Source organism: Hemitrygon akajei, chromosome 6 (assembly GCF_048418815.1).
Source record: "Hemitrygon akajei chromosome 6, sHemAka1.3, whole genome shotgun sequence".
NCBI classification, from domain to species: Eukaryota; Metazoa; Chordata; class Chondrichthyes; order Myliobatiformes; family Dasyatidae; genus Hemitrygon; species Hemitrygon akajei.
The window spans coordinates 111,803,560-111,875,648 of record NC_133129.1 but is presented as its reverse complement, the minus strand read 5'-3'; the positions used below and the strand labels follow the sequence as shown (position 1 = coordinate 111,875,648).

Sequence of the window (72,089 nt, the reverse complement as noted above, 5' to 3'; positions counted from 1 at the left end):
GTGGGATATTCTCACAGTCTGGGTGAGATATTTTCACAGTGTCTGTAGGATATTCTCACAGGGTGGGTGGTATATTCTCGCACTATCTGTGGGATAATCTCACAGTGTGGGTGCAATGTTTTCACAGTGTCTGTGGGATATTCTCACAGTGTCTGTGGGATATTCTCACAGTGTCCGTTGGATATTCTCACAGTGTGGGTGGGATATTCTCACAGTGTGGTTTGGATATTCTCACAGTGTCTATGGCATATTCTCACAGTGTGGGTGGGATCTTCTCACAGTGTCTATGGCATATTCTCACAGTGTCTGTGGGATATTCTCACAGTTTTGGTGAGATGTTTTCAATGTGTCTGTGGGATATTCTCACAGTGTGGTTGACATGTTTTCACAGTGTCGGTGGGATATTCTCAGTGTCTGTGGGATATTCTCACAGTTTTGGTGAGATGTTTTCAATGTGTCTGTGGGATGTTCTCACAGTGTGGGTGGGATTTTCTCACAGTGTCTGTGGGATATTCTCACAGGATTGTTGGGATTTTCTCACAGTGTCTGTGGGATATTCTCACATTGTGGGTGGGATATTCTCACAGTGTGGATGGGATATTCTCACAGTGTCTGTGGGATATTCTCACAGGATGTGTCGGATATTCTCACTGTGTGGGTGGGATTTTCTCACAGTGTGAGTGGGATATTCTCACAGTGTGGGTGGGATATTCTGACTGTGTCTGTGATATTCTCACAGTGTGGGTGGAATATTCTCACAGTGTCTGTGTGATATTCTCACAGGATGTGTGGGATATTCTCACAGGGTGGGTGGGATATTCTCAGAGTGTGGGTGAGATGTTTTCACAGTGTCTGTGGAATATTCCAACAGTGTGTGTGGGATATTCTCACAGTGTGGGTGGGATATTCTCACAGTGTGGGTGAGATGTTTTCACAGTGTCTGTGGGATATTCTCACAGTGTGGGTGGTATATTCTCACAATGTGGGTGGGGTATTGTCACAGTGTTTGTAGAATATTCTCCAAGTGTGTGTGATTAGATACATATAAATATATGTGTGAATGTACATATATATATATATATATATATATATTATACATACACACATTATATATATGCGTGTGTGTATGTTTGTGTGTGTGTATATATGTTAATATATGATAAGGTATATTTTTGGGTAAAACACAAACTTCAGAGAACATTGTCTGTGGAGCTGTCGGATGAATTGTGAGTGCCTGGTGAAAACCCATGCATGCCACAGGGAGGACATACAGATTGCTGCTGGATGGAACTGGAATTAAACTCTGAACCGTGGAACACCCTGAGCTGTAATCGTGCTCTGCTAACCGCTACACTACCATGGCATCACTCAATGTCAGCAAGTGGGTAGTCCAAACACAAGGAAATGGGACTCGCTCTGTCAGTTTTCTTGTGAGCATGGACTAGTTGGACCGCAAAGCATGATCCTATGCTCTGTGAGTCTATGTTCTGCATCTAAATATGAGACATCCCCGACCCTGCGAAGGAGAGAACATATCATCCTGGAGATTCATTCTTCAAAGTTCCAAGATTGAAATAAATTTATTGTCGAAGTATGTATATGTTACCATATTCAACCCTGATATTCATTTTCTTGTGGACATGCACAGTAATTACAGTGAAATACAATAAAATCAATGAACAACTGCACTGACAAGATGGACAAACATCAATGTGCAAAAGACAACAGACTGTGAAAATAAAAAAATGGAAAAAACAATAATATATAATCAGTAAATATCGAGAACATGAGGTGAAGAGCCCTTGAAAGCAAATCCATAGATTGTGGGAACATTTCAATGATGGGGTGAGTAAAATGAGTGAACTTATCCCCTCTGTTTTAAAAGCCTGATGTTTGAGGGGCTTGGTCTATTTCTGAACCTGGTGGTGTGAGTCCTGAGGTTCTTGTACTTCATTCCTGATGACAGCAGTGAGAAGACAGCATCTCCTGGGTGGTAAGGGCAGCTGGATGATGGATGCAGCTTTCATGTTGTCACATGGGGAAGGTTTTACCTGTGATGAACTGAGCTGCATCCATTACTCTTTGCAAGCATTTCCCTTCAAGGGCATTGGTGTTTCTATACCAGGCCATGATGCAACAGTCAATATACTCTCCTCTGCATATCTATAGCAGTTTGCCAAAGTTTTAGATGACTTGCGGAATGATCAGATGATTCCACAAAAGTAGAGGTGGTACCCTGTTTCCTTTGTAATGGCACCGCATGCTGGGCCCAGGACTGATCCTCTGAAGTGATAACATTGAGGAATTTAAAGTTACTGACCCTCTCCACATCCGATCCCCCATTGAGGCCGGGCTCATGGATCTCCGGTTTCCTTTCCTGAAATCAATAATCAGCTCCTTGGTCTTGCTGACATTGAGTGAGAGGTTGTTGTTGTGGCACCACTCAGCCAGATTTCCCTCCTATATGCTGATTCATCACCACCATTGATTCAGCCAACAGCAGTGGTGTCCTCAGCATTGGGATTGGGGCTGTGCTCAGCCTCACAATCATAAGAATTCTTGGTCACAGAACCCCTCCACCCCATTTGTTCCCATTTCTAGCAAATACCCTACTTCCGGCACATATTCCCTCCCCAGCTCCGGATCAGGTGACTGCATGACTTGGTGGGTGAAAGAAGATGGAGACTATCAGTGAGATGTCATTGTGAGTGGGAGATTAATAACAACATATTTAAATTGTCCTTGCTCCTGCAGTGAGCTCAGCTAACAGATCCAGGATCTGAGACACTTCCTAGCTTACGGGTGTGGGAGTGTCTGCTGCAGGAGTTCATGCTCTGGTTTTGGGGCTTGAGCAAGAGCTGACGTCACTCTGAACTGTGGTAGATAGTTTCAAGAAGTGGTAGAAAATGTGTAGGCAGAAAGGGCTGAATGACTGCCAGGCAGGCATTAAAAAAACAGGCAGGTGGTTCAGGAGGTTCTGTGGGCTTCTTGCTCTTTTATCAGTACCCGACAGAGAGAAGGGCCTTCATCCCCACAGCATCAGCCCAACTGATACCTGGGGTCAATGGGTCAAGCGGTGTCTGTGTGGGGGAGGAAGGATTGACATTTCGGTATACTGATGCATGGTTTTGACCTGATATGACGGAAATTTCTTTTCCCCCACAAGCGTTTTTGACCCGCTGAATTCCTCTAGCAGATTGATGGTTATCAAAGATTCTAATGCCCGGGTCAAGGGTATCATTGCAAAAATATCCTGAGGGGCAGGTGAATTGCCAGAGGTCGTGGTCCATTTCGGGGCTAACAATATAGGTGGAAAACAAGATGAGCTCCTGCAGTTGGATTTGAAGGCTGAGCTTAAAAAGCAGGGCCGAAGGGAGAGGCAAGAAGTGAGATGGTTTCATAGTTCTGGGGCTCTAGAACCAGTTCTAGAGACGGGAAAGTGTACAGGGTAGATGGGTTGTACTTCAACAAGGTCAGGACCAACATCCTCACGGGCAGCTTTGCTGATGCTGTGACACATATTTCTAATACAAATATACATGTTACAGAGACTGATACACACACTGAGACACATACTGATACACACTAATATACATGCTGATACACACACCAACACACACACTGATACACTGATTGACACACACACTAATACACATGCTGATACACACACCAACACACACACTGAGACACATACTGATACACACTAATACACATGCTGATACACTGATTGACACACACACTAATACACATGCTGATACACACACCGACACACACACTGAGACACATACTGATACACACTAATACACATGCTGATACACTGATTGACACACACACTAATACACATGCTGATACACACACCGACACACACACTGAGACACATACTGATACACACTAATACACATGCTGATACACTGATTGACACACACACTAATACACATGCTGATACACTGATTGACACACACACTAATACACATGCTGATACATACACCAACACACACACTGATACACTGATTGACACACACATTAATACACATGCTGATACACACACCGACACACACACTGAGACACATACTGATACACACTAATACACATGCTGATACACTGATTGACACACACACTAATACACATGCTGATACACACACCGACACACACACTGAGACACATACTGATACACACTAATACACATGCTGATACACTGATTGACACACACACTAATACACATGCTGATACACTGATTGACACACACACTAATACACATGCTGATACATACACCAACACACACACTGATACACTGATTGACACACACATTAATACACAAACTGAATCACACGCTGATACACACATTGACATACACATGGACACACACATATACACATACTAATACACATACTGACACACACACAGTGACACACACTGATACACACTAATACACATGCTGATACACACACCAACACACACACTGATACACTGATTGACACACACACTAATACACATGCTGATACACACACCGACACACACACTGAGACACATACTGATACACACTAATACACATGCTGATACACACACCAACACACACACTGATACACTGATTGACACACACACTAATACACATGCTGATACACACACCAACACACACACTGATACACTGATTGACTCACACACTAATACACATGCTGATACACACACCGACACACACACTGAGACACATACTGATACACACTAATACACATGCTGATACATACACCAACACACACACTGATACACTGATTGACACACACACTAATACACAAACTGAATCACACGCTGATACACACATTGACATACACATGGACACACACACATACACATACTAATACACATACTGACACACACACACTGATACACACACTGACACACACAGTGACACACACTGACACATACACTGATACACATCTAATACACACACTGATACACACATTGATTCACACACCGATACACACACTAATACATACACTGATGTACACACTGACACACACACTGATACACATCTAATACACACACTGATACACACATTGATTCACACACCGATACACACACTAATACACACACTGATGTACACACTGACACACACACTGATACACATCTAATACACACACTGATACACACATTGATTCACACACCGATACACACACTAATACACACACTGATGTACACACTGACACACACACTGATACACACACTGATTCACACACCGATACACACACTAATACATACACTGATGTACACACTGACACACACACTGACACACACACTGATACACACAGCTTTACATTTACTCAGATGTACATACATTGACACACATATGATGTCATACTGATGAATACACTGATACACACAGTGACACACATTGACATACACTGATGCAGACTGACATACAGACTAATACACACACTGACATGCACACTGATACACACACTGAAACACACACTGAGTTGCACACTGACACACACACACACACTAATACACACACTGACATGTACACTGATACACACAGCTTTACATTTACTGATATGCACATACATTTACACACATTTAATGACATACTCGTGAATACACTGATACACTCATACAGCAGGTTAGAATCTTAGAGATCTTGACACCCAGGAACTTGAAGCTGCTCACTCTCTCCACTTCTGATCCCTCTATGAGGATTAGTATGTGTTCCCTTGTCTTACCCTTCATGAAGTCCACAATCAGCTCTCTCGTCTTACTGACACTGAGTGCCAGGTTGTTGCTGCGACACCACTCCACTAGCTGGTATATCTCACTCCTGTACGCCCTCACATCTCCACCTGAGATTTTACCGACAATGGTTGTATCATCAGCATATTTATAGATGCTGTCTAAGCGATGCCTAGCCACACAGTCATAGGTGTAGTGAGAACAGAGCAGTGGGCTAAGCACACATCTCTGTGGAGCACCAGTGTTAATTGTCAGCGAGGTGGAGATGTTAGTTCCAATCCGCACAATTTTGGTCTTCCGGTTAGGAAATTGAGGATCCAGTTGCAGAGGGAGGTATGGAGGCCCAGGTTTTTCAACTTTTCCATCAGGACTGTAAGAATGATGGTTTTGAATGCTGAGCTATAGTTGATGAACAGCATTCTGATATGGGTATTTGCATTGTCTGGGTGATCCAAGGCTACGTGGAGAGCCTTTGAGATCACATCAGCTGTAGACCTACTGTGGCGATATGCAGATTGTGGGTCCAGGTCCTTCCTGAGACAAGTGTTGTTTCTAGCCATGACTAACCTCTGAAAGCATTTCACCACTGAAGAGGTGAGCACCACAGGGTGATAGTCATTGAGGCAGCTCCCTCTGCTCTTTTTGGGCATTGGTATAATCGTCACCCTTTTTCAAGCAGGTGGGAACTTCCGACTGTAACAGTGAGAGATGAAACTATCTTTGAATACTTCCGCCAGCTGGTTGGCACAAGTTTACACAGCCTTACTAGATACTCCAGTGGGCTCTGCTGCTTTGTGAGGGTTCACCCTCTCAAAAGAATGCCTGACGCTGGCCTCCGAGACAGAGATAACAGGGTCATTGGATGCTCCAGGAATCCTCATAGCTGTGGTTTCATTCTTCCTTTCAAAGCAAGCATTAAAAGGTGTTGAGCTCGTCTGGTAGTGAAGCATTGCTGCCATTCATGATGTTGGATTTTGCTTTGTAGGTCGTAATGTTCTGCAAACCCTGCCAGAGATGGTGTACATCTCATGTCGCCTCCAACTTCTCCTGGAATTGTTCCTTGGCTTTTGAAATAGTCTTCTGCAAGTCATCCCTTGTTTTCCTATACGGACCTGGATAGCCAGACTTAAATGCCACAGATCTATGCAGCAAATTGATGCAGCTATAAAGGAGGCAAGACCATGGCTATAGTTCATAAGGAGATTTGGTTTGTTAACTGAAACACTTGAAAACTTCTACAAATGTACTGTGGAGAGCATCCTGACTGGCTGCATCGCCATCTGGTATGGGGGTGGGGGTGGTGGCAGGGGGGCTACTGCACAAGATCGGAGTAAGTTGCAGAAAGTTGTAAAATTAGTCAGCTCTATCAGGTGTACCAGCCTCCATAGTATCCAAGACATCTTCAAGGAGTTTTGCAGGGATCGCTCCCTACGCGACTCCCTTGTCCACTCATCCCCCCCATCCCTTCCCACCAATCTCCTTCCTGGCACTTATCCTTGTAAACGGAACAAGTGCTACACCTGCCCTTACACGTCCTCCCTCACCACCATTCAGGGCCCCGGACAGTCCTTCCAGGTGAGGCAACACTTCACCTGTGAGTCGGCTGGTGTGGTATACTGCATCCAGTGCTCCCGGTGTGGCCTCTTATATATTGGTGAGACCCGACGCAGACTGGGAGACCTTTTCGCTGAACACCTACGCTCGGTCCGCCAGAAAAAGCAGGATCTCCCAGTGGCCACACATTTTAATTCCACGTCCCATTCCCATTCTGATATGTCTATCCATGGCCTCCTCTATTGTCAAAATGAATCCAAACTCAGGTTGGAACAACAACACCTTATATACCAGCTGGGTAGCCTCCAACCTGATGGCATGAACATTGACTTCTCTAACTTCTGTTAATGCCCCTCCTCCCCTTCTTACCCCATCCCTGACAGATTTAGTTGTTTGCCTGTTCTCCATCTCCCTCTGGTGCTCCCCCCCTCCTTTCTTTCTCCTGAGGCCTCCCGTCCCATGATCCTTTCCCTTCTCCAGCTCTGTATCACGTTCGCCAATCACCTTTCCAGCTCATAGCTTCACCCCAGCCCCCTCCCGTCTTCTCCTATCATTTCGCATTTCCCCCTCCCCCCTCTACTTTCAAATCTCTTACTATCTTTCCTTTCGGTTAGTCCTGACGAAGGGTCTCGGCCTGAAACGTCAACAACGCTTCTCCCTATAGATGCTGCCTGGCCTGCTGTGTTCCACCAGTGTTTTGTGTGTGTTGTTGTTTGAATTTCCAGCATCTGCAGATTTCCTCGTGTTTGATCTTCAAGGAGCAGTGCCTTAGGAAGGCGGCATCCATCATTAAGGATCCCCAACACCCAGGACATGCCCTCTTCACTCTGTTACAGAAAGGAGGTACAGAAACCTGAAGGCACACTCTCAATAATTCAGGAACAACTTCTTCCCCTCTGCCATCCGATTTCTAAACGGACATTGAACTCATGAGCACCACCTCACTACTTTATTATTTCTGTTGCTTTGCTCTACTTATTTTAACTTAACTATTTTATAGGAATATATATACTTAATGTAATTCTGTTTTTTCTCTATATTTATTTATCATATATTTAACTGTACGTGCCAGAAAGTTAAAAAAATTCACTGTATATGAGGATGCTATCTGTTTCTGATGTGAACACACACCGACACACACTGACACACACACACATAAACCAACACTGACACACACTGACACACACACACATAAACCAACACTGACACACACTGACACACACACACATAAACCAACACTGACACACACTGACACACACACACATAAACCAACACTGACACACACTGACACACACACACATAAACCAACACTGACACACACTGACACACACACACATAAACCAACACTGACACACACTGACACACACACACATAAACCAACACTGACACACACTGACACACACACACATAAACCAACACTGACACACACTGACACACACACACATAAACCAACACTGACACACACTGACACACACACACATAAACCAACACTGACACACACTGACACACACACACATAAACCAACACTGACACACACTGACACACACACACATAAACCAACACTGACACACACTGACACACACACACATAAACCAACACTGACACACACTGACACACACACACATAAACCAACACTGACACACACTGACACACACACACATAAACCAACACTGACACACACTGACACACACACACATAAACCAACACTGACACACACTGACACACACACACATAAACCAACACTGACACACACTGACACACACACACATAAACCAACACTGACACACACTGACACACACACACATAAACCAACACTGACACACACTGACATACACACACATAAACCAACACTGACACATACTGGCATTCTCATGCAATTCACATGTACATACCGATACACACATACATTAATACAAACACTGACATGCATGTACTAAAACACACACACACACTCACACACACACACACACACACACACACACACACACACACACACACACACACACACACACACACACACACACACACACACACACACACACACACACACACACACACACACACACACCCTGTACATTCGTGGCCAGGAAACATAATCCTGTATGCACAAGGTGGTCTGCCACCTGCTCCATGGTTATGGAGGAACACACCACACTGTGGTTTGAGGTGAGCTGGGAGAGTTGGTGTTTCCAGGATCAGCTTGTGTCCCAGCAGGGTAACAGGAAGCTGCATGCAATGTGCAAGGGCCTGTGGTGATGGAGAATGTGGCTTGGGCTACTCTACCTGTGCAGGGGAGGAGGAGTTGTTCTCTGAGATATCAAGTCTCACTAATGACTTGTGCAGCCAGATTGTGATATCTCAACTCCTATATTTGAGTCTTGACTAATGAAGAAAAGGATGACAAATGCCCTGTCTAGCTTTCAGGGCTCAATGTACTTGTTTTCCTAAGACCCTGTCTTCTACAGCACTCCACAAGGCCCTACCATTCACTGTGCATTAAGTGACCTATTACAACACTGTGAACTTGTCTGACTTAAATTTGATCTGCAATTCCTTGGTCCAGTTTGCAGATGATCAATCTCTAGAATTCCTCCTGTCTTTGGAGGGCAGTACTGTGACCCCATAGGAGGGGGAAAACACAGAGAACTCTGACTGTTAGCCACACACCAGTGGTAGGGATAATGAATGGCGTAAACCTGCTTCAATAGGGATGCAGGTACATAGCTCATTGGAAGCAGTGACACTGGTGGACAGTGTGGCAAAGAAGGCATTGGCATGTCAAAGGCATTGTAAGGTCTATTTGGAATACTGTGTACAACTCAGGTCACCCTGCTACAGGGAGAATGTGCAAAAGATCTGAAGGGTTTTTAACTGGAGGGTTTAGTAAAAAGGTGAGGAAGGATATGCTGGGACTTTACTCCTGGAGCATTGGAGAATGAGGGGTGACCTTATAAAGGTTTGCAAAAAGAAATGGGGGCCATAAATAAGGTCACAGTGGTAGAGGTGGACATAATTTTGACATTTAGAAGACATCTGGACAGGTACATTGATAAGGAATGTTTGGAGGGATAGGAGACAACAGCAGACAAATGGGACCAGCTCAGTTCAGCCATTGAGCTATCATGGAGTAGGTTACATGTCATAGTTACATGGCTCTATGATTCAATGACCGTCTTGAAAAGAATACAATTGACCAGAGTCAGAAAGGGAGTCACATTTGACATCTGTTGGAATTCTTTAAACATGTGATTCATACAACATTTATTAAATGGGGAGAGGTTGGATAATGTTGATATACAAAAAGACCTGGGTGTATTTGTACAAGTCACTGATAGCCAATATGTAGGTTCAGCAGGTGATTAAGAAAGCAAGTGACATTTTAGCCTTTATTACATTCATGGACATGTACAGGAGTGAAGATATTTGCTAGGCCTTGGTATCGTGTTCAGTTTTGGTTTTCTTACTATAGAGGGAATGCAACAAAGGTTCACTAATTGGTTCCAATTATGGTGGGGTTCCTTCATGAGGAGCAATTGGTTTGGTTTCAGGCTTCAGCTAACCTCAGTGGGAATCGGGCTTCCAAGATGGGGGAGAGGAATGTCACCCAATGCTAAAGATCAAAGTCATACCAAGCCAAAAATGGGAAAATTTTAATTAAGCTATAAGGAGCAATGAGCGCTGTGTGTAGTATGTGCTCTGTTGGTTCATCATAAGAACATTATCAAGCAAAGTCAGATAGCAAGAACGACATGGAGATATGTGGATATTGCGCATTGAGGGTGCAAAGATATGGGGAGACTGTGTTAAATGGAGATTATGAAATAGGATGATTGGGATATGGGGACATTGGGAGTTGGGATATGGAGAGTTTAGGATACAGGGTGATTGAGATATGGAGAGATTGGGATAATGAAAGATAGGGATATGGGGATATTGGGATATGGGGAGATTGGGTTATGGAGAGATTGGGTTATGGGGAGTTTTGGGCTATAGGGAGATTGAGATTTAGGGAGATAGGGATATAGGAGATGGAGATATGGGCTGCTTGGGATATAGGGTGATTGGGATGTGGGGATATTAGGATATGGGGAGATTGGGATATGGGAAGATTGAGATATTGGTATATAGAAAACCCTTTACCAAAGCAAAGCTGGAAAGGACAGCCAGAGATTTTAGGGAGAATTTCAGCTTCCAGGGATTGGACAGTGTATGACTGTCAGTAGTGGTATGTTTGGACTCGGGATGATCAAAAGTATGGAAGTGCAAAAGTAAGGAGTGAAGATTTTGAGAGCATCGGGGCTGGATGTGATTCTATGTCAGACAGTGTGAGCAATTCAGGAATAATGAAGACTCTCATTGGGCAGAAGTATCCTCTTCCCAAAGAGAATCCATATATTGATAGTGGCTGGAGAAAGGAGAGGAGGGGGGAGGGGATGCAGGGCAGGGAGGAAGGGAAGGGAGGAAGAGTAGGATAGCAAAAAGGGAGAAAAGAGGATGAGCAAGGGATGGGGCGAAGGGGAGGAAAGGAAAGGGGAAGGAGAGAAGAAGGGAAGTGAAAGGGAGGGAAAGGGAAGAGAAGTGAGGAGGATTGTGACAAAACTCCTTAAGAAATGTGTTTTAAAATTTATTCTGAATCAAACATAAGACTACTAGTCAGATCATGGTTGAATTTTGGTGTCCATCATTGAGAAATGCAATTGGAATGAAGCATTCTGGCAGTAATTGTGTAAACTAATGCAGGACATAAGGGGTTAACAGTGTATGTGCAGGTACAGTGCAAATAGTCCAGCCACGGGAACCTGAAGTAGAGTTCTGGGGAAAGGTGATTAAGAGGGAGAGGAACTAAATGCTTTTAATATTTCTGATTTCAGAGAATACAGCTTCCGAGAGAGCCACAGGGGCCAGAGACTTCCTGCACAGAGCAGAACTTGGGGTGTGGGTAATTGAACAAAGGGGAAGAACCTGCAACCTGAGAGTGCGGCTAGGAGTGTGGTGAAGTTGAGTCATGAGTGGGCCATGGTAAAACACTGCAGATTGACTGCACAGGCTGGAGAATGGTCAGCGTGAGTGCTTGTGCAGACCTCCTCCCCACTCCCAGTGGCACGTACAAGAATGTGCATCCTAGAAGCAAATGAGGCCATTTGGTCCATCACACTTTTTCTGTTGTACAGTAACATCATAGCAAATTTTTGACTTCCTGGACTCTAATAATCCATTCACCTCTGCCTTGAACATGCAGTTTATGTGATTTATATGGACCTCCATATAAAGTTGTTGTCTGGTGCATAGAATATGCCTGTTGACAATGAATAAAGGCAATAGAACAAATAGAAAAATGAGCCTAGTAATAACAGATAGCATAATAGAGAATGGTTGGTTTGGAGCAGGATAGCAGTGTGCAGTGAAGCTCCTTATAGGTCAAAGGTAAGGCCATCACCTCCCTTGATAGATGTTGATGACACAGCTGGGTCCAAGAAGACAGAATCCAACTTTGTGCTGACACAAATCTTGAGGTATCTAAACCCTGAGGAGGGTGGTGATCATTGCCAGGGATGGGTAGGTTGGTGGCTGGCACAATTCAACACTGAGTATGACATTTTGGTAGGATATATGATAAGAGCTTTAGATAAACAGGAGAGGACAATTTTAAAAGAGATACAAGGTCTGAAACGACTTTGTTGAAGGTTGTTAAAGTGTTTGTAAAGGTATGTAGATCCTGAGCTCTAGCTTTTATTTAATTTGACCAGCAGTTTTTGCTGATACCTGATCACGCTTTAAAAAGTGTTGGTAAACTGTTGCAACCTGGTGAACAAGATTCTCACAGTCATTGGGGAGGGAGTTCCAGGATAGAGTCCCATTGATAATGACAGACTCGGTATTAGAATTGGTTTATTATTGTCACGTGTACCAAGATGCAGTGAAAAGCTTTTCTTGCAAACTGTCCATACAGATCAATTCATTACACAGTGAATTGAGTTAGAACAAAGTAAAACATTAACAATGTAGAATAAAGTGTAACAGCTACAGAGAGGAAAAATCAGGTATACTGTGAAATGTGAGATCATAACGAGGTAGATTATAAGGTCAAGAGTGCATCTTACATACAAGAGTCTGGTAACTGTGAGACAGAAGCTGTCCTTGAGTACAACAGTGGCCAGTCAGGATGGCTTGAGGCTGCAGGTTGTGATGTTCCCCTGAGCCTGTGCTATATGAGGGCACAGCTTAGGGAGGTGCTGTCAGAGTATCCTTGGTGAGTATCTGCAGTGTGTTTCATATATGGTACACACTGCAAGCATGAATGCTGGGAGAGGGAAGGGATGCATAGGTTAGTGGATGGTGTGCCAATCAAGAGGGGTGCTTTGTCCTGGACGGCATCGAGTTTCATGAGTTGTTGGAGCTGTGGATATCTAGGCCCGTGGAGGATGCTCCATCAGAGACCTGACTCGTGTTTGTACTATAGATGTTGCAGGTGTCAGAAAAGTTGAGTCACTCCTTAAAGGATACCCCATTCTCTGATTTGCTTCTGCGACTGGTCCAGTTGTGTTTTTAAAAATAGAGGCACAGACTGAAAGAGCAAGGATGTCCTCACAAACATCTGTAAACACTGACTTGGGCACCGTGCTAGATCTCATCTTCCTGGAGCAGTAGAGTGAAGCTGTTCCCAATGGCAAACGGGTCAAGAATCAAGAGTGGGGTTGATTGTCAAAAGGATGAAAAAAGACAGAAAGGAAACAAATTTTTTACACAGCCAGTGGTTTAAGCACTGACCAGGGGTACAGTGAAGGCAGATTCAATGGTGGTGTTCAAAACAGAGCTGGATAAATAGCTGAAAGGAAAGGATTTGCAGCGCTTTGGGGAAAGTTTGAGGAACAGGACCAGCAGGGTTGCTGACACACAGGGGATGGTGCTGGAGGATTGGTATATTGCTCATGTTGTTCCATTGTTTAAAAAGGGTTCTAAGAGTAAACCTAGCAATTATAGGCCTGTAAGTTTGACATCAGTGGTGGGTAAATTAATGGAAAGTATTCTTAGAGATGGTATATATAATTATCCGGATAGGCAGTGTCTGATTAGGAGCAGTCAACATGGATTTGTGCGTGGAAGGTCATGTTTTACAAATCTTATTGAATTTTTAGAAGAGATTACTTGGAAAGTTGACAAGGGTAAAGCAGTGGATGTGTCTATATGGACTTCAGTAAGGCCTTTGACAAGGTTCTGCACGGAAGGTTAGTTAGGAAGGTTGAATCGTTAGGTATTAATATTGAAGTAGTAAAATGGATTCAACAGTGGCTGGATGGGAGATGCCAGAGAGTAATGGTGGATAACTGTTTGTCAGGTTGGAGTTTAATGCTGATAAGTGTGAGGTGCTACATTTTAGTAGGACTAATCAAAATAGGACATACATGGTAAATGGTAGGGCATTGAGGAATGCAGTAGAACAGAATGATCTAGGAATAATGGTGCATAGTTCCCTGTGGATAGGGTGGTGAAGAAAGCTTTTGGTTTGCTGGCCTTTATAAATCAGAGCATTGAGTATAGGAGTTGGGATGTAATGTTAAAATTGTACAAGGCATTGGTAAGGCCGAATTTGGAGTATTGTATACAGTTCTGATCACTGAATTATAGGAAAGATGTCAACAAAATAGAGAGAGTACAGAGGAGATTTACTAGAATGTTACCTGGGTTTCAGCACCCAAGTTACAGAGTGAGGTTGAACAAGTTAGGTCTTTATTCTTTGGAGCATAGAAGGTTGAGGGGGGACTTGATAGAGGTATTTAAAATTATGAGGGGGATAGATAGAGTTGATGTGGATAGGCTTTTTCCATTGAGAGTAGGGGAGATTCAAACACGAGGACATGAGTTGAGAGTTAGGGGGCAAAAGTTTAGCGGTAACACAAGGGGGAATTTCTTTACTCAAAGATTGGTAGCTGTATGGAACGAGCTTCCAGTAGAAGTGGTAGAGGCAGGTTCAGTATTGTCATTTAAAGTAAAATTGGATAGGTATACAGGAAAGGAATGGAGGGTTATGGGTTTGTGCAGGTCAGTGGGACTAGGTGAGAGTAAGCGTTCGGCACGGACTAGAAGGGCCGAGATGGCCTGTTTCTGTGCTGTAATTGTTATATGGTTATATAGTATAAGGTGAAACAATAACAATGCAGAATAAAGTGTCCAGGCATCTTACAGCCAACCAGGCAATTTAGCCGCATGTGGGATCTCTGGTGAAAAACTCCTCCTCATTGCACAGAAATTCATTTTCAGTGAGAAAGGACAATTGATTATTATCTCACCAAGCAAATGAACATCACTGACACTGATTTTGTTGGTACCATTCAAAGTTTAAAATAAATTTTATTATCAAGGTAGATATATGTTACCCAGAGATTCATTTTCCTACAGGCATACTCACAGTCAAAAATGCAAGCATACCCTATCCTCACCAAAAGCTGCGACCACCATCACACTTGTGTCTAGACTGCTTGGCCCAGGACCACCGTCACTCAGCTCCCTGGTGTCTGGCCATTCCCAGGGTGCTGCTGCTCTCAGCTCTTCTTGCTGCTGTGTCAGGAAGCTCTCTCAGGCTCCATGCTGGAGGACGGGGAGATGTCATCTACTCTTCCTTCAAGTCACTCAAGCCAAACATTTTTTCTTCTCCCCTCTTCCATTGGGCTGAAGACACACAAGTCTGAAAGCAAATACTACCAGGTTCAAATACAGCTTCTACTCCTCTGTTATAACCCTATTAAATTGTCCCCTAGTATAAGGTAGTACAGATAATATGCATCTTGACCCTACATTCTACCCTGGTGTGATCTTTCACATTTTGTTTACCTGCACTACACTTTCTCTGTAGCTGCTACACATTACTCTGCATTCTGTTATTGTTTTACCTTGTTCTTCCTTGGTGCACTCACTGTATGGACATTACACAAGACAGGCTTTTCACTGTATCTGGGCACATATGACAATAATAACCCAATAGCAATTCTAATTCCAGATTTGTAGCCTTCCTCAGAAAACAAGTGTTCACCACTCCACACAGTGTACCTGTCAGAAAGCCTGCATCAGCAGCTATTGCCCATCTCTAGTTGCCCTTGAGGAAGTGGGGGGGGGGGGTGTAGAGCTACTGCAACTAAGTTCTCCTGTCACTGCTGCTCCATTTTTACACTTACAAGTGGACTACATTTCTGTATGCGTATTTTGCATCAGTCTTCACAGTGGAAGATGTCTGTAGTATACCAGACATTCAAGAGTGTCAGGGAAGTGAAGTATGTGCAGTGAAAATTACGACTCAGAAGGTGCTCAGGAAGCTTAATGGTCTGAGGGTGGATAAATCTCCTGGTCCTGATGGAATGCACCCTCGGTTTCTGAAGGAAGTAGCTGGAGAGATAACGGAGGCATTAATGATAATCTTTCAAGAATCGATAGATTCTGGCATTGGACCAGATGACTGGAAAATTGCAAATGTTACTCTGCTATTTAAGAAGGGTAGGAGGCAGTAGAAAGGAAACTATAGACCTGTTAGCTTGACATCGGTGGTTGGGAAGTTGTTGGAATCGATTGTTAGGATGAGATTACGGAGTACCTGAAGGCAAATGAACAGACAGGCCAAAGCCAGCATGGTTTCCTGAAAGGAAAATCCTGCCTGACTAACCTACTGCAATTTTTTGAGGAAATTACAAGCAGGGTAGATAAAGGAGATGCAGTAGACGTGGTGTACTTGGATTTTCAGAAGGCCTTTGACAAGGTGCCGCACATGAGGCTGCTTAGCAAGATAAGAGCCAATGGAATTACAGGGAAGTTACTAGCGTAGGTGGAGCATTGGCTGATCGGCAGAAAACAGAGAGTGGGAATAAAGGGATCCTATTCTGGCTGCTTGCCAGTTACCAGTGGAGTTCCACAGGGGTCAGTGTTGGGACCGCTGCTCTTTATGATGTATGTCAATGATTTGAACGATGGGATTAATGGATTTGTGGTTAAATTTGCCGATGATACAAAGATAGGTGGAGGAGCGAGTAGTGTTGAGGAAACAGAGAGTCTGCACAGGGACGTAGATAGTTCATGGAAATAGGCAAAGAATAGGCAAATGAAATACAATGTTGGAAAGTGCATGGCCATGCACTTTGGTAGAAGAAATAAACGGGCAGATTATTATTTAGATGGGGAGAGAATTCAAAATGAAGAGATGCAAAGGGACTTGAGAATCCTTGTGCAGGATATCCTAAAGGTTAACCTCCAGGTTGAGTCGGTTGTAAAGAAGACAAATGCAATGTTGGCATTCATTTCTAGACGTATAGAATATAAGAGCAGGGATGTGATGTTGAGGCTCTATAAGGCACTTGTGAGACCACATTTGAAGTAATTTGTGCAGTTTTGGGCTCCTTATTTTAGAAAGAATATACTGACATTGGAGAGGATTCAGAGAAGATTCACGAGACACGGGAGAAATTACTTTAGTCAGAGGGTGGTAAATCTGTGAAATTTGTTGCCACGAGCAGCTGTGGAGGTCAAGTCATTGGGTGCATTTAAGGCAGAAATAGATAGGTTCTTGATTAGCCAAGGCATCAAAGGGTATGGGAAGAAGCAGGGGAGTGGGGATAACTAGAAGAATAGATCATCCCACAATTGAATGGTGGAGCAGACTTGATGGGCTGGATGGCCTACTTCTGCTCCTATATCTTATGTTCTTATCTTACCCCATGGCAAGTTAACCAGCTAATGCCTCTATACAGTCAGGCCAAGAAATCACTTAGGCGCCCACACAAGTGGCAAGTGACATCACAATAGTGACAGGCATTATCAACTCCAACCATCTACACTGCTTATTGCTAAATCTCCCATTATCAACATGCCAAGTGAAAAGCATTGTCAGGAGACAGTTAACCCAGGCACAGAAATACCACGGCTACAGGAGCAGGTCATCATCGTAGCCTCCTGCAGTGACTGAGTTATCTCCTAGTTCCTCAAAAGCTTTCAACCATCCATAAATCAGGAGTGTGATGGAATGCTCTCTCCACTTGCCTGGATAAATGAATTACCAGCAGCTCTTAAGAAATTCAATACCATCCAGAAGAAAGGAGTCCATCTGAATGGCACTCCACCACTGTAACATCTGATCCTTCTGCACAATGCACTGCATTTACTCCAAATCCACAAGCTCTTCCAGTAGGAAGACAATGGCAAAGGAAAATGGAAATGGAAATGCTGCCACCTATGTGCACAGTGACTGGGAGGACATTGATTAGTGTGGAGGAATGTAAGGATCTCGGAGTAGACTGTTTGTAAACTCCTTTATCTTGCTGCCCACATATAAGACACGCTCATAAGTATACAATGCCCAGGACAAGTGGGGGGAGGGTTGCTGAAACTCAGGGACTGTCACCAGTAACAACCTCCCAGTTGTTTAAACCCCCGTCAACTACTGTTGGAAATAAAACAGAAAATGTTGGGAAAATTCAACAGGTCAGGCAGAGTCTGTGGAATGAGGAACAGTTAATGCTTCTGGTCACAAGTCCTTCAATGAGAATATCTACCTTCTGCTACCTGCCACTTAGCTCATTTGGAATCTAAGCTGCCTATCCTTTGGATCCTTGGAACTATTATTGCCTACCTAGCCTTCCCTATCCCATCCTGTATAAACACATAATCAATGGATTCTGGCATGGTTCTGAAGGACTGGAAAATGCAAATATGCCATTCTTCATGAAGAGAGAGAGGCAGAAGAAAGGAAACTATATGCCAGTTAGTCTGACCTCAGTGGCTGGGAAGATGTTGGAGTCAATTGTTGATGTGGTTTCAGGGTATTTGGAGGCACAGGCTGAAATCAGCTTTGTTCCCTCAAGGGAAAGTCTTGCCTGGCAAATCTGTTGAATTTCTTTGAATAAATAACAAGCAGGATAGACATATGATAATCACTGGGCATGGCACACTTGGATTTTCAAAGCCTTTGACAAGGTGCCACACATAAGGCTGTTTAAAAAGTTAAAAGCCCATGGTATTGCAAGAAAGATTCTAGCATGGATAAAGCATTGGTTGATTGGTAGAAAACAAAGAGTGGGAATAAAGGGAGCCTTTTCTGGTTGGCTGCTGATGACTAGTGGTGTTCAACAGGGGTTTGTGTTGGTAGTGCTTCTTTATACATTATATGTATAGGATTTGGATGAAAGAGTGAGTCCTGATGAAGGGTCTCAGATGAAAATGTCCATGCCTGGCCTGATGAGTTCCCCAGCATTTTGTGTTGCTTGGATTTCCAGCATCTGCAGATTTTCTCTTGTTTCTGGATGAAGGAATTTATGGCTTTATGACAATACAAAGACAGGTGGAGGGGCAAGTACTGCTGAGGAAGCAGAGAGGCTACAGAAGGATTTAAATAGATTAGGAGAATGGGCAAAGAAGGGTCAGGTGGAATGCAGTGTCAGGAAGTGTATGGTCAAGCACTTCAGTAGAAAAAAATAAAAGTGTAAACTATTATCTAAATGTGAGAAAATTCAAAAATTTGATGTGGAGAGGGTTCAAAGGAGGTTCACAAAAATCCTGGGATTGAAAGGGCTGTCATATGGGGAGCATTTGACGGCTCTGGGTCTGTATGTACTGGAATGCAGAAGAATGATGGAGGATCTCATTGAAACCTATTGAATGTTGAAAGGCTTTGATAGAGTAGATCTGGAAGGATGTTTCCTATGGAGATGGAGTCTAAGACTAGAGGACACATCCTCAGAATAGAGGGACATCCACTTAAAATGGATTTCTTTAAGGAATTTCTCAAAGAAGGAGTAGTGGAGGAGGAATTTCTTTAGCCAGAGAGTAGCGAATTTGTGGAATTCTTTGCCACAGGCAGCTCTGGAGGCCAAGTCTTTATATTTATTTAAGACAGAGGTTGATAGATTCTTGATTAGTCAGGGCATGAAGGGATATGGGGAGAAGGCAGGAGACAAGGGCTGGAGGGAAATTGATCAGCCATGATGAAATGGGAGAGTAGAAAGGATGGGTCAAATGGCCTAATTCTGCTCCTATTTCTTATGGTCTTATAACAATGAGACGTTAAGAAGGTGGCACTTCAAGCTGACCCAGTATTCACTACCTCATTTATTATATTAATATTATAACAACCTCTCAATTCCTGATCTCGATACAGAACATATATATAACACAGCACAGTGCACCCCCTCTAGCTCACTATGTTATGCCAGCCTTTCAACACACTCCATGAGCTGTCTAACTTCTCCCTCCTGCATAGCCCATAACCCTCCATTGATCTTTTATTCACGTTGCTATCATATATACCCAGTGACAGAGCGTCCACACCCTTTTGGGTAGGGAATTCCATTGAATCACTCTTCTCAATGAAGAATTTACTTCTAATCTCAGTCTTATCGTTTATCCCTGAGCTGGCTCCTCAGATATAGATTACTCAGCCAGGGGAATGGCCCTCCCTGCATGAACAGTGCGAGACTCTGAAACAATTTTGTATGTTTCAATGTGATCACCACTCAGTCTTCTAAATTGTAGAGAACATTGACTTAAGCTGTTTAATCTCTTCTTGTTCAGCAATCTCACCATTCTAGGAGTTAATGTAGAGCTCTCCTGAGGTCATTACCAATCTTCCTTTTCAGATAGACCTGTACACAATACTCCGAGGGCCTGTACAATTATTGCAAAAATATCTTTACTTTTATACTCAAATTCCCCCATAATAAATTTGCCCCAAAATGAACTGGCCTTTTGCCTGTATCTGTTTGCACAATCTCACCCAGGTCCCGTTCAACACCAAGACATGCTTAACGAATGCAGCTGTCCTGAAATTTCTACCAAGTCTCACTTTCTGGGGCATGCCCTCTTCTCATTACTACCATCAAGAAGGAGGGATGGGGCTGAAGACCCACACTCAATATTTTTAAAAAAAGCTTCTTCCCCTCAGCCATCACAGCCACAAAGATTACTCTCAATATTCCTCTTTTGCATTATTAAATTAGTTTTAATTTTATAGTAACTATGTCTTACTGCTGTTGGAAAGCAACACATTTCACGACATATCAAAATGCTAATACACTTGATTCTGATATTATGGCAGAGTGTTTTTGTCTGGCAGGTGAGCAGGAGGGGGTAATATTTTACAGAGGACCCAATGGGCAAGTTTGAGGATGGTGGGTATGTGGAACAAGCTGCTTGGAAAGGTGGTGGAGGCAGGTACAATGCATAAAAGACATTAGTACAGGTACATTGACCCTGTTAGAATGGTCCTGCTCACTGTAATTCTTCGAAAATTGCATGTTCACACCATTTTCCTTGTAAGAGAAGATGGAGTGTATCTGTCAGTGCATTGGGCACCTCTCTTGTTGAGCAATAACATCATTATAGTCACAAAGCACTGAAATAGGCCCTACCCACTGCACCCACAGTCACCAGCCAAATGAAAATCTAAATAAATTCTGCAGATGCTGCAGTTAAGAAATTTAAAAAACAGAAAATATTGCAAAAGCTTAGCAGGTCAGGCAGCATCTGTAGAAAGAGGAAGTTTCAGGTCTGGAACCGTTCATCAAAATGGAAACAAGAGAAGCAAGCTAGTCTGACTTGTGTCCTTCAGTTAACATTGAGTCTGTTTTTTTTTCTCCACAGATGCTGGGTGACCTGATGAGTGTTTCAAGCATTCTTTGCTTTTGTCCTTTGGTTAATGCTAGGATGGGGTGATGTGGTCTGGGGCTGGGTGTGTTGTGATGGTGTCAGGGAGGGGGGGGACAATTGAAATGGAATGGGGCTGACGTATGGGGCAGAGTAGACATTTGTTAGGGAAAGGGCAGTGGGCAACAGAACCACTTCCCTGGGTATCTGGGCATGGCCACAGTGAGTGAGAATCCAAAGGACACCATCAACAGCTGCTTCAGTTCCTAGATCATGCAGCAGCTTGTGCAGAGAGTTACTTCAGTATTTGGGCAGTGAGTCCATTGGATTAAAACTGCGACAGTGCCTAAAGTGTTCTCACATTAGTCATGGGAACCTTCAAATGTTAAAGTGCATTCAGGGTGAGCTGTGCAACCCTACAACCATACTCAAAGCAAAACTTTCAGTTCCCATGTGCGGGATTGCAGGATATGTTTTTAACTGGATGAAACTTGCTGGCAAAAGACTCTCAAGAGCATTCAGCCAGTTTCCTTTTAGGACAAAGTGCCTCTTTTCTTCCACTGCCCCACCACCCTGCCCCGCTTGCCACTAGATGTGGTGCCAAACTAGGCGGCCATGTTCCAGCTCAAAATTCAAGTCTCATGGAGCTGGTCAGGATTGTGCAAGGAGAAAATACATCTCAGTACCTGCACCAAAAGCTTGTAATATGGCTGCAGTGGTGTAACTACAATAATGACTTTTGCCAGAACGTTTGGATTGTTACAACTGGATTGCAGTTATGACAAGGGGGTGACTGCAATAAAGGAAGATTGTAGCAACTGGATTGCATCCACTGGAGGATTGCAGTAAAAGATTGTATTCATGCAATGATTACAGTAATAGGTTTTCAAACACCAGATAATTCATAGAGACACCATTATGAAAATAGGAGTGATTAATAAAAAGCTGAAATAATATGAAAGTGTGTTAACAGAAAGATAATAACAGTATGATAAATGCGGGCAGTAACAGGGTTGTAGCAACAGGATGAGTACTATTACAGGAGGGTGTTACAAGGCAAATTGTGTGGTAACTTGAAACCAGAGATGGGGATAAGACAGCGAACAATTACAGCGGGTCTTAACAGCAAGTGAGTAGAAAAATAAAGCAGCACCGAAGTCGAGATGGCTGCAGCGTCAGGAGTACAGTAATACGATTACAATGATGACAAAAGTGCGGCACAATCAGACTCAGAATGAGTGGGGAAGTGCGATTTTGCAAAACCACAGCAATTAGAAATCGGAGGAACATACAGTATTAATAACAACGGCCGTTCAGCCTGGGTAAGTGAACGGCAAAGCGAAGCAGTATGAGCAAAGTTGTAGTGTGCAGCCTGATGGCGAAAGGGAATCTGATAATAACATCGGGGACACAAACCCCAGGATTTTTATCATAATTACAGTAATGGGGTTTCAAGATGTGGAGAATAATTCCAATTAGAATAGCATCAGAGCTGTAAAACTCCGTGAATGTAAAAGGCCACTCCAACTGGAAGATTGGGTAAGGGATGGGGGAGGAGCGTTGTGAGAGGGACAATGTGAGTCTGATTTCAGTCAGCAGAACTGAGTGTGTTTGCACGAACACGGGGCGGGACATCCAGGAAAGTAACAGGGGACGAAGAAGGCCGGGAGTGACATGGGACAGCGAGAGTAACAGGGAATAATAATAGGTGTGAAAATTAACGGGGAGGGGGTAATGAAAAGCAGAGGAACGCTGTGTGAAAAGTCGAATAATGGAAGAGGTCGTGACAGTGTGTTTTGGATGAATAGACATTAGCAGCAATAATAATCAGTTACTAGGGGAACGTGTTGTGAAGAGAAGCTTGAAACCAGCTGCAGTCAGTGAGGCACCCTGTGTCGATGAGGGAATGGGTAACCACCCCCAATCCCTTTGCCGCCCATCCTCCTACGAATGCGACCTGTCTCTGTCTCTGTCTCAGTTGCCTCAGGAATGATGGAGCAGAAACGTGAACAGTTTCACCTCTCCACAGGCGCTGACTAACCTGCTGAGTATTTCCAACCCTTTGCCGTTTCGGTTCTCTCCCGAGCATTGCCAACATTTCCTCTCCTCGTCAGCACTTGACCAAGTTTTCCTTCTAGCGCACACGAGTTAGCAGCGGGTTTCCCCGAACGATAGGGAAGGAGCGGGGAACAGCATGGCTGGTCCGAGGGATGTCGTCCCTCACCCCACCCTCCACCCACACACATTTTGTAATCGGGTAAAAGGTGCGATGGCAAGTTCCCCCGCCTCCAAAACTTTTTTCAGGCAGCTCTAGTTCCATTACCCATTGCCCAGCAGGCTTGTGGGGCGAAGGTTATAACACCCCTCTTCGCCCGGGATTCCTGACCGTCTCTGGTGGGTTTCAGTTGTGCTGCCCCACGCCACCTTCCATTCCCTCTCCACCCCAACACTAACACTGTGCTGTGTTGGGCCAGCACTGTGTGGGCCGTAGACTGCGCACAGGGGTGGAGTCAAGGGACAGAAGTCCGATCGGAAGGTTCCTGTTTATCTGTCAGTCGATGCTGACCCGTGTCAGACGCGTCCAATTCTCGTCCCACTCACACTTCAGCCGCACCAAAGTCTGGAGGGAGGCAGGGTTGGGTGAGAAATGCTTGGGATGCTTCTACTGGCCTGATTCACCCCTCGTTCCGGCCGAAACCAACGCCCAGTGCTGCGACCCTGGAGAACCATGGAAGGTTACCTCGTAGCTCCGGTAAGCAGACCTAACTCGGGATGGTGACCTCGCTCTGAGCTGTCCCTTCACTCGGTGCTGGTTTGTGAGTGTGTTTCTTTCAATTTCAGTACCCCGAGGAAATTGTCACCTATGACAGCGATGTGTACAGACAGCCTGAGTACTACACCTACCTGAGCAGCGACGGGGAGAGTCACAGCGGTGAGTTTGGCCCAGGATGTGATCCCTCCTCTCATCAATTTCTCACACCAAAGACAGAGAGGCCGAGTTCCCCGCCGACTCCGGACGATTTCTGAAAATCGGCGGGGAATGGGACAACGGGACGTTTTTAGGGCGAAGGTGGAAGGAAATGTTCCCAACGGGAAGAAAATGCTATTTGACTCAATTAAAGGATGGGGATGGGGAAATTTCTGATGTCTAATCAAACCAAATGTTGACCAAAGTGTCCAGGGGCGGGGGTATAGGGAGAGAGAGAGAGAGAGAGAGAGAGAGAGAGAGAGAGAGAGAGAGAGAGAGAGAGAGAGAGAGAGAGAGAGAGAGAGAGAGAGAGAGAGAGAGAGAGAGAGGAGAGAGAGGAGAGAGAGAGAGAGAGAGAGAGAGAGAAAGAGAGAGAGAGACAGACAGAGAGAGGGAGACGCTCTAGTTCTATAAACATGTCAACATCTTGAAGAAACTGCTTACCACAAGATAGTGGACTAACATTTACGCAATTTCCACCCCAGAAAGGCAGACAAGATATGGTGACTCCTTAATTTCAGGAGGAAATGTTCCCTGCCAACTAGTCACAGAAAAATTATTCCATCCATCGATTAAAGGTACAGATCTGAGACCCTCGAGCCAAGAGACGAGTGCACAGAGCTAACAGTAACTTGCAAAAGAGGAATTAAGTAGGAAGCTGAGCTCAGTAACTTGTAGGGCAGGGGTGGGTTAGTGCTGTGAGATGATCGCCTGGACCGTTTTACTGCAACCGTCACTACACACAAAAAATTGGCATAAAACCCAGACACAGATGACCTGATGACATGAACATCATTTTTCTAACTTCCAATAACTTCTTCTCCAACCACCCACCCTGCACTTTTCTTTTTTTGCCATTACCCTTTCTGGGTCGCCTCTCACCTCTTTTCCTCATCTGACCATCGCCTCTGGTGCCCTCTTCCTTCTCTCTCTCTCCCGGTCCCTTGTCCTCTCCTGTCAGATTCCCTCGTCTTCTTCCACCTTTCACCTCCCAGTTTCTCACACCAACCCCTCCTCCTCCCACCCACCTGACCCCTCACCTGACTTCAACTGTCACCTGGCAGCTTGTTCCCCCCCCCCACCCCCACCCCACCGTCCCTGTTCTCACATTGTCTTCATTCCCATTCCCTTCCAGTCCCGGCCTGAAACTTCCACCTGTCCTGCTGAGTTCCTTCAGCGTGTTTTGTATATTGTCCCCAAAAGTGAGGTGGAACCTTTCGGCCGAGCCGGTGTCAGTTGGTAGGTATCACACACTGGCAGAGACCAGCAATGAGATAGGGATATTTATCGATGGAAAAAGTCGGGATTTTAATCTCTTCCACCCCCGGAGCAGATGAGGGCTCAATAAAGCCGTGTGGCTTCCCCAGACTACTGTTTCCCTTTGACATGTGGTGGTCAAGGCTGGTAGCAGGAGCCTCCGGTCTTGGGTACACGGAACATTGGAAAGGGCGAGTGGTGAAGCGGAAGATCCGAGGGGCCCGGACTCTACAGACCACGCACCCACTTTCCTGATAAGTAGTTGAGAGTCCACGTCCTGTTCGGGATCTCTGAGCGATCCCGCTGCTCCAGTGCGAGACTCCGATGATAGAGATCGCCTGCGTGCCGCGGCAACAGAGATCGCTCAAACCTTCGCGCTCCGAAACAACCCCGCTTTGCTTTTCAGTGTGGGATCCTGGTCGGCCACGGTATCTGCCGCTTTCCAGTGCAGTCCTCTTTGGGATGTTTTGAGGCTGCGAGAGACAAGATAGAAATGTAGCCCTTCCTCTCTGCGTTGTGGGAACAAGACTCTGCTGCTTAACATTGTTGTACGCAAAGTCTGCCTCAGGCAACCCTTGCCCTTAAATTTACAAACACTAAATGGACATTGGGTGAGGGTAAAGAGGAAGAGTTTTAGAGGGTATGAGAAAGAGTGTAATCACCCTGAAGTCTGCTGGAATCTGGAGCCCAGTGGAGGACAGCAAACAGTCACAAGCATGTGATTAATTCAGGCATTAGAGTCAGCGCAGCTCGGAAACAACTGATCCATGCAGACCAAGACACCGGAATAAGTTGCACCTTTCGGCTTCTGCCTACCTTTCCTATCCACCTACCTTGTCTGAGTACCTTTTAAATATTGTATTTATACCTTGCCCTGACACTTCCCCTGGCAACTTATTCCAGAGAGTTCCCCACCCCCATGGAATTTAAAGTTTCCCTTTAAATCTTACCCCTCTCCCCCTCACAAACCCATGCCCTCTTGCTTTAGATTCCCTTTCCCTTACCCTGGAAAGTAGACTGTCACCATGTTATGCCGTTCATGGTTCTATAAACCTCTCGGCCTCCTTCCCTGCAAAGCCTGTAACACAAACCCTGGGTGATATCTCTGCTCTGTAGGCTACAGAGTAAGACCTGTAAATGGAATTAGTGTGAATGGTCAGTATTAGTATGGTGGGCCGAGTGGCCTGTTTATATGCTGTACAGTTCTGTGTACTTACCCATACATGCCATTATAATGCTTCACACTTTGTGGAAAGTATGTTTGACAGCAAATTAGCAAGGAAGGCAGATCCAACATCAGATTCAGGAGAATAAGCAACATTGTGCAGAGGGTTGGTCTCCCATTAACAGCAGAGAGAGTGCAACAAAGCTTCTCTGCATTAACTCCTGGCAGAGGTGTGTATTCATTAAAGCTAAGGAGAATAACTCAAGATCTTATTGAAACTTACAAAGTCCTCATTGTGGCTTTACAGAATAGATGTGGGGATGATGATATCACCAGGTGTCAGCTTCAAAATAGTTGGTCATACTGGGCAGAGGTGAGCAGAAATACCTTCTCAGAGAGGCTAGAGATCCATTGGAATCCTCAATCCAAGAGGGTCATGGAGGCTCCATTACTCAAAGTGCTTAGGACAGGGATTGATAAATGTTTAGATATTGGGGTTAATTCTGGAAAGTGGATCTGAGGTAAAAGATTAGCCACTCAGGGGACTGAGTTCAAGAGCCATGAGGTAAGTTTGCAGCTCTATAAAACTCTGGTTAGACCACACTTGGAGATCCTGTTGCCACATTATAGGAAGGATGTGGAATCTTTAGAGGGAGCACAGGAGATTTACCAGGATGCTGCTAGAGCATGAGGAAAACTTGAGGGATTTAGGGCTTTGGAGCAAATGAGGATGAAAGATGACTTGACAGAGGTGTATAAGATGATAAGTCATAGATAGAGTGGACATCCAGCTCCTTTTACCAAGGGCAGAAATGGCTAGTAGGAGGAGTATATATTCAAGGTGAATGGAGAGAAGTATACTGGGGGTGTCAGAAGTAGGTTTTTTTACCCAGAGTGTGGTGGGTGCATGGAACATACTGGGGCAGAAGTAGAAGTAGTTCCATTAGTGTGATTTAAGAGGCTTTTGGATAGGCAGACAGATGAAAGAAAAACAGAGGGCTTTGTGGGAGGGAAGGGTTAGATTGATCTTTAAGTGGGCACAACATCGTGGCATGAAGGACCTGTTTTCTTCTCTATCTTTCTGAATGCTGCACGGGAATGAAGGGCCAAGAGCCACCCTTTGGCTTCAATTTCTCCTTCTTTAACTTTACACTGCATGGGACAGTGCTGTTCAAGTAAAAGCTGATGAGAGGCAAATCAGATCTGAAATCAGTGCAGTGGCAGGAAGCAGATGACAGTGACATATACAAAATACTGGAGGAACTCAACATCTGACAACATCTGTGAGAGAAATGAAGTCTCGGCTGAAATGTCAACTTTATTTCCCTGTTACATGCTGCCTGGCCTGCTGAGTTCCGTTCGTATTTTGTGTGTGTTGCTCAAGGTTTTGAGCATCTGCAGAATCTCTTGTGTCAGCAGATGATGGTCATTGTTAGAGCTTCAGTGACTGGAAGGTTGTTAACAGCGGATGTCCGTGGAACTCAGCACCCTCCATTATTTTCAGCTTCGTGCACTGATGATTTGAGTGGGGGGGGTTGATACAATGATGACAAATCAAAACCCAGTTGGTGTTGATAGTAAAAGGAAAGTTGTGAAGTGCAGGAAGGATTCGATGGTGCAAAAGAAATGGTGAGAAAGTGAAATTCAGAGCAGAGAATTGTGAGTTAATGTATTCAGTGGAGATGAGCTACGCAGGGGAGACTTATCCAAGGCTTTTAAATTGATAAGGGGCTCAGAGTATATACAACGGAGTAAACCAAAAACAAAGTAACATCAGCACCAGACTTTGAGGCAAATGGTCTCGGGTTATAATCCAGCTGGTTCCTTGTACACTTTCCATCCATGCTGGGTTGAGCATCAAGCTAGCAATTTGTCTTCATTAAAAAAAACAGACAAATGCTAAGGAAATAGCAAAAAAATGCCACCCAATTCACCACAAGATGCGAAAAGGAACAACAAACTAGTGGAGGAACTCAACAGTTCAGCCTGCATCCGTGGAGGGAAATGGACAGTTGATGTTTCATATCGAGGTGCTTCATCTGGACTGGACCTCCAGCAGTTTGCTTGTTCCTCGAGATTCCTTCGGCTGTGGTCTCCTGCATCTCCTAAATAGGAAGGACATGTAGGCTTGAAATATTTGGTGGTAGGTTAAGAGGGGAGATAGCAAAATGTACCTGCATCCAAGGGTCTGAAATTAATTGTCTGGAGAGGTGGAAGAGGCAGAGACCCAGGTCATGTGTTGGAGTGATGAGAGGGGAGGTCAGACTGCAACTCTTTTATGACCAAAAGAGACGCAGTGGGATGTGGCCTCCTCCTGTGTGATCAATTTCAACTGATCAAAGTTATAAGTTAGTGCACATTACAGGGTAATAGAGGATAGGGGAATGTGATATATCTCCAGAAGCCAGTTCAGTCCATCGAGTCTATGTCAGATTGCAAGTCAATCCCACCCCTACTAATTTTTCTGAAATCCATTTTATGTACATTCCTATTAACCTCCTGATTTACCAACACACATGGCAATTTATTGAATGTGATACTGAAGACTTAGTGTAGAGGTGAACTGAAGTGAAGCTGAGGTCAGAACAAGACAGTGGTAAATTTTTTTCTCAGTACCACTTGATGCAAGGTAACAGTAAAAAGATGGTACAGAAAAGAATCACAATATTGCTCAATGGACAGGACCAATGAGACAGAATAGTATTACAGGGCATTACGATACAGACTCTTGAGATCGAACAGAGCAGGAAAAGAATTCAGGGCAGTAAATAATAAATCATGACTAGATTGCCGCACAGAGCAGAACAGAACTTTAACAGTTGACAGGAGAATACCAGCAGAACCTTAACACGAGACGGGAGAATACCAGCAGAACCTTAACACGAGACGGGAGAATACCAAAAAAATGAAGGAAAGGATGACAGGATAACAGTATGTCACAGAACAACAGGATAAACTGGCTGATTGTGTGGAGGCTCTGGAGAAGGAATAATGGTGGAATGCAAGACTACATGAGAACAATACAATGATGGGACAGTATAGAATAAGCAGAAGTATAGGTATAAATCAGGGAACGAGAGTGCTGGACAACGGTTTCACCAGGACAGAACTAGGACTGGATAGCAATAAAAGGATTACATTAGAAGTCAAGATTAAAATAAAGGACACAACTAGTGGTGTAAATGTGAAATTGCAACCAAATTGGACCATGAGACATAGGAGCAGAATCAGGCCATTTGGCCCATTGAATCTGCTCTGCCATTCAATCATGGCTGATCTTTTGTCCCCTCCTCAGACCCACTCCCCAGCCTTCTCCCCATAACCTTTGATGCTGCATCCAGTCAAGAACCTATCAAGCTCTGCCTTAAATACACCCAATGACCTGGCCTCCACAGCTGCCTGTGGTAATAAATTCCACAAATTCACCACCCTCTGACTAATGGAATTTCTCTGCAGCTCTGTTTTAAATGTACACCCTTCTATCCTGAGGCTGTACAATCTTGTCCTCGCCTCCCCCACCATGGGAAACATCCTTTCTACATCTACTCTGCCTAGGCCTTACAACATTCGTAAGGTTTCAATGAGATACCCCCCTCATCCATCTAAATTCCAGTGAGTACCAACCCAGAACCATCAAACGTTCCTTGTATGATAACCGTTTCATTCCTGGAATCATCCTTGTGAACCTCCACCAAACCCTCTCCAATGCCAGCACATCTTTTCTTAGATGAGGAGCCCAAAACTGTTCACAATACTCAAGGTGAGGCCTCACCTTGTCAAAGGCCTTCTGAAAGTCCAAATTTACAACATCCACTACATCCCCTTTATCTATCCTGCATGTAATCTCCTTAAAGAATTCCAACAGGTTCATCAGGCAAAATTTTCCCTAAGGGAAACCATGCTGACTTTGTCTGATCTTGTCCTGTGTCTCCAAGTACTCCATCATATCATCCTTAACAATTGAATCTAACGTTTTCCCAATCACTGAGGTAAGGCTAACTGGCATAAAATTTCCTTTCTACTGCCTTCCTTCTTTCTTAGACAGCGGAGTGACATTTGCAATTTTCCAATCCTCTGGCACCATGCCAAAATGCTAGAATCCAAGGATGTTTGAAAGATCATTACCGCTACCTCTTTCAGAACCGTAGGGTACAGTTTACCTGGTCCGGGTGACATGTACCCTTAGGTCTTTCAGCTTTTTGAGCACCTTCTTCCTATGTCATTGGTATCAATATGTACCAAGACATCTCCCTCCCTCTCCAAAATGTTGTGGATGCGATCCAAGATGTCCCTGACCCTGGACCTTTCAAGTGTCCTGTTCACATCCACAGAATCTCCTGTCTGTTCCCCTGACTATTGAGTCCTCTATCACTTCTACTCCCCTCTTCTCCCTCTTTCCCTTCTGCATCATGGACCTATGTTCAGTGCCAGTAAATGTGGCATTCCCCTGAGAGGTCATCCCCTGCAACAGTATCCAAAACGGTGTACTTATTATTGAGGGGAATGGCCACAGGGGTTCTCTGCGCTAAGTGTACAGAGCAGAGTGACATAGGGAGGGTAAAATTATAGGACAGGGAAATATAGTGAGGGTGACTTTATAGAAGGGGTAACATTAATTGAAGGGAAACATCAGAGAGAATAATATGGGGAGTTGAATATTATAGGAAGGATAATTATATGGAAGGCAACTATAGGGAGAGTAACGATATGGGGAGGGTAATATTGAGGAGGGGAACGTTGTAGGGATACTAATATTATAGGAAGGGTAACATTGCAAGGAGAGTATCAGCATGATGAGGGGAATATTACAGAAGGGGTCAACGTAATATGGAAAATAGCTTGTTAGGAGAAGGCAGCATTATTGGGGATGTGAACATTGGGATAGTAACATTATAGGGAGGGTAAAGTTATAGAGAGTTTAACGTTACAGGGAGTGTAAAATTTTTGGGAGCCTAGAGTGATGCTCCTCACCAATGGAACTGGAATACAACTGGAACATAACATCCCCAACTTCTGTATTAATTGTCCTGACTGATGAGGGCTAGTGTGCTAACAGCCTTCCTCATTACTCTGTCTACCTGTGATGCTACTTTCAGTGAAGTATGTACCTACAATCCTAGGTCCCTCTGTTCTACAACACTTCCCAGGGTCCTACTGTTCACTGTGAATGTCCTATTCTGATTTGCTTTACCAAAATGCAACACCTCACATTTCTGAATTAAAGTCTATTTGCCATTCTGCAGCCTACTTCCCCATCTGATCAAGACCCTACTGTATATCTTGATAATCATCTTCGCTGTCTATGATTGTCATCACCTTAGTGTCATCTGCAGATTTATTTACCATGTCTTCTACATTCTCATCCAAATCATTGATATAGATGACAGACGACAATGGGTCTAATCTAGCACTATTCAGGGGAACACCACTAGTCATGGGCCTCCAGTTCATCAAACAACCTTTTACCATCAACCCCAATTTCCTACCATCAAGCCAATTGTGTTTTCATAAGGTAAGAAGGCATAGGAACAGAATTAGGCCATTTGGCTTTTTGAGTCGGCTCCATCATTTCATCATGGCTGACCCATTTCCCTCTCAACCCTGTTTTCCTGTCTTCTCCCAATAACCTTTCATGCCGTGACTAACCAAGAACCTATCAACCTCTGCATTAAGTAGACAGTGACCTGGCCTCCATTGTGGCCTATGGTAACAAATTCCCCAGACTCACCACCCTCTGGCTAAAGGAACTCTTCCTCATCTTTGTTCTGAATGGACGTCTCTCCATTCTGAGGCTGTGTCCGCTAGTCCTAGACTCTCCTACCATAGGAAACATGCTCTCCACATCCACTCTATCAAAGCCTTTCAATATTTGAAAGGTTTCAATGAGATCCCCCCTCATTCTTATAAATTCTAGCGAGTAAAGGCCCAAAGCTATCAAATGCTCCTAATATGATAAGCTATTCATTCCCAGAATTCCCAGAATAGATTCACGAGGTTAATTCCTGGGATGTCTGGACTGTCTTACGCAGAGAGGTTAGAGAGACTGGGCTTGTACACGCTGGAATTAAGGAGATTGAGAGGGATCTGATTGAAACATATAAGATTATTAAGGGATTGGACAAGATAGAGGCAGGAAATATGTTCCAGATGCTGGGAGAGTCCAGTACCAGAGGGCATGGTTTGAGAATAAGGGGTAGGTCATTTAGGACAGAGTTAAGGAAAAACTTATTCTCCCAGAGAGTTGTGGGGGTCTGGAATGCACTGCCTCGGAAGGTAGTGGAGGCCAATTCTCTGGATGCTTTCAAGAAGGAGCTAGATAGGTATCTTATGGATAGGGGAATCAAGGGATATGGGGACAAGGCAGGAACTGGGTATTGATAGGAATTGATCAGCCATGATCTCAAAATGGCGGTGCAGGCTCGAAGGGCCAAATGGTCTACTTCTGCACCTATTGTCTATTGTCTATAATCATTCTCATGAACCTCCTCTGAAACCTCTGCAATGCCAGACCCAAAACTACTCACAATACTCCATGAAGACTCATCAGTGCCTTATAAAACCTCAGCATTACATCCTTGCTTTTATATTCTAGTCCTCTAGGAATGAATGCTAACATTGCATTTTCCTTCCTCACCACAGACTCAACCTGCAAATGAACCTTTAGGGAAACCTGCACCAGGACTTCCAAGACACTTTGCACCTGAGGGTTTTGAAATTTTTTCCCGTTCAGGAAAGAGTCTATGTTTTTATTCTTTCTACCAAAGTGGATGACAATATGCTTCCCAACATTGTACTCCATCTGCCACTTCTTTGCCCATTCTCCTAATCTGTCTAAGTCCTTCTGCAGTCCCCCCCCACCCCCCACTCCTGGCTTCCTCAAAACCACCTGTCCTTCCACCTGTCTTCGTATTTTCCACACACTAGGACAGAAAGCCTTCAATTTCATCATCCAAATCACTGACATAATGTGAAAAGAAGCGGGCCCAACACCAACCCCTATGGAACAGCACTAGTTACTGGCAGCCAACTAGAAAAGGTTTCCTTTATTCCCACTCTTTGCCTTCTGCCAATCAGCCACTCCTCTATTCTTGCTAGTGTCTTTCCTGTAATACCACTGGCTCTTACCATGTTAAGCAGCCTCATGTATGGCACCTTGTCAAAGGTCTTCTGAAAATCTAAGTAAACAACATCACTTACTCTTTGTCTATCCTGCTTGTTATTTTTTCAATGAATTCCAACAGATTTGTGAGGCAAGATTTTCCCTTAAGGAAACCATGCTGACTTTGGCCTATTTTATCATGGGCCTGAAACCTAACCCTTAACGATTGACTCTAACATCTTCTCAACCACTGAGGTCAGAGTAACAGGCCTATAAATTCCTTTCTTCTGCCTCTGTCCGTTCTTGAAGAGTGCAGTGACAGTTACAATTTTCCAGTCTTCCGGAACCATACCAGAATCTAGTGATTCTTGAAAGGTCACTATTAATGCCTCCACAATCTCTTCAGCCACCTCTTTCAGAATTGTGGGGTGTACACTATCTAGTCCTGGTGATTTACCTACCTTCAGACCTTTCAGTTTCCTAAGACTTTCTCCCTACTAATAGCTACTTCACACACTTCTGCCCCCTACGCTCTCTCGAGGTTCCGGCATACTTCCGGTGTCTTCCACAGCGAAGACTAATGAAAATTACTTATTCAGCTTGTCTACCATTTCTTTGTCCCCCATTACTACATCTCCATATGATTTTCCAGCACACCAATATCTAATCTCACCTCTATATATCTGAAAACTCTTTTGGTATCCTCTTTGATATTATTGGCTAGCTTACCTTCATATTTCATCTGTTCTCCCCATATGGCTTTTTTAGTTGTCTTCCATTGGTTTTTAAAAGTTTACCAATCCTCTAACTTCCCACTAATTTTTGCTCTATTGTATGCCCTCTCTTTGGCTTTTTTATTGGCTTTGAATTCTCTTGTTAGCTGCAATTGTGCCATCCTGCCTTCAGAATATTTCTTCTTTGGGATGTATCTATCATGCGCCTTTCAAATTGCTCCCAGAAACTGCAGCCGTTGTTCATCTGCCTACATCCCTGCTAGTGTTCCCTTTCGCCAGCTCCTCTCTCATGCCTCTGTTATTCCCTTTACTCCACTGTAATACTGATGCATCTGATTTTAGATTTTTCCTCTCAAATTGCAGGGTAAATTTTATCATGATATGATCTCTGACTCCTAAGTGTTCCTTTATCTTAAGCTTCCTCATCAATCCTGGTTTACTTTTAACACCCAGTCTATAATAGTTGATCCCCTAGTGGGCTCAGTCACAAGCTGCTCTAAAAAGCCATCTTGTAGGCGTTATACAAATTATTCTCTTGAGATCCTGCACAAGCGTGGCTTTCTAAATCTAATAGCATATTGAAATCCCCCATGACTATCGTAACATTGTCCTTTTGACAGGCCCTTTCTAAATCCCGTTGTAATTTGTAGCCCACATCCTGACTCCTGTTCAGAGGCTTGTATATAACTCCTGTCAGGGTCTTTTTACACTAGCAGCTTCTTAGCTCTACTCACAAGAATACTACATCTTCAAATCCTATGCCACCTCTTTGATTTCATTTTTTACCAGCAGAGCCAACACACCCCCTCCACCTACTTGCCTGTTCTTTTGATACAATATGTATCCTTGGATGTTAACTATAATCTTCTTTCAGCCACGACTCAGTGATGCCCACAATGTCATACCAGATAATCTCTAACTGCACTACAAGATCATCTACCTTATTCTGTATACTGTGTGCATTTAAAAACTTAACACCTTTAGTCCTGTATCCATCAATTTTGTCTCCCTTTTACACCACAACTCATCCCACTGACTGCAATTATGCTCCGTCAGCAGCTTGTCGTTCTTGACAGTCTCACTACACACTGCCTCAGCCTGTAAACCAACAGCTTGATCCTCAGCACTACCCCTCTGCCAAGTTATTGTAAACCCTCCCCAACAGCTCTGGCAACCCTGCCAACAAGGCCAATAACCCCTCAGGTTCAGGTGTAACCCATACCTTCCTCAGAAGAGATCCCAATGTTCCAGAAATCTGAAGACATACATCAGTTTCTCAGCCACACATGCATCTGCCAAATCATCCTATTCTTACCCTCTCTACTACGTGGTACAGCTGGCATCCAGTGATCACTACCCTGGAGGTACTGCTTTTCAGCTTTCTACCTAACTCCCTATATTCTCCCTTCAGGACCTTTTCACTTCACCTACCTACGTCATTGGTACCAATATGTACCAAGACTTCTGGCTGCTCACATTCCCCCTTTGGAAGGTCATGGACCCGCTCCGAGACATTTCTGACCCTGACACCTGGGAGGGTCATGCAACACAGCATCCAAGTGTCTCTATTGCATGGACCCCTCGGTTAATGGTAAGGCTCATTGGCATAAAAAAAGCTGGAAACGCCTGCTCTACTGGATCCACAGAACCTCAAGTCTACTACTCTAACTATGGAATCCCTGATCACTACTGCACTCCTCTTCTTCCCCCTGCCTTTCTCAGCCACAGCACCAGAGATCCAGTCACTGTGGCTCCATCTCAGAGGTTCCTTCCTCCTGAACAGTATCAAAAATGTCACTCATTTTATTGAGGGGAAAAGCCACAGGGGTACTCTGTACTGGCTGCCATTTCCTTTCCCTCTCCTGACAGTCACCCATTTACCTGCCTCCTGCAACTTGGGAGTGATTACCTCCCTGTAGCTCCTGTCTATCATCTGTCGACAGTGCTTCTCCCTATAGGTGCTGCCTGGACTGCTGTGTTCCACCAGCATTTTGTGTGTGTTGTTTGAATTTCCAGCATCTGCAGATTTCCTCGTGCCTGTCTATCATCTCCTCAGTTTCCCCTATGAGCCAATGTCATCAAGCTGGAGCTCCAGATCCTTAACACATTCTCTGAGGAACTGCAGTTTGGTGTACCTGATGCAGATGTGGTTATCCGGGAGGCTGGAAGTCTCTCAGAATTCCCACATCTCACACAATGAACTCAATGCAGCCCCCAGAGCTGTTCTCAGTATGAAGAATGAAGAAGCAGCTCACCAGATACTTACTGTACCTCACCCAAGCCTGTTCTTGCCAAAGTCCGATGAGCCAAAGTCTCTTTGCTCTAACTCTGCTCCACCTACACAATAGCCACTCTGCTTGTCCCTGCAATATTTTTATTTGCCCTTGTTAATAAATCACAACTGTGTTGCTAAAAAAGGCCAAAATTCCACGAACGTTCCATTTCTAAATCTCTCACTTCCATAACTCTGCTGTTTTGGGTGTGACTGTGCTGCTGAATAAAGCCAATTAGTATCTCTCTGGACCCCATGTGATCTAACTTCCCATGCAGAACCTTAACCAGGCCTTGCCAACTCGACTAGGTGCATTGCCCTGCCTTATTGACCTTTCTGGTTTCTCCTTCAAAAACTCGATCCAATTCATGAGACTTGATCTCCCACACACAAAGTCATGCTGATTATCCCTGATCAACCTTGTCTTTCCAAGTGCTAGTGTAACGTACCCCTCAGAATTGTTCCAGTAATTTACCCACAACACACCTTAGGTTTACTGGTTTATGGTTCTCAGGATTTTCTTTGCAGAGCTTCTTAAATAAAGGCTCAACATCTGCCACCCTCCAGTCTTCCAGTACTTCACTAATGATGATGCTAATATCTCAGCCAGAACTCCCACAATTTCTTCTTTAGCTTCCTGCAGAGTTCTTTGATGTACATGATCAGTGCCTGGAAATTTATCTGCCTTCTGGTACCTCTTCAGGTGTAATGCTGTTCATTCCTATGACATCCCATTCAACTATCTCAGGTTCTGAACTTTATCTCTTTCTCCACTGTGAAAACAGATGATAAGTATTCATGGTGGAACATGCCTATCTCCTCCTGCTCCATACATAGATGTCCACTTTGTTCTTTAGTAATACAGGATAAGAACAGGCCCTTTGGACCAACTTTTCCACTCCAAACATGGTGACCACTAAGTTAATTCCATTTGCCTGTGATGGGCCCATTATCATGTAAAGCTTTCCAGTAAACAGTATGTTCATATCGGAATGTCTTTCAAATGTTTCTGCACCTGCCTCAACCACTTTCCCAGGCAACTCATAACAGAAAAACACACCCACTCTTGCCACTGTGGTCCCATTTAAATCTTTCATCTCTTACCTAATACCTATGCCCTCTGATTTTTAGTTTCCTCTTCCCTGGGAGAAAAACCTTTTCTGTACCTTTCGTGATTTTATCCACCTCTCTAAGGAAGCACAATGGTTTCTTATTTTCCATGGAATAAAGTCCTTTGTTGCCCAACATTACAGGACAGGTCATTGCCATAGGGCAAGACAAGAATACACATCAGGTATACATTACAGGGCAGGCGTAGGAGAATATTACAGGGCAGGAGATCCTCACAGGACACGACAATGGGACAGGACAGGACAGGACAACACTATGGGACAGGGCAACGGTACAGGACAGGACAATGGTATTGGACAGGGCAACAGTACAGGACAAGGCAACAATATTGGACAGGACAACGGTATTGGACAGGACAGCAGTACCGGATAGGACAACAGTACTGGACAGGACATCAATATTGGACAGGGCAACAGGACAGGACAACAGTATTCGACAGGAGAACAGTACAGGATAGGACAATGGTATGTGGCAGGAAACGGTACAGAACAGGGCAATAGTACAGGACAGGACAATGCTACAGGTAGAAAAACAGTATAGAGCAGGAAAACACTGCAAATGATGTCCTGCCTTATACTGGTGTGTCCCATGTAGATAAACCACAGACAGCTGTAGGAATAATAGGGTTATAGTTCTATGGAATTTGAACTTCCGAATATTAATGGAGATGATGTTATTGGGAAAGGTTTTGGAGGGATAGACTCTGAAGGAGTGTATGCTGGAGAGTTTTTGATCATCAACCAGAGGAAGGGGCAGTCCCCTAATCTTTGGGAATGTAACAGGGGAACTGGAGAGAGTGTCAGTGGGAGAGTGTTTTGAATAATTCTGTTGATTTTGATGTACGTAGTTATGAAACAGTATAAGGATAATACAGAAATTAGGTCCTAATTGGGAAAGGCAGCTTTCAATGTCAAGAGAGAGGATCTGGCAAAGGTATACTGGGAGAGTGAGCTGCAGGTAGATTTACTGAGGATGCGGGAAGCATTCAAAATGAAAATACTGGGAGTTCAGCGCCAACATGAAGATCAAAGTATAAAGGGAACAAGTCTAAGGAACCCTTGTTGTTGAGGGAGTTTGAGGATTAAATAAAAAACAAGCATGGGGCAGGTGGAATATCTCTTGTGGACAAGGTTGAGGAACATCCTGATCATTTCGTGAAATTTGAAATCAATTGGGTAATCAGGGAAAGAGTGGGGCCTGAATATACAATCTGTTCAGATGTGGGTGAGGTCCTACATGACTACTTCTCATCAGCATAGACTAGGGAGAGGAACATTGTAGTTTTGGAATTCAAGGAGGTGGGAACAGCGACATTTTGGATCATGTTGAATTAAAAATAGGTATTGTGTCTCAGGTGCCCTTTTCTCATTGCTACCATCAGGGAGGAGGTACAGGAGCCTAAAGACACACACTCAATGTTCTATGAAGAGCTTTTTCCCCTCTGCCATCAGATTTCTGAACAGGCAATGAACCGACCCATGAACGTTACTTTACTACTTCTGATTTTCTCTCTTTTTGTACTACCATTATTCAGGAAGGGCAGCTGGGATAAGTCAAATAATTTCAGACTCGTGCATCTAACGTCAGGAAATTATTGTGAAAAATTCCAAGGGACAGGGTCAACCCATACTTGAAAGGGAGAGAGCAAACAATAATAGCATGGCTTTGCCAGAGAGAGATTCTGTCTGACCATTTTGATTATATTTTTCACAGAGCTAACAGTTTTGATGAGTGCAGTGAAATTGATATAGTTGACATGGACTTGATTAACTCCTTTGGAAAAGTCCACGTGGAAAACTATTCCAAAAGGTTACAGGCCATGAGATCCAGGGCAAGTTGGCAAATTGGATATAAAATTGATTTGTTAATAAAAGGTGGAGGATGATGGGGAAGGCTTTTTTCTGTAGCCCGTTGTGTATCACACACATTGGTGCTGGGACTCTGCTGTTCATTATATCAATCAGGGATCTGAATGTGTATGTAAGAGGTATGAATAATGTTATCAACAGTGAACTGGTTATTGATTAGTTGGTAAGATGGACAGGACAATGAAAGATGAAATTATTTATAAGAAAATAAATTTGCTAATTGGAAAGTAATGTACTTTAGGAGAGTAAAAAGGCTGGAACATATACAGAATCAGAAACATTATCAATGTAGTGAAATTTGTAGGTTTGTAGCAGTAGGACAGAGCTAGAAAGAAAAATTACAAAAAGTTATAAATAAATAAATAATGTCAAAAAGGGATAGTGAGGCAGTGCTCATGGACCATTCAGAAATCTGATGGGGAAGAAGCTGTTCCTAAAATGTTGTGTGTGGGTTCTCAGGGGTCCTATGCCTCCTTTCTGATGGTAGTAATGTTCTATGTCCCAGATGGTGAGGGTCCTTAATTGTCAAAGTTCAAAGTAAATGTATTATCAAAGTACACCATATACAAACTTGAGATTCATTTTCTTGTGGACATTCACAATGAAACAACAGAATTAATGAAAAATTGCACACACGGTGGACAGAAGGCACTGTGCAAAAGGCAACAAACTACAAAAGACAAGCAAACAAAATAATAATAATAAATACATAAATAAATAAATAAATAAATAAGCAATAAACATCAAGAACATGAGATCAAGAGTCCTTGAAAGTGAGTCCATAGGTTAAGTAAACAGTTCAGTGATAGGGTGAATGAAGTGGAGTGAAGTTCTTCCTTCTGGTACAGGAGCCTAATGGTTGTGCGGGAATAACTGTTTCTTAATCTGATGGTGTGGGTTCTGAGGCTCCTGTATCTCCTTCCTGATGGCAGCAGTGAGAAGATTGCATGGTCTGGGTGGTGGGTGTCCTTGATGATGGATGTTGCTTTCCTGTTACAGTCCTCCATGTAGATTTCCTCACTGTGGGGAAAGCTTTACCTGTGATGGACTAAGCAGGCGTTTCTGTTCAAGGACTTTGGAGTCTCCATATTAGGTCATGATATAACCAGTCAATATACTCTCCACTACACATCTGTAGAAGCTTGTCAAAGTTTTAGATGACAAGTTGAATTTTTGAAAAATTCTATAAAAGCAGAGGTGCTGCTGTGCTCTTATTGTAATGGCATGTATGTGCTGGAACCAGGACAGATCCTCTGAAATGATAACCTGAGGAATTTAAAGCAGCTAACCCCCTCCTCCTCTGATCCTCCAATGAGGATTGGCTCATGGACTGCTGGTTTCCTCCTCCTGTAGTCAATAATCAGCTCCCTGGTTTTACTGACCTGAGTGAGAGCTTATTGTTATGGCACCAATCAGCCAGTTTTAATCTCCCTCCTATGTGATGATTTGTCACCATCTTTAATTTAGTCAACAGCAGTGGTGTCATCAGCGAATTTAAATATGGCATTGGAGCTGTACTTAGTCTCACAGTCCTAAGTACAAAATGAGTAGAGGAGGGGGCTAAGCACACAGATTGTGGTGCAGCTATGCTGGTGGTGACTGTGGAGAAGTTGTCAATCTGCATTGGCTGGGGTCTGCAAGTGAGGAAATCAAGGATCCAGTTGCATGAGGTATTGAAATCTACTTATGATTGCTTCCTGAGGCATGGCATTTTGAAGATGTTCCTGATGGTGGAAGGGTTGTGCCAGTGATGGGTCTGGCTGAATCTACAACCCTCTGCAGCCTCTTGTGTTCCTCTGCATTGGAGCCTCCATACCAGGCGGTGATGTAACCAGTGAGAATATTCTACACCATGCATTTGTAGAAGTTTGCAAGAGACTTTGGTGACATACTAACTCTTAATGAAGTGCAGCTGTTGGCATGCCTCCTTCACAATTGCATCAGATGTTGGACCCAGGGTAGATCCTCTCAGATGTTGATGTCCAGGAACTTGAAGCTGCTTACTCTTCCCACCACTGATCATTGAGGGATGGTGTGTGTTCTCCTGACTTCCCCTTCTTGAAATCCACAATCGATTTCTTGGTTTTATTGATATTAAGTGCAAGGTTGTTGTTATGTCACCACTCAACCAGCTGATCTATGTCACTCCTTTATGCCTCCTTGTCACCATCCGAGATTCTGCCAATAAGAGTGGTGTCATCAGTGAATTTTTAGATGGTATGTGAGGAATTCGAGGATCAGGTTGCAGAGCGATCTACAGAGGCCCTGGTTTTGAAGCTTGCTGATTAGTACTGAGGTGATGATGGTGCTGAATGCTGAGCAGTAATTGATAAACAGCAGTCTGACATGCTCTATATATTGCTGTTGCCCAGGTGCTCCAGGTTCAGTAGAAAGCCAGTGAAATCACATCCATTGTAGACCCATTGTGGCATTTAGTCGACTGCAGTGGGTCCAGGCCCTTGCTCAGGCAGGAGTTAATTCTGACCTTGACTGACCTCCCAAAGCACCTCATTACAATAATATGTGAGTGCTGCCAGACGATAGTCATTGAGGCAGCTCACCTTGCTCTTCCTAGGCACTGGTATGATTGATGGTCTCTTGAAGCAGTTGGTAACCTCTGACTGCAGCAGTGAGAGGTTGAAGATGTCCTTAAACACTCCATTCCATTGGTTGAGACAAGCTTTCAGTACCCAGCCAAGTACTGCAAAGGAGCCCTATGTGTTGCAACTGTTCTGATGTCGGCCTCAGGGCTGCCAGATACTGTGACAATTCACACAGGTGTAATTTTATTGTCCATTTCAAAGCGTACATAAAAGATGCCAAGCAGCCATGGCCATTATACTTTAGATTTTGCCATATAGGACTTAATGGCATGCAAATAGCTGCCGTTTATCTAATTGTATCTCTAACTTCACATGGAATTATCTTTCACTTTCATGATGGCCTTCTGTTGGTTGTACCTGGACTGCTAGTAGGGTTCTGGAATACGGTTTTGAATGCCACAGACCTAGCCCTCCACAAGCTGTGAATCTCCTGGTTCACCCAGGGCTTCTGGTTTGGGATGAGAGGGACTATTGGAATATAGGAGGATCTTAGTGCAAGTTTAAAGACCCCTAAAGGTGGAACTGAGTTAGATAAAGTGAAAAAAGGATATTGGATACTTACCTTCATTAACCAGGGAACAGGATATACAAATCAAGAAGTTATGGTACAATTTTATTATACAGTATTTATAGCACAGCTGGAATACTGTATGTAGGTCTCATTGTCACACTACGGAAGGGTGTGATTGCATTGGAAGGGGTGCATATAACATTCATCAGGACTTTGCAGTTTTGGAAAAATGACTGGATAGTCATATGTTTGCTTAGTCAATGTTTCAAATCAAAGACTGTTCATCAGAACTAACCTGATCCTGTTATCCCACCCTATACTAATGGGCCCTGCATTGTTGTCCCACCCTGTGCCTGCATAGTATCACTGAGTTACAGAGTATGGAAACAAGACTTTTGGCCCAACTGGTCCCATCTACGTGAGACCAATTTGCCTGTATTCTAAAGCTTCCAAACCTTTCCTCATCTATATAACTGTTCAAGAGCCTTTTAAATGTTATTGTACCTGCCTTAGTCGCTTCCCCTGGCAGCTTGTTGCATTTACTGTGTGAAGATATTACAGCTCAAGTCCCTTTAGAATCTTTCCCCTCACCTTAAGTTTATGCCCTCTTCGCTGGGGAAAAGACTGCAATCATTTTCACTATCTAAGCCCTCTACTGACCTATGTGCTCTATAAGGTCACCCCTCAATCTCCTACGCTCCAAGGAATAAAGTCTTAGTCTGCCCAATCTCTCCCTATACCTCATGTTCTCAAGTGCTGGCAACACTCTTGTAAACCCCAGCTGTTCAAAAATGCTCTGTAATTTTCATAGCCTACTTCACTGTTTTAAACACCACCTATTTCAGTGTCATCTGCAAATTTACTAACTGTGCCTTGCATATTTTCATCCAAATCATTTATACAAATGTCAAACAACATTGGCCCAACACTGATTCTCATGGCACACCACTACTTAGAAGCCTCCAGTCCACAAAACAACTTTCCACCATCACCCTCTGAAATAATTACGTATTTGCTTAGCCAGCTTTCCCTTATCCCATATGATCTAACGTCCAGACTAGCTTCCATACAGGATCCTGTCAAAGACTTTGCTAAAGACCACATGTACAATGTCCGTCATTAATTCCCTTAGTTCCCTCTTGAAAAAAACTAACAGATCTGTGAGATACAATTCCCCACACACAAAGGTGTATCTGGGAAATATTCCCAATTAGTCCTTGTCTATCCAAATGCTGATTAAAGATGGATCCTATCCCTCAAAATCGCCTTCAGTAGCTTACTCAGCACTGATATCAGGCTCACCAGCTCCCTGCTTGTCTTTGCTACTTAAGTAACAAAGCAAGATTAGCTATTTTCAAGTCTTCATGGACTTTACCAGTGGCTAAAGTGCACATGCATTTTAATATGGTTCTTTGATTGATTATGCTGTCTGAGTCTATAAATGCCAATCTCACCAGGGATCAGCTGTCCTCCTACACAGAAAGTTGTCTTGCATCAGGAAGGATGTACATTTCTTAGAGACAGTGCAAGAGGTTTTTTAGAGTGATTCCTGAGAGAACAAGTTAAACTCAAATTTCAGTTTATTGCACAGGTGCAATGAAAAACATACTTGCAACAATATCACATGTACATAGCATCATATAACCAGAATTCATGAAAAAATATATATTAAATATGATACAAATGATAAAAAAGTATTTAGAACAAAAAAAGCACAAAGTGTCATAATCACAAAAGAGAAAATCTGCAGATGCTGGAAATCAAAGCAACACACTCAGAACACTGAGGAACTCAGCAGACCAGGCAGCATCAATTGAAAAAAGTACAGCCCACGTTTCGGGCCAAGACCCACAGTAGTCATAATGTTGCTGTAGTGATTAGGGTTTTGCCAATTGTTTCAATAACCAAATGGTTGAAAGGAAATGACTGTTCTTGAACTTAGTGGTGTGGTATTTCAGGCTTCTGTACTGCTTGCCAATGGCAGCTGTGTGAAGATAGCATTGACTGGATGGTGGAGATCTTTGACGATAGATGCTGCCTTCTTGAGGCAGCATATCATAAAGGGAGAGGTGAGCCCGTGATGTATTGGACTGCATCCATTACTTTCTGCAGCTGCTGGTTTTATAGCTGCATATTCAATTGCCATACCATAACATGATATAACTAGTTAGGGTATTTTCAACACTATAACTGTAGAAATTTGTTAGAATATTTGATGACAAACTTCCTTTACTTCCCAAGAAAGTAAAGATACGTGTGCTTTTCTTATAATTGTATCTACATGTTGGACCTGGGACAGGTCTTTGGATATGTTAAAGCCTAGGAATTTAAAGCAGCTGACCCTCTCCACTGCTGATATTCCCAGTGTGGACTGGTGCTTGCTCACCCTCCTTCTTATTTCTGAAGTCAACATCCAATTCTTTAGTTTTGTTGATGCTGAATGAGAGTTGATGCAACACCACTCAACCAAGTGCCCTATATCTCTCTGGTAAGTTGATTCGTCACCACCTGTGATTCATCCAACAATAGTGGTGTCAATGGCGAAGTTGTACATGGAGAGTAGAGCAAGGACTAGGCAAGCAGCCTTGAGGTGCACCTGTGTTGGTGCCCAGAGAACAGGAGATGTTACCAATCCTCACTGATGGAGTTATGCTGATGAGGAAATCAAGTGTTCAGTTGTAATGTGATGGCATTGGATTTGCTGACCGCAAAATTCTAAACTGAAATGAATACCTTAAGCCTGATCCGATACAAATAGCCATAAGTACCCTCACTCAAGGGAGGTTCTACTGTAACTATGCAATCTTCAAAGACTAATTCACTTACCTGTTTATTCTGCACAATGAGTTTAGCTGCCAATACCGACTACTTGCTACTTGAGTGGTGGTTTCTCTCTCCCTACCAACGATACTTCCAGCTAACAAAATAATTTAAAGGGTTAACTTATTTTCAGTGATACATGTTTAAATTCAAACAACATTCTTAAAGTACATTTAAAACTCACAGAGAATTTCTATCTTATAAAAGACTTTCAAATTACAAACCATTTCTAACACACAAAGGACTACCAAAGCACAGGTACAATTCCTATAAGTTAGAAAGGTGTACCAATGAAGCAGACAAGCTAGTTGTCCATTGCAAAATTTGAAGGCAGAGGAATGGACTCTAGTTCACCCTGTATTTCATTTACATTCCTTACCCCATTCCTAATAAGATTGAACTGCTCTCTTCATTTATACAGTTTCTTTGCATTGGGTGACTTCACACACATGGTATTCTTTCATCTACATTTTAACACAAATGGTCTATAGTCTTCTTAGAGACACAGATCCCAGGTATCTGCAATGAATGCTGTGAAGATAACTTTCCTGAGTACATAAACCTTCCAATTTATTAATGGATCAGTTATTGATGTGCTAAGTAATTATCTCTCTCTGGTCTGCCAGTTTCCTTGATCTAGACAACTTTGCTAGCACTGTCTTTTTCGAAACACACACAATTAAATAACCCACTGTGAGGTATTCGTTCAGACTAGGGAATCCAGAAAGGGCACTGTCTCAAGATAGGCATTTCAGACAGTGCATTTCCTTTGCTAGAGTTGTGAATATGTGGAATTCTCTGCCCTAGGCAGCTACAATGTTGTGGTGGATTTTCAACCACAATGGGTCAAAGAGACTGTAGAGTTGAATCTAGAGATCAGATCAGCCATGGAGCGGTAGGGCAGGCTCAAGGGGCAAGATCAAGGTTCAATGCTGAACAAAAATGAGATGCAAACTAAGGGAGAAGGGCAGAGCACAGAAACAGGGATAGAGGGAACAGTGGACTGGTATCCAGGCATGCCCAGGTGTCACCATGAGTGCTGTGGGATTTAACCTGTAAAAAGGCTCTTTAATGAATGTAGCAGTAAATTTAATTTGATCTTTTCCCTCTCTACACCATACCTGTTTCTCTTTTCCTGCTTTTATTCCCCCCTTCCTCTCTTTCATTCCCCCCACAGACTTTCATTCCCCCTCTCTGTCTGTCTGTCCTCTGTGACCTTGTTTGCCTCTTTCTATCATTTACCTGTACTGTCCCAATTCCACCCCCACTCCACTCCCCTCCCTAAAACAACCTGTCTGTCATTTCCACCAGTCAGCTCGTTCTCCTTTCTCACCACTCCAGCTCTCCTCTTCATTCTGGGCATCTTGTCTCTCCGCTCGGTTCTGATGTATCAACTCATTTCTTTCCATGGTTGCTGCCTGACCTGCTGAGCTCCTCCAGCATTTTGTGTGTGCTGCTCCTATTCCCCACCAGTACACTCTTCCCCCTCTCACTCGCTTCTTCCCTCACACCCTTTTGCCCGGCAGGGTTTTTCTGTATGGCCCTCCACCAGCTCTCTGTCTCTTCTGGTTCCTGCGCTGCAACGGTGACTACACGAAAGGATTATCTCTGAGAATACTTTGGCAATTACTCTGGCTATTAAAGATAACACATGTACACAAGGATTTCTTTTATTTGTCTCTTCCTTCCCTTTTTCACCCCGTTTCTTCCTCATCCACCCTTGATCTGCTTCAGTCCCCTCTTCTTCCTCTCTCTGTCAGTCTCCCTCATTTCCTCCCTCAGACATACCCAACTTTTAGCCTCCTTCCTGATTCTCTCATTATGTCCCACTCTATCTTTCTTTCTCTCCAGCACTCTATTCCTCTCTCACATCTTTGCTCTCCCATCTTTTGCAGTCTCCTTTTCTCTCAGTGTGTAATGCTCCCCACCACCCCCACCCCCCCCGCCGTCCCATTCTGGCCTGTCCTGGTTCAACTACACCAATGTCACAGTCAGTAAGCTCACCAGAGCCTCAATTTGCTCAAGAGGCAAAAACAATTTGCAAGGTCCAGTTGACTCTTCCCACTTTTTATCAATGCACCATAGAAAGCATCCTATCTGGAAGCATCTCACCTGGGGACTGCAACAGCTCTACAGATGACGTAAAAAACTGCTGAGGTTTGTGGATGCAGTTTAGCACTTCATGGAAACCATCTACCTTCTAAGGATGGCTCAGTAGAGCAGCCAGCATAATTAAAGATGCCAGCCAGCCTGGGCATTCTCCCTTCTCCCCTCTCTCTCTAGGCAGAAGATACAGAGGTTTGAGCACATGTATCACTGACCTCAAGGACAGCTTGTACTCTGCTTGCACACTGTTATCAGACTCTTCAATGGACTCCTTGAATGATAAAATGCACTCTTGACCTCACCATCTACCTCATTATGATCTCACATTTTATTGATTACCTGCACAGCACTTGTACGTAGGTTACACTTTATTCTGCGTTGTTACTACTTTACCTCAATGCACTGTGTAATGATTTGATCTGTGTGAACAGTAGGCAGGACAAGCTTTTCGCTCTGACAATAATAAACTAATTCCAATTCTCTTCTTAAGCAGTGGCTGACCATTTCTGGGAAGACTCAGCCACCCACTTCTACAGAGACCTGGAGCCCTTTGCGGACAGCCACTTCACAGAGCTGCAGAATGTGCAGTCACCACAGCTGCAACATCTGTACCGACACATGGAGATACAGCAGCTGCATAACCTGGAGACACTGCCTGTCACCAGCAACCGCATTAATACAGCCGCCCATTACAGCAAGACACAGCCGGCAGCAACCGCCAGCTTCACCACTCCCCAGGTAGGACTGGACTTTTTGCAGAGTGAACAGACCCTCCCTGACTGCTGGGACGGAACCCTTGGTGTTGAGTGCACACTTTTTGCTACTTCTGCTGGACTGTTTGAAGTGAATTGTTGAGTTCTCAGTGCTTCAGCTGTGTGAGAGGCAGGAGTGGGATTGAGAGGGCAAGCATTTCCTTAAGTAACCGTAATTACCCAAGGTCAGGAAGTGTTGCAGCTCATGCTGAGCCCAGGACATTGCAGAGCCCAGGAAGTGTTCACCAACTGTAGAAAAAATGTTTCCCCCTCTCTATTTTTTGGAATATGTCTGTGAAATACCAATATTGCAACACAACCTAGGACAAATCTTATAATCTTAAAGGACAGGATAATCGACAAGATGTTCCACTGAATCACCATTTCCAACAATAAACAGCACAGTACATACAATTTTCTGCAGGATCAATACTTTGTTTTATTCTGCGTCACTTGAATTAAAACACAGAATTCTATGTTTTTTTCCAACTTCATTGGTCCAGCATTATATATCCTGCCTTCCCAAGTCCCCAGTGACAAGCCTGCTTCCATTAGAACATGGCTATTTTGCCAGAATTTCTCTGACACTCACTGCCTTGTCCAGTTCTCTTGTAACAAGTACCAATGGCTCCTATTCAGTATCATTTCCAAAAAATGGCACTACTTCCTACCTGCATACATTGCCCAATGCAGAGGCGATGGACAAAGCCGATGGGGGCTGTCCACTCATTCTGACAAGCTGCCTCTAATGCTCAGCTTCTCCCCCGCAATCCACCTCACTCCATCAGAGCTTCTCGACAGAGATTTCTCAGATCCATCATTAAGGACCCCATCACCCAGGACATGCCCTCTTCTAATTGCTACCATCAGGAAGGAGGTACAGAAGCCCAAAGGCACACTCAATGATTCATGAACAACTTCTTCCCATCTGCCATCAGATTTCTGAAAGGACATTGAACCCATGAACACTACCTAATTTTTCCTCCCTTGTTGCACTACATACTCTGCCCAGTGCAACTCCACCCTGGTGCAGCTCCCTCCCGGTGCAGTTCCTTTCCAGTGTAGTTCCCTCCTGGTGCAGCTCTCTCTCAGTGCAGCTCCACCCTGGTGCAGTTCCCTCCCAGTGCAGCTCTCCACCATATTGTCCTTCTAGAGTGCAGCTCTTTTGGTGTAGCTCTGCCCCCAGTGCAACCTTCCCTTTCTTCAGGAATCCTCTAATGCCTTTCTCTTATTTTAACTCTCCACCATCCAGCCTTCTGTATGACAAAGCAGCAGCACATTGGTAACACCGCACCCCCCCCCCCACCACTCCCCCTCACCTATGGCTCAGTGATCTTTCATTCTTCCAAGATCATAAGAACATAAGAAATAGGAGCAGGAGTGGGCCCTCCAGCCCATCGAGCCTGCCCCGCCATTCATGGCTGATCTGTCTGTAAACTCAGCACCATCTGCCTGCCTTTTCCCCATAACCCTTAATTCCCCTACTATGTAAAAACCTATCTAACTGTATCTTAAATATATTTAGTGAAGAAGCCTCAAATGCTTCCCTGTGTAGAGAATTCCACAGATTCATCACTCTCTGGGAAAAATAGTTTCTCATCTCCATCTGTCCTAAATCTTCTCCCCTGAATCATGAGGCAATGTCCCCTAGTTCTAGTCTCACCTACAATGGAAACAACTTTCCTACATCTTATCTATCTCTTTAAAAATGCTGTTTGTTTCTATAAGATACTCTCTCATTCTTCTGAATTCCAGAGAGTATAGTCCCAGGTGACTCAATCTCTCCTCATAGGTTAACCCCTTCATCTCTGCACCCCTGCTCACCCCCCTCCCCCCGTATTCAAATCTAGGAAGGACAAGATCCCATCTACCTTCAAGCTGATAGGGTGGTTAAAAAGGCATACAGTGCATTGGCTTTCATTTGTCAGGGCTCGAGTTCAAGAGACACAAACTAATGTTTTAGCTCTATGATACTCTGGTTAGACCATTCTTCCAGTATTGTGTTCAGTTCTGATCACCTCATTATAGGAAGGATGTGAAAGCTTTAGAGAAGATACAGAGGAGATTTGCAAGGATGCTGCCTGGATTAGGATATGAGGATAGGTTGAGCAAGCTAGGGCTTTTCTCTTTGGAGTGAAGGAGGGTGAAAGGTAACTTGATAGAGATGTATAAGATTATAAGAGGCCTGGACAACACCTTTTCCCAGAGCAGCAATGGCCAATATGTTTTAAGGTGAGTGCTGGAAAGTTTAGCAGCAATGCCAGAGGTACTTTTTATGCAGAGTGGTAAGTGCCTGGGGTACACCCCCCCCCCCCCCAGGGCTGAGTGCTGAGCCCACTTCTGTACACTCTGCTGACACAACCACATGGCCAAACCCCTGAGTAATCACTCACTGATGGCACGGCCCTGCTGGGGTCATCAGCAACAACGATGAGACCACTTACAGAGAGGGGGTGGAAGAACGTGAGGCCTGGTGCAAGGCAAGTAACCTCTTCCTCGGTGTCAACGAGACAAGGGAGATGGTTATTGACTTCAGGAGGGCTCGCACCACTCACACCCCTCTTGACATTGGAGGCACAACAGTGGAAACTGAGCAATTTCAAACTTCCGGGAGCACACATCTCACACAGTTTACACAATCAGGAAAGCTCAGCAATGCCTCTGCTTTGTGAGGAGGCTGAAGAGAGCTGGGCTATGTACATCCATACTCACATCATTCTGCCTTAGAGAGCAGGAAGGCTCTACAACGGGTAGCCAAACCTGCCCAGTGCATCTCTGGCACCATCCTACCTGCCATCAAGGACATAAATACAAAAGGTGCATGAAAAGAGCCAGCAACATCATAAAGGATCCCACTCACCCAGCTCAGATACTGTTTGTCCCACTCCCTTCAGGGAGGAGGTTACATAGCATCCACACCGGGACTACCAGGCTCAAAAACAGTTACTTTCCCCAAGTAGTGAGGCTGATTAACACCTCCCCCCCACTAACACACCACTCCACATCGCCAACCACCACTACTTTATCATTTCCTGTCAGAGTCACCTTGTGTACAGACACTCCTATGCCCAGTATCACTTTATGGACACACAATCAATCTATGTATATAAGCTATCTTATGTGTTTATATTTATTATGTTTTTATTATTATTATGTTCATTATTTTATTTCTTTGTTTGTGCTGTATCAGAGTCTGGGTAACAATTATTTCATTTTCTTTTACACTTGTGTACTGGAAAGGACATTAAACAAGATTGAATCTTGAATGCTCTGCCAGGGGTGGTGACAGAGGCTGACACGTCAGCTTCATCCCCTCATGAAATCATTAATATATTCTGAATAGCTGTGGCCCCTGCATGGGTCCCTGAGGTAACACTGATCACTGCACTGCTCCATGTTTATTCTCTGTGCTCCACCAGCTCTAGCTTTTCACTGATCATAAGGTGAAAAGCCAAAGCATCAAACTCTGAAATCATCCCTCCTTCTCTTTAGAGGCCAGCAACTCAGAAGCTTAAGGAGAATTGGCATGTCACCAAATATATTAACTTCTACAGATGCACTGCTGACTAGTTGTATCATTGCCTGGTATGGCAACTCCAAGGCACAAGAATGCATGAATTCCTGCTTATTCCTGTGTAAAGTAGGCAACCTCTAATCTAAAATCAACAGTCCCTAGTTTAGATACACACGAGGGGAAATAGTCAGCCTGCCTATTCCCTCACAGTTTTACTCACTTCAATAAGACCAACAAAGCAGTCCATCATCGGCACAACAATTGACTTTATTTATAGGAGGAACTGCAACAAGAATCTAGGATGCCCATCAGCTGTGACTTTTCCTCTCTCTGCTGCTCCTGTCAGTCAGCAGGTACAGGAGCCTGAAGTCCCACACCAGCAGGTTCAGGAACAGATCCTTTCTTACAACCATCAGGTTCCAGAACCAACCTGCACAACTCTGAATCTACCTCAGCAACAGACCGCAACTCTGAATATACCTTAATATCAGAATACTATCAAAACACATCTCTGAATCTACCTCAGCAACAGACCGCAACTCTGAATATACCTTAATATCAGAATACTATCAAAACACATCTCTGAATCTACCTCAGCAACAGACCGCAACTCTGAATATACCTTAATATCAGAATACTATCAAAACACATCTCTGAATCTACCTCAGCAACAGACCGCAACTCTGAATATACCTTAATATCAGAATACTATCAAAACACATCTCTGAATCTACCTCAGCAACAGACCGCAACTCTGAATATACCTTAATATCAGAATACTATCAAAACACATCTCTGAATCTACCTTAGTAACAGAATACCACAGGCACTCCTTGCACTACCATGGACTTAACTCTATGTTTCTTTGAGCACCAACATCTCTTTTTTTGTTCAGTCTTATTTTCTCTCTCTCATCACTGCCTCCCATGAGCTGTCTGTATCCATTGTCTGTGATGCTGCTGGGAGCTTTTCCTTGTAAACACAAAACACTCTGCAGATGCTGGGATCAAAGCAACACGCACAACACGCTGGAGGAACTCAGCAGGTCGGGCAGCATCTGTTGAAACGAGCAGTTAACGTTTCGGGCCGAGACCCTTCGTCAGGACTGAAGAAGGAGGGGGCAGGGGCCCTATAAAGAAGGTGGGGGGGAGGGGGAAGGTGCCAGGTGAAAAACCAGTAAGGGGAAAGATCAAGGGGTGGGGGAGGGGAAGCAGGGAGGGGATAGGCAGGGAAGGTGAAGAAGTAATGTAAGGGGGAAGCGCTATGGGTAGTAGAAGGAGGTGGAACCATGAGGGAGGTGATAGGCAGCTGGAGGAGGAGGCAGAGGGAAACTGGGATGGGGGAAGGGAGAGGGAGGGAATTACCAGAGGTTGGAGAATTTGATGTTCATACCAATGGGCTGGAGACTACCCAGGCGGTATATGAGGTGTTGCTCCTCCAACCTGAGTTTGGCCTCATAATGGCAGTAGAGGAGGCCATGTATGGACATATCCGAATGGGAATGTGAAGCAGAGCTGAAGTGGGTGGCAACTGGGAGATCCTGTCTGTTGTGGCGGACGGAGCGGAGGTGCTCGATGAAGTGGTCCCCCAATCTGCATCGGGTCTCGCCGATGTAGAGGAGCCTGATCCGGGAGCACCGGATGCAATAGATGACCCCAACAGACTCACAAGTGAAGTGTTGCCTCACCTGGAAGGACAGTTTGGGGCCCTGAATGGTGGTAAGAGAGGAGGTGTAAGGACAGGTGTAGCACTTACGCTTGCAGGGATAAGTGAGAGGTGGGAGATCTGTGGGGATGGATCTGTGGACCAGGGAGTTGTGGAGGGAACGATCCCTGCGGAGAGCGGAGAGGGGTAAAGAGGGAAAGATGTGCTTAGTGATGGGGTCCTGTTGAAAGTGGCGGAAGTTGTGGAGGATAATGTGCTGGATCTGGAGGCCGGTGGGGTGGTAGGTCACCCATAGTGCTTTCCCCTTACATTCCTTCTTCACCTTTCCTGCCTATCCCCTCCCTGCTTCCCCTCTCCCAACCCTTACTGGTTTTTCACCTGGCACCTACTAGCCTTCTCCTTCCCACCCTCCCCCCACCTTCTTTATAGGGCTGCTGTCCCCTCCCTCTTCAGTCCTGATGAAGGGTGTCGGCCCGAAACGTTGACTGTTCGTTTCCACGGATGCTGCCTGACCTGCTTTTTCCTTGTGCCTGTCCATCACGACCTGTGAACATGATCTAATTTAAATACACCCTAAGCCTTCACTATGACCTAGAGTTTGTCATCTGTAATTCTTGATTAGCCATGGTGTGAAGATTATGGGGAGAAGGCAGGAGAATGGTGCTGTGAGGGAAAATGGATCAGACATGATGGAATGGAGGAGTTTGTTTTTCGCTCCTATCTTGATGGTGTTGTGCTAATCTGATAGACCCTGAGCAGCACACACAAGGTGCAGGTCAGACAGACTGTACCAATGGAGACCCTTCATCAGAACAGGTGATTGGTGAGACCGGAAGGGGGGGTGATGTGGGAAGGGGGCAGGAGATTGGTGAGACCGGGTGAGGAGTGGGGGGGAGGATGTGAGAAGCTGCAGGTGATTGGTGGAAGAGATAAAGGGAAGAAGAAGGAGGAATCTGATAGGAGAGGATTGTAGTCCATGGAATAAAAGGAAGGAGGTGGAGAAACAGAGGGAAAAGGTGGGCATGTCATGAGGGTGGGGAGGGGAAGAGAAGGGGGTAAGAGGATAACCAGAATGAGGGGAAACAAAAAGGAGGGATGGGATTGAAACAGGGGGCATGATATCTGTGTCCCCATCTAGTTTCAGACCAGAATCAGAATCGGAAACTGCTTATCATCGCTGCCATATTGGATGTCATGAGATTTCCTGTGTTTTTGCGGCAACGAAATTTTCTAAAAGTCTCAATAAGAAATAAAATAAATCAGAAGTGTATTAGTGAGGTGTTGTTGATGGGTTCATCACCCCGAGTTCTCCCAGGTCAGAGGCGTTGTGTAGATGCTGGGTGCTGGTGGTGGTTGGACCTGGGGTCGTACCCCACATAGGTGACATAGTAATGCCTGCTTGTGACGACTGCCCTCTCTCTGAACCACAGGTGTCCTACATACCACATTGGTACCAACAGTACGCGCACCTGGCCGAGCGCAGCTCTGATGAGGAAGATCTGGAGAGGCACAGCCCACCACTGGAAGTGTCCGACGGAGAAATGGAAACCACTGAGCCCGCTGCTCAGATGACTGGGGCAGAATCAGGCAAGTGCAGAGCGGCGTGGCGGGAGAAAGGACAGACCAGTGTAGAAACAGGAGTGTTGATTCCACGGGGCAAACGGAGGAGAGGGGCAGAGGCACAGAGGGGGGTGGACACACGGAGGCCATGTCAGAGGGGTCAGATGGCAGTGAGGGGCAAGTCATGGTGCTTCCTCAAAGTTGGGCTGGGCTGGTCAGTGTGGCCTCCCACCCCAAGTCTGACGAAGAGTCTCAGCTCAAAATATCAACTGTTCATTTCCCTCCACAGATGCTGCCTGACTTGGGTTCCTCCAGCACTCTGTGTGTGTTATTCAGTGTGACTTCATTGGTTAGGAGACACTAGGGCTTACTGGTTACATTAGCAGTGTGCATTTATACATCCCTTCAGCAAAACATGTGAGTGCTTCACCAGAGTAAGATGCGGCAAACTTCAATGCTTGGCCACAGGAGGAGAGGTTAGGATAGGTGACGAAGAGGAGGAAGGAGAAGCGAGGAGGAGGAGGAGGAGGTACAGGGTCACAGGGTTATGCTGCATGGGAATAGGACCTTTAGTCTGACCAGTTCATGCTGGTCAAGATGCCTACATATTTGTCTGCATTTGGCCAAAACCCTCCAATCGTTCCTATCCATGAACCTGTCTAAATGTTTGTTTAAACATTGTAATCGTACACATCTACAACTTTCTCCCACCACTGGCTATGCTCTATTTGATAAAGATTCTCCTCAGATCCTCTTTAAATCTTTTCCCGCTTGTCTTAAACCTACATGCTCTGGTTTTGGACTTCCAAACCGAGGGAGAAAGACTGGCTGTTCACCCTATTTATGCTCCCTATAAATTTTAATTTACAAGGTCACCCCTCAGCCTCCTTCACTCCAGGGTAAAGAGTCCCAGCTTATCTGGCCCCTTCTATAGCTAAGGCTTTGCAGTCCTAGTAACATCCTCATGGATATTTTTTGCACCCTTTTCAGCTTAATTACATCCTTCCAATGGCTGGGCAGCCAGAACTGCACTCCATACCCCGAGTGGTCTCAACAATAACTTGTACAAGCGTCCCGAACACTGTACTCAGTGCCAGTGCCAATACAGGCAAAGGCAAGCTGTCTTCTTCAACACCATGCCTACCTGTGTCGCCACATTCAGGGAACTCAGTTTCTCAGCACTTCCTAGGGCCCAGCCACTCACTGTGTAAGACCTGTCCAGGTTTAACTTACCACAATGCATCCGTTCACAAGTTGAGGTTGGGGGAGGAGATTTCAGAGCCCAGAGCCATGTCAGCTGATGACAGGGCTGCCAGAACTGGAGCAGCTAATGGAGAGAAGATCACAGAACAGTCTAAAAACTGCAGATGCTGGAACTGTGGAATAAAGGCAGGTCAGTCAGCATCTGTGGTGAGAGAAACAGAGTCAATGTTTTGGGTTGGAGATCCCTTATCAGAACATTCTGATGAAGTGTTATTGATCTGAAGGATAAACAGTGTTAAAAGAGCTGCTGAGGAACAGTAAAATCCTCAGACTCTTGACTAATCTAGAACCCTTGTGAGACTCAACCCTCTCCTCACGCCATGACCAGCTTCCTTTCATTGGCACGTTCATTGTCTGTCCCTATTGGATGTTCTGCTTGGCCACATCAGAGGACAGTTTAGGATGTTTTGTTGTTGTCTCACATCCCTGACCTGTGTCTTTCTCTGAAACAGAATCAGAATCAGTTTATTATTACTGACATATGTTGTGAAATTCATTGTTTTGCAGCACCAGTACATTGCAAGATGTTAAAAAATTACTGTAAGTTACAAAATGGATAATAGTGCAAAAGATGAATAATGAGGATTGATGAATAATAATGAGGAATAATGAATAATAATGATGACAGGGAACAAGAAGAAGATTCGACTCTATCAGTTCCTCCTGGATCTGCTGCGGAGCGGTGATATGAAGGAGAGCATCTGGTGGGTGGACAAGGACAAAGGCACCTTTCAGTTCTCCTCAAAGCACAAGGAGGTGCTGGCCCATCGCTGGGGGGTGCAGAAGGGCAACCGGAAAAAAATGACCTACCAGAAAATGGCCCGAGCTCTTCGCAATTATGGCAAGACGGGTGAGGTGAGGAAGATCAAGAAGAAGCTGACCTACCAGTTCAGCGGCGAGGTGATGGGGAGAGGAGAGTGGAAGCATTACACTCATTAAACCCACCCATCCAACAACTATTCTCCCTCCTGCTTCCCCTCACCAACGTTTGTTTTCATGGGGAGCTCACTGGGCAGAGTGGCAAGCTGGGTGAGGGAAGTACCAGAGCAGAAACTCGTCAGTCCATCGTGGCTCCTCCTCTGCCTCCTTCATCTCACCTATCACCTCTTTCTCCTCAACAAATCCCTGCCTGCCTCTCCATATCTGTCCTCACCCACTCTTCACCAAATCCCCTCCAATACATGCACCTTGATACCCTGCCCCTTTCCGTCCGAAACACCTCCACTTCCTACTGTGCCCTCTTCTCTCATCTACCCCTATCCCAGCCCAGTTAGATATCCTCCTTCCCCCACTTCTGTCACCCTCTTGTGTCTCCAACTTCCTCACCACCCCCACCCCCTCCCCCACAGCATTACAGCTGTGACGAGGCAGATGCTCTCCATGGTGACCTGACACACAACCATCTCCTCCTGCTGAATCTTGAGTTGGATTCTTGTGGGTGGTCGTCCATGGGCTTGTGTCTGGTTAGGGGACAGGCTCTAGCAGGATTGTGTGTGGCTGTGCATGGGGTTATGGGTGGGTTGTGTGTGGGGAAAAGGAGGGTCTGAGGTTGTGAATTGGGCTCTGTATGGGGTTAAGGATGGAGGCAGGTTGGATTGTGTATGGGATTTTTGGGGGGATATTTGACTGATGTTTTGTGTAGAAGGTGGAGTACCTGGGGTTGTGTGAGGGGTGTGTGTGTTTAGATGGGCCCTTGTGTATGTGTGAGTGAGATGTGTGCAGGTATTTGTGTGTCTGAATAACTATGAATATATGTATAAAGGGAGGGTGAAGGTATGTGTGTGCGAGATGTATGGGGGATGTTTGTGGGGTATGAGTGGCAAGTGTGTGTGAGGGTGTGACTGTGTGCGTGCACGTGTGTGTGTGAGAGAGGGTGTGACTGTGTGTGTGTGTGGGTGTGAGTGTGAGTCTGTGTGAGGTTGTGAGTGTGTGCGAGGGTGTGAGTGAGAGTTTGTGTGTGTGTGTGTAGGTGTGTGAGTGTGTGTGTGTATGAGAGAGTGTGGTGTGAGTGAGTGTGCATGTGTGTGCATGTGTGTAGGGGGCGTAGTGTGAGTGTGTGTGAGGGCGTGAGTGTGGGCATAGTGTGAGTGTCTGAGGGTTTGTGTGTGTGTGTGTCTGAGGGTTTGGTGTGGGTATGTGTGATGTGGGTGAGGTAAAAGTGTGTGAGTGGTGTGTGGGGGGGTCGGTGGAGTGTGAGTATTAAAGTGGGGTATGTGTGGGGGGAGTGTAAGTATTAGAGTGGGGTATGTGTGGGGGGAGTGTAAGTATTAGAGTGGGGTATGTGTTGGGGGGAGTGTGAGTATTAGAGTGGGGTATGTGTTGGGGGGAGTGTGAGTATTAGAGTGGGTATGTAGGAGGGGAGTGTGAGTATTAGAGTGGGTATGTAGGAGGGGAGTGTGAGTATTAGAGTGGGGTATGTGTTGGGGGAGTGTGAGTATTAGAGTGGGGTATGTGTTGGGGGGAGTGTGAGTATTAGAGTGGGTATGTAGGAGGGGAGTGTGAGTATTAGAGTGGGTATGTGTGGGGGGAGTGTGAGTATTAGAGTGGGTATGTAGGAGGGGAGTGTGAGTATTAGAGTGGGTATGTAGGAGGGGAGTGTGAGTATTAGAGTGGGGTATGTGTTGGGGGGAGTGTGAGTATTAGAGTGGGTATGTAGGAGGGGAGTGTGAGTATTAGAGTGGGGTATGTAGGAGGGGAGTTGAGTATTAGAGTGGGTATGTAGGAGGGGAGTGTGAGTATTAGAGTGGGGTATGTGTTGGGGGAGTGTGAGTATTAGAGTGGGGTATGTGTTGGGGGGAGTGTGAGTATTAGAGTGGGTATGTAGGAGGGGAGTGTGAGTATTAGAGTGGGTATGTAGGAGGGGAGTGTGAGTATTAGAGTGGGGTATGTGTTGGGGGGAGTGTGAGTATTAGAGTGGGGTATGTGTTGGGGGGAGTGTGAGTATTAGAGTGGGTATGTAGGAGGGGAGTGTGAGTATTAGAGTGGGTATGTGTTGGGGGGAGTGTGAGTATTAGAGTGGGTATGTAGGAGGGGAGTGTGAGTATTAGAGTGGGGTATGTGTGGGGGGAGTGTAAGTATTAGAGTGGGTATGTAGGAGGGGAGTGTGAGTATTAGAGTGGGTATGTGTTGGGGGGAGTGTGAGTATTAGAGTGGGTATGTAGGAGGGGAGTGTGAGTATTAGAGTGGGGTATGTGTGGGGGGAGTGTAAGTATTAGAGTGGGGTATGTGTTGGGGGGAGTGTGAGTATTAGAGTGGGGTATGTAGGAGGGGAGTGTAAGTATTAGAGTGGGTATGTAGGAGGGGAGTGTGAGTATTAGAGTGGGGTATGTGTGGGGGGAGTGTAAGTATTAGAGTGGGTATGTAGGAGGGGAGTGTGAGTATTAGAGTGGGGTATGTGTTGGGGGAGTGTGAGTATTAGAGTGGGTATGTAGGAGGGGAGTGTGAGTATTAGAGTGGGGTATGTGTTGGGGGGAGTGTGAGTATTAGAGTGGGGTATGTAGGAGGGGAGTGTGAGTATTAGAGTGGGGTATGTAGGAGGGGAGTGTGAGTATTAGAGTGGGGTATGTGTTGGGGGGAGTGTGAGTATTAGAGTGGGTATGTAGGAGGGGAGTGTGAGTATTAGAGTGGGGTATGTGTTGGGGGGAGTGTGAGTATTAGAGTGGGGTATGTGTTGGGGGGAGTGTGAGTATTAGAGTGGGGTATGTAGGAGGGGAGTGTGAGTATTAGAGTGGGGTATGTGTTGGGGGGAGTGTGAGTATTAGAGTGGGGTATGTAGGAGGGGAGTGTGAGTATTAGAGTGGGTATGTAGGAGGGGAGTGTGAGTATTAGAGTGGGTATGTAGGAGGGGAGTGTGAGTATTAGAGTGGGGTATGTGGGGTGGGTAATGTGGTAAAGGTCTGGCTCTTCCCTTCACTGTGAACTGCATGTAGGCCATTGGTGGGTTGGTGCGATCCCTATTGTGGTTACGTGCCTTGGGAATGAAGTGTTCTGCTGTGCTGTAAATCCATCTACCCCTCTCACCTCCCACTGACCCTCACGGCTCTGTTCCACCTCTTCCACAAGCCTCACACTGGACGCAGACCGGTCTCTCTCTCGAGGGATCCCGTGGGATGGGAGGGGTGGGGTGGTGGCCAGACAAGAACATCTGCCAAACATCAAGATGGCAACAGACATCCCACTCAGGAAAATCCAATTCTGCATCAGGGCTGTGTCTCCAATTTCCATGAGCTTCCTGAACCCAGGAGGGTTCCACTTCAACCTCACTCTACAAGTGTGAGGAGGGGTTAAGAGTCCTGATCCACGTTAAGCCTCTCCAAGAGCAGTAACATCCCACGGCCCTATAGGACAAAACCCATTCTAGCCAAGCCCCCGTGAATGAGCTGGTTCTGGGGTCCTCGTGAATGACTGATTTACAGAGAGTTGTGTGAAGCCGTGACTTAGCTTTTATTCATTGTATTTATGGATTTTTATTTTTAATTTTGAATAAAAATTAGTGTGACTGAGGTGTGGTTCACATGAAGATGATATGTGTTATTACCCTCTCCTCCCTTTTGTAAGGGACAGAGGAGAATCAAGAAGCAGCACAGCCTCACAGGCAAACCCTTCGGGGCAACTTTCTCTACACACACCATAATTTCAGCATGATATTGTTTACAGCAGGGCTACAACTATCAACAAGGCTTAATTACATGGTCTTCTGCTGCTGAAATCCATCCACTTCAAGGTTTGACTTGTTGTGCATTCAGAGATGCTCTTCTGCACACCACTGCTGTAACGTGTGGTTATTTAAGTTACTCTCACCTTCCTGTCAGCTGGAAGCAGTCTGGCCATTCTCCGCTGAGCTCTCTCACTAATGAGGTATTATTGCCACAGAACTACCCCTCACTGGATTTTATTTTTGTTTTTTGCCCCATTCTCTGTAAACTCTAGAGACTGTTGTGTGTGGAAATCCCAGGAGATCGGCAGTTTCTGAGATATTCAAACCACCTGCTCTGACACCAACAATCATTCCACAGTCAGTCACTTCGATCCTGTTTATTGCCCATTCTGAACAACAATCGAACCTCTTTGACCGTGTCTAAATGCTTTAATGCATTGAGATGCTGCCACATGTTTAAATGTTTAGATGTTTGCATTAACGAGCAGTTGTACAGGTGTACATAATACTGAGTACAATAAGCCTACACCAGAAATTCAGGGGGAGTGTGAGTATTAGAGTGGGGTATGTGGGGGGGGGGTGTGAGTATTAGAGCGGGGTATGTGGCGTGCATGGAGTGTGAGTATCAGAGTGGGGTATGTGGGGGGTGGGTGGAGTGTGAATATTACAGTAGGGTATGTGGGGTGGGTGGAGTGTATTAGAGTGGGGTATGTGGGGTGGTTGAAGTGTATTAGAGTGGGGTATGTGGGGTGGGTGGAGTATGAGCATAAGAGTGGGGTATGTGGGGAGGATGGAGTGTGAGTATTAGAGTGGGGTATGCGGGGTGGGTGGAGTGTGAGTATTAGAGTGGGGTATGTGGGGTGGGTGGAGTGTATTAGAGTGGGGTATGTGGGGTGGGTGGAGTGTATTAGAGTGGGGTATGCGGTGTGGGTGGAGTGTGAGTATTAGAGGGGGTATGTGGGGTGGGTGGAGTGCAATAGAGTGGGGTATGTGGGGTGGGTGGAGTGTATTAGAGTGGGGTATGCGGTGTGGGTGGAGTGTGAATATTAGAGTCGGGTATGTGGGGTGGGTGGAGTGCAATAGAGTGGGGTATGTGGGGTGGGTGGAGTGTGAGTATTAGAGTGGGGTATGCGGGGTGGGTGGAGTGTGAGTATTAGAGTGGGGTATGTGGGGTGGGTGGAGTGTATTAGAGTGGGGTATGCGGTGTGGGTGGAGTGTGAGTATTAGAATGGTTATGTGGGGTGGGTGGAGTGCAATAGAGTGGAGTATGTGGGGTGGGTGGAGTGTATTAGAGTGGGGTATGCGGTGTGTGTGGAGTGTGAGTAATAGAGTGGAGTATGTGGGGTGGGTGGAGTGTGAGTAATAGAGTGGGGTATGCGGTGTGGGTGGAGTGTGAGTATTAGAATGGTTATGTGGGGTGGGTGGAGTGTATTAGAGTGGGGTATGCGGTGTGGGTGGAGTGTGAGTATTAGAATGGTTATGTGGGGTGGGTGGAGTGCAATAGAGTGGGGTATGTGGGGTGGTTGGAGTGTGAGTATTAGAGTAGGGTATGTGGGGTGGGTGGAGTGTATTAGAGTGGGGTATGTGGGGTGGGTGGAGTGTATTAGAGTGGGGTATGCGGTGTGTGTGGAGTGTGAGTAATAGAGTGGGGTATGTGGGGTGGGTGGAGTGTGAGTAATAGAGTGGGGTATGCGGTGTGTGTGGAGTGTGAGTAATAGAGTGGAGTATGTGGGGTGGGTGGAGTGTGAGTATTAGAGTGGGGAATGTGGGGTGGGTGGAGTGTGAGTATTAGAGTGGGGAATGTGGGGTGGTTGGAGTGTGAGTATTAGAGTGGGGTATGTGGGGTGGGTGGATTGTATTAGATTGGGGTATGTGGGGTGGGTGGAGTGTATTAGAGTGGAGTGTGTGGGGTGAGTGGAGTGTGTGGGGTGAGTGGAGTGTGAGTATTAGAGTGGGGTATGTGGGGTGGTTGGATTGTGAGTATTAGGGTGGGGTATGTGGGGTGGGTGGAGTGTATTAGAGTGGGGTATGATGGGTGTGTGGAGTGTGAGTATTAGAGTGGGGTATGTGGGGTGGTTGGAGTGTGAGTATTAGAGTGGGGTATGTGGGGTGGTTGGAGTGTGAGTATTAGAGTGGGCTATGTGGGGTGGTTGGAGGGTATTAGAGTGGAGTATGCGGGGTGGGTGGAGTGTGAGTATTAGAGTGGGGTATGTGGGGTAGGTGGAGTGTGAGTACTAGAATGGGGTATGTGGGTGGGAGTTTACTGAGTTTACACCAGAATCCATCCAGTGTCTGTGAGGTAGATTGCTTCTAAGGAACTGTGAAGGTCTGACACTGAAGTAAGGACAAAACACACAAAATTTGGAGAAGCTCAGCTGGTCAGGATATATCTTTGAAGGGAAGTAAGAGTTGATGTTTCAGGCCGAGACCCTTCATCAGGTCATCGTGCCCTCCACAGATGCTGCCTGAGCTGCTGAAATCTTCCAGCATTGTGCGTGTGTTACTCCGGATTTCCTGCATCTGCCGTTCTTCATGAAACAGGGCAATACAATAGTGCTACTGACTCACAGACTGAGAGAGTCGTGCTCAGCCCTGACCTCAGGCCTTCTGTCTGTGAGGAATTCGTACGATTTCTTTCGTGGGTTTGTCTTCGGATGTTACGGTCTCCTCCTACAGGTGGAGGGTCTGTAGGCTGTGAAGGAGAGGGGCAGAATCTGGGGGCGGTTGATGGAAATGTAGATGGAAAGGTTAAGTGGGTAGTTAGTGGTTACCACACACTTTATGGACTGACGGGCCTTTGCTGTTTCTATGGATACCCACTCCAGAGACAGCAGGAGCCAAGAACTCAACGGCTCCTCTCCCCCCGCCACCACAGCTGCTGCTCAACGCACTGAGCTCCTCCAGCAGAACGTTTCCTGTATACCCCAGCCCCTGCACAGTCTCTCGTGTCCCATGACCTATGACCGCGATCCTTCCCGCTTCACCGCGTCCCTCAACGGCTATCCCCGCACCCTGGGATGTACCGGCCAGCAATAACTCTGCTGCTCCTGTAGAGAAAACTCTCCACTGCTGGTGCTGTGGAAGATGGTTTTTTCCTTCCCTCCCCCACCCTTCCTCTCCCCGCCCTCCCCCACCACATCTTTTTTCTGCAATGTGGCTGAGATCTTGCCTTCTCCTGGTTTTGGAATGAGCGGGGAGTTCCTCTTTCACAGGTCAGACTCACTGCGGGCGAGGGCTGTGTGGTGTCAAAGGAAATGTTTCTGAATAACCATCTGTAAACTGTTCACTCACTTCCTTCTAAAATGTGGACTCTTCAAAAATCCAACAATATGCCGGCACAGCTATTTCAGGGCACCCAGAATTAGTTCATACTCAAACCGAAAAGGGTCTGCGAGGCAGTCTGTGTGATTAAAAAGTATTTGCACATGGTGAGCACAGATCAGTTAGTTTACAGGCAGAAAAACAAAGTCCCAAGGGTGATCTGCAGCCTGGAATCTGAACCATTTTTGACTAGCTTGTATAGAAATTCACGTGAAGTTCCCACTGCCATTTCTGCAACTGGTCTCGGTGACAGGGAGGGAGGTGACAGAGAAGGAACACTGTTATCCGAGGCTCCTGCTGTCCCTCTCCAGAACTGTCCTCCCCTTTCTTCATCTCAACACTCAGCGTTGGGATGGATTTACATCTGCCTCTGGTGGGTATGTCTGGCACTGGAGACAGCTGTCTCGTCCTGTGTGTTGGTGGCTGGCTCTGGCGATTGCTGTCTAGTATATGCACAGTTGTATATACAGTGGATTCCGGTTAATTGAGACACATTGGGAGCAGCCCATTTTGGCCCAACTAAGCAGCTGCCCCAATTAGTTGAAGTTCTTCAAAAGAGTTAAAAAGATCTCAAAGAAAGACAAAGTACTGTTTAACTGGGTAACAGATTTATGTATTTAAATGAAATTCAGAGCTAAGTAAAACACTATCAATACTACTAGAGTACTATAAAACTGTGTATCTGTTCCTAATAGTTACTGACAGGAGAATCCATTCGTTGTATGCTGCTTCAACCTTTTGATTGACTGTAAATGGACAGAATCATATGGTGCAGATAATGGACTGCTTTCAAACAATACTATCAATGATTGCATAACCCAAATCTTCAGTTCAATTTCATTCAAGATGATTGTTGAGATCTTTAAATCCTTCACATTTCTTAACTTGTTGAAGTAGTGAAATCATTTCATTTTCACTCTCAGCCATTTCTAGCCTGAATGCTTGAAACTGCAGTGAGCAAAACAGTTTTGAATTGTCTATTTTCTCGATTTTGTTTATGCTCTTTAAGAATTGTCCCATGTAAGTGGCTAGACCCTCTGACTGGTTGCCTTTAACATTAGTCCACTGACGTAAACAGCTTGCCCAGGAACAACACACCTCATTCACCTCATTCTCACACCTCACACACCTCATTCAGTTATTCTTTCAATATTTTTATTAATTTCTACATAGAAGAATACAGAGAACAATAAGATATATATGTCAAAAAAGGATTAAATATCATTAAAAACATTATATGTGAATCACATTTGTAATCTCATTACCCTATATTCATGTAAATTAAATTAAATCGTAATATTGAAATGTGATAATTTTATTATATATATAAAAAGAATCTAATCCCACTACCAAGACCAAAGCTGTTTGGTAAAGAAAGAAAAAAGGCAAAAAAATTTTTTATCATATAGTGAAATATGTATTAGCCAACATCTGTACTTTAAGAGCAAATCAAAGGTTTTGAAACCTCATTCAGTTACAATGGAAAACGATTGATTGAGGGCCTTTTCAACATCTCGATCCTTACCTTCACACTGGTTTTTGGGATGTTCCCTGTTGTCCCTTGTGTAGTGCCCATTCTTCTCACAGTTCACCTTGTTGATGTATTAAGTGTGCAATTGTAGGTTTTAGCACTCCAATTATCTCTGCCAGCTGATGAAGAGTGGTGTTAGGTAGATGGCTTTTAATTTGGTTCAGTGGGCTAATTATTTCAGCTAATGTCAAATCCTTTTGTGACACCTTGGCAAATGTCTAAAAAATTTCATGGAAGTCAAAATTAGAGAAAAAAACCAAAATCACTTGTTTCCAAATCAGCATCCATAGGCCCAAATGGATAACAGCACAAGCACATGCAACAGATGCAACTGTTCGCTCTATGTGCAGTGTATTTTCTAACGGCCACGCAGGTGTACGCGACTGACTGTTGGCTCTACGTGCAGTGTATTTTTTAATGGCCACGCAGGTGTACGTGACTGACTGTTGTCTCTATGTGCAGTGTATTTTCTAACGGCCACGCAGGTGTACGTGACTAACTGTTGGCTCTATGTGCAGTGTATTTTCTAACGGCCACACAGGTGTACGTGACTGACTGTTGTCTCTATGTGCAGTGTATTTTCTAACGGCCACACAGGTGTACGTGACTGACTGTTGTCTCTATGTGCAGTGTATTTTCTAACGGCCACACAGGTGTACGTGACTGACTGTTGGCTCTATGTGCAGTGTATTTTCTAATGGCCACGCGGGTGTACATGACTGACTGTTGGCTCTATGTGCAGTGTATTTTCTAACGGCCACGCAGGTGTACATGACTGACTGTTGGCTCTATGTGCAGTGTATTTTCTAACGGCTACGCAGGTGTACGTGACTGACTGTTGGCTCTGTGTGCAGTGTATTTTCTAACGGCCATGCAGGTGTACGTGACTGACTGTTGGCTCTATGTGCAGTGTATTTTCTAACGGCCACGCAGGTGTACGTGACTGATGCCCTTCCCACCCTTTGAGTTGTGCTGTCCAGCAACCTCCAATTTCACCCCAGCCTAATCACGGGACAATTTACAATGACTAATTAACCCACCAACTGGTATGTTTTTGGATTGTGGGAGGGAACTGGAGCTCCCTGAGTAAACCCACACAATCCAAGGGGTGGACGTACAGACTCCTTACAGATTACCTTTGATCAGAATCCTCTGTATTTATAAATAAATATCTATACAAATATGTATATCTTCCGGTAAGATGCAGAGTGTTCAGACACAGCATCCGCTCTGGGTCCAACCAAAGGTGTAACTGTTTGCCCTTTACGTCTTGTTTACAATCACAAGACACTGCTGGAGATTAGGAACTGCAGGTCAGCTATTCAATAGTGATGGGGCTGGACTTATTACACACCATTGTTGTGTTGTTGCCTGGATGGGTGTACTGTTATTGTGCGAGGTGCTGCGCGGTCCTACAAATGGTGCAAGTGCTTATCTTGGACATTTTTCTTGTGTTTTCGAGACCCTATTGGACATTGGTAATTTAGAATACTGTGTCTGATTGACTGGTTCATTGGCAAGACCGACAGTGGTGGAGCAGCATTTCCTCAGTTGTGGCGTGGCGCAGGCTAGACCCTCATGCTGTGGGGTTGCCTGTTGTAGCCTCCCAGTGGAGGAGACGCCACAGGTGGTGTAGGAGACAGAAGAGACCTCGGTGGGCATGCTGGGTTGGGAGCTGCTCCCTCCCATGGGTGCTGCCCTCCAGTAGAAGACTGGCTGGACCAGTGCAACATCCCATGCATCATCAGTCTACAGGCTGTGCCACTTGGAGGCTTGAGCTAGATTATTGTTGGTGACTGTCTTTGTGTGTCTGTGCTCTGTGTGTTGTGTGCCATGTGTTCTGGTGCTCTGTGCTCTGTGTGTTATGTTCAGTTAGTAATGTGTTTTGCACCAAGGCCCCAGAGGAACACTGTTTCATTTGGCCATACTTGTGTATGGTTGAATTAAGCTTGAATTTAAACTTATATATAAAATAAATTAAATATGTAGTGCAAAAGAGAGGAGAATAGTGATATGGTGTTCATGGGTTCATTGTTCTTTAAGAAATCTGATGGCGAAGCAGAAGAAGTTGTTCATAAGACATTAAGTGTGTGTGTTTGGGCTTCTGTACCTCTTGTCTGATGGTAGCAATGAGAAGAGGCAGGTCCTGGGTGGTGGGGTTCCTTAATGACGGATGTCCCTTTTTGAGTTATCACCTTTTGAAGATGTCCTTGATAGTGTGGAGACTAGTGCCCATGATGGAGCTGGCTGTGTTTACAACCCTCTGGAGCTTTTTCCATTCCCGTGCAGTGACCCCTTCATAGCAAATGGAGATGCAACCAGATAGAATACTCTCCATGGTACATCTATAGAGATCTGCTTTTGTCTTTGGTGACATATCAAATCTCCTAGTGAAATACACATATTGGCATGCCTTCTTCATAATCGCATTAATATTTTGGGTCGAGGATAGATCTTCAGAGATAATGACACCCAGAAACTTAAAGCTGCTTATCCTTTCCCTCCATCCCCCTTGATGAGGACCGATGTGTGTTTTTTTAACTTCCCCTTCCTGATGTCCAAAATCAATTCCTTAGTCTTACTCATGTTGTGTGCAATATTGTTGTGACACCACTCAACCAGCTGATCTGTCTCACTCCTGTACGCCTCCTCATCACCATCTGAAGTTCTGCCAGTAACAGTTGCATCACTGACAAACTTATAGTTGGCATTTGCATTATGCCTAGCCACATAGTGTAGAGAGAGCACAGCAGTGGGTTAAGCACATATCCTTGAGGTGTGCCGGTGTTAATCGTCAGTTATTTCTGATATGCAATGACTGTGGCCTCCTCGCCAGTGAGAAAGTCAAGAATCCAGTTACACAGGGAGGTACAAATGGGTCCAATATCCTAGCAGGCTGGCTTAATAGAGCTGTTCGGGAGGGTTTAAACTAATTTGGCAGGGGGATGGGAACTGGAGTGATAGGGCTGAGGAAGGGAAAGCAGAAGTAAATCAGAGATAGCGTGCAACAGAAATGATAGAAAGGACAGGCAGGCGATAAGGCTTAATCACAGCCAGTGGAATGAGTTACAGGACAATAGAGGCGTGGTGCAGGTAAAACAGAAAGCAACAAATACTGGACCGGAAGTGTTGTATTTGAATGCACGCAGCATAAGGAATAAAATGGACTATCTTGAAATTCAGCTACAGATTGGCAAGTATGACGTTGTGGCCATCTCTGAAACTTGGCTAAAGGATGGCTGCCATTGGGAGCTGAACACCCAAGGATATAGAGTGTATCGGAAAGACAGGTTAGTAGGCAGAGGGGGTGGTGTGGCCCTGTGTATAAGAAATAATATTAAATCATTAGAAAGGGGTGACATAGGATTGGAAGGTGTAGAGTCTCTATGGTTGAGTTAAGAAATGGCAAGGGTAAAAGGACCCTCATGGCAGTTGTATACAGGCCTCCAAAATGGCAGCTGGGACCTGGATTGCAAATTACAGCAGGAGATAAACAAGGTGTGTCAGAAAGGCAATGTCATGATAGTCACTGGGGATTATAACATGAAAGTGGATTGGGAAAACCAGGCCAGTACTGGACCTCAAGAGAGAGGATTTGTAGAATGTCTAAGGGATGGCTTTTTAGAACAGCTTGTTGTTCAGCCCATTAGGGGATCAGCTGTGCTGGATTGGTTGTTGTGCAATGATCCAGAGGTGATAAGAGAGCTTAAGGTTAAGGAACCCTTGGGAACAGTGATCACAATATGATCGAGTTAACTTTGAAATTTGAGAAGGAGAAACTAAATTCCAATGTGTTAGTATTTCAGTGGATTAAAGGAAATTACAATGGCATGAGAGGGGAACTGGCCAAAGTTGATTTGAAAGAGATACTAGCAGGAGTTTCTGCGAAAAATAAGGGAAGTGCGAGACAGATATATTCCAAATAAGAAGAAATTTTTGAATGGAAGAAGGACACTACTGTGGCTGACAAGTGAAGGCAGAAGCGAGGGCATACAAGGAAACCGAAGCCAGTGGGAAGACAGAGGATTGGGAAGCTTTTAAAAACTTGCAGAAGGAAACTAGGAAGGTCTTTAGGAAGGAAGAGATGAATTATGAAAGAAAGACTGGCAACTAATATCAAAGAAGATACTAAAAGCTTTTATTAAGTATATAAAGGATAAAAGGGAGTCAAGGGTAGATATAGGACCAATAGAAAATGACACTGGAGATATTGTAATGAGAGATGCAGAGATGGCAGAGGAACTGAATACGTATTTTGCATCAGTCTTCACGATGGAAGACGTCTGCAGTATGCCGGACATTCATGAGTGTCAGGGAAGTGAAGTTTGTGCAGTGAAAATTACGACTGAGAAGGTGCTCAGGAAGCTTAATGATCTGAGGGTGGATAAATCCCCTGGACCTGATGGAATGCACCCTCAGGTTCTGAAGGAAGTAGCTGGAGAGATTGCAGAGGCATTAACACTGATCTTTCAAGAATTGATATATTCTGGCATTGTACTGGATGACTGGAAAATTGTAAATGTTACTCTGCTATTTAAGAAGAGTGGGAGGCAGCAGAAAGGAAACTATAGACCTGTTAGCCTGACATCAATGGTTGGGAAGTTGTTGGAATCGATTGTTAGGGATAAGGTTACGGAGTACCAGGAGGCACATGACAAGCTAGGCCAAAGCCAGCATGGTTTCCTGAAAGGAAAATCCTGCCTGACTAACCTACTTACAATTACAAGTAGGGTAGACAAAGGAGATGCAGTAGATGTGGTGTACTTGGATTTTCAGAAGCATTGGCTGATTGGCAGAAAACAGAGAGTGGGAGTAAAGGGATCCCATTCTGGCTGGCTGCCAGTCACCAGAGGAGTTCCTCAGGGGTCGATGTTTTTTACAATGTATTGTTATGAAACCAGTAACCAGGTAACTTACCAGCAAAGATAGATGGATCAGCTGAGTCGGATGCTACTATTTTCAAACGTTTTATTCAATAAGGGCACAAACGTATGGTTAATACAAAACATTCAAATCGTCAAAACTCAATCTAAAACACCGGTGTAACCATAATCAATCAGAAATAAGCTCTTTCGTTGTCTAGGGTATATAATACTGAGTCCAATTGGAAATATAAAGAGTCACTCTGAAGTCTGCAGGCTTTTGGTTTCACGTGTTGGAGAGAGAGAGATTAACGGAAAAACTTGCCCAAAACATCCATGGAATCAGGGGAGCGATCTTCCCCGTTGTTAGTTAAAAGCGATCTTCCGTTGGTTCCAGCCACAAACCCCGCATTCGGAATTTAACGCACGTGGCTTCGTTCAAAATGGCTTCCCGTTCCCACGGGAAGCGGTATCGTGCTTCTTGGTGTTTCTTCTTGGTGCGTCTGAGGGTCGTCCTCTTTCAGACCCTTCTTTATACT

At 44.8% G+C, this 72,089-nt stretch overlaps 1 protein-coding gene across 1 annotated transcript; it reads left to right on the top strand.

Annotated features, from left to right (window-relative positions):
• The first annotated feature begins 24,124 nt into the window (after window positions 1-24,124).
• On the top strand, window positions 24,125-59,383 carry spi1b (Spi-1 proto-oncogene b). The gene is made up of 5 exons (XM_073049062.1): window positions 24,125-24,643; window positions 24,733-24,823; window positions 48,919-49,163; window positions 55,787-55,943; window positions 57,808-59,383. The coding sequence occupies exons 1-5, from the start codon at window positions 24,620-24,622 to the stop codon at window positions 58,116-58,118; spliced, it is 828 nt and encodes a 275-aa protein (XP_072905163.1). The 5' UTR covers window positions 24,125-24,619; the 3' UTR covers window positions 58,119-59,383.
• Window positions 59,384-72,089: the final 12,706 nt, after the last annotated feature.

What these genes read in the sequence shown, in the direction of transcription:
- spi1b (XM_073049062.1), top strand. Translation starts at nt 24,620, where the DNA reads ATGGAAGGTTACCTCGTAGCTCCG. An exon ending in AAGGTTACCTCGTAGCTCCG is followed by an intron (nt 24,644 to 24,732) that starts GTAAGCAGACCT and finishes TTTCAATTTCAG; the next exon opens with TACCCCGAGGAAATTGTCAC. An exon ending in CCAGCTTCACCACTCCCCAG is followed by an intron (nt 49,164 to 55,786) that starts GTAGGACTGGAC and finishes TCTGAACCACAG; the next exon opens with GTGTCCTACATACCACATTG.